General features: G+C 34.8%; 2 protein-coding genes across 17 annotated transcripts; both read left to right on the plus strand.

The window, feature by feature from the left end:
- Positions 1–11696: 11696 nt before the first annotated feature.
- Positions 11697–42756, plus strand: LOC107845274 (mechanosensitive ion channel protein 1, mitochondrial). 16 transcript variants are annotated; one of them, XR_007045758.1, is made up of 10 exons: positions 11697–11999; positions 13957–14787; positions 14872–15164; positions 16277–16377; positions 17331–17438; positions 29795–30016; positions 32281–32415; positions 39900–40013; positions 41314–41489; positions 42394–42756. XR_007045758.1 is itself a non-coding variant. In XM_047398045.1 (10 exons), the coding sequence occupies exons 3-9, from the start codon at positions 14036–14038 to the stop codon at positions 32380–32382; spliced, it is 1482 nt and encodes a 493-aa protein (XP_047254001.1). In that variant the 5' UTR covers positions 11706–11999; positions 12909–13059; positions 13957–14035; the 3' UTR covers positions 32383–32415; positions 39900–40200. The 16 variants fall into 16 exon arrangements, 12 of the variants coding, with proteins under 12 accessions (XP_047253990.1, XP_047253993.1, XP_047254001.1 ...); XR_007045759.1 differs by having other exon boundaries at positions 14887–15164; XM_047398045.1 differs by lacking the exons at positions 41314–41489; positions 42394–42756 and adding an exon at positions 12909–13059 and having other exon boundaries at positions 11706–11999; positions 13957–14049; positions 14131–14787; positions 14887–15164; positions 39900–40200.
- Positions 42757–58045: 15289 nt separating this feature from the next.
- LOC107844218 lies at positions 58046–58638 on the plus strand. Its single transcript, XM_016688685.1, has 2 exons — positions 58046–58253; positions 58307–58638. Exons 1-2 carry the CDS (start codon positions 58046–58048, stop codon positions 58636–58638), a joined length of 540 nt encoding a protein of 179 aa, XP_016544171.1.
- Positions 58639–62520: the final 3882 nt, after the last annotated feature.

A 62520-nucleotide genomic window follows, 5' to 3' on the forward strand; every position in this document is an offset into this window, starting at 1 on the left:
CTAGTTTGATTATTGACTGTATACTTTGATGATGAAGATTATTCAGGTTCGGTTCTGTACCTTGTCTTAGAGATATTATACTGCTTCATATCATCTTTATATCATAATTTAGCTCAGTCAAATGATGATGCTTACTGAGTACCCATTATTTTGGTACTTATACTATACTTCTGTATCTTTTTGGTGCAGACAGGAGTGCTAGTTTCCATCGTTGAGTTCAAATCGTGTTGTGTTGATCTATCGAAGACAGGATGAGCTTTTGGAGTTTGAGTCTCCCATTTCCCTCTTATCTTTACTCAAATTGTGTATTTGAGACGAATGTAAAAGACTATTAAGACTTTGAGTTGTATTTTCTATGGTTGAACTTAGATACTTTTGTACTGATATCACCAGGTCATGGATTGGTATTCGTATATTGGTTGTCTTCTGTTACGTGGAACACTGTTGCTTATATTTGTGTTCGTATAGTTTGTCCATGTTGGACGTTTCTACCAAGGTAACCTACTGCCTTAGCTCCGGATTACGGTGTCGGCTTACCTACTGGTGGGTTTTAGTAGGTGCCATCATGACTCAGAAGTCGGATCGTGACAATGAGTTATTTTGACTTTATACGGAGTTTAAAAAAGAAAGAAACACTTTTGAAATTTGTGAATTAAAATAAATCTAAGATGTTTAAATGGCTATAAATCATTTCTTTAAAAGTAAATGAACATTTTAAAGATATAGGACAGAAATAGGAAAAAAAATAGAAATACAAACTCAAATAGAGAAATCAATCTCAAATAGAAATACAGTAGCTCATGTCCTTATGCAATATAGAGAAATCAAACTCAATAAAAAAAAATCTCAAATATATATGACAGAAACAAGAAAAAAATGGAAATACAAAATTCGTCTTTACAAATTCAAATGTAACCTAAATATTTTATAGACCTAGATACTAATTCTCAACAAGAGTTTAATTCTGTTTACTTTAGCTTTTTTTTTTTTAACAGGAGGAACAATTGACCCAACCTGATGCCAAATGAAAAAATTGATTGAGAAATGAGTTGTGTCACTGCCTCTGATATTTATACATTCAATATATAACATTATATATATTTTTATAATTTTGTATATTATTATATACTGATGTATAATGTTGTATATATATAATTATTCAATGGCCAAACCCATCGGCGGCCCCCTAAACTTGGCACGATCTTTCATTTAGGTACCTCAAGTTGACGTTGTTCACTTTTGACACCTCAAGTAGCCATAAAGTGTGTCACTTTGGCACTTTTGCTGATTCAGCAAAGAGAGTGTATTACACTCGCTTTTAAGCGCGTTTCGAGGGTATTTCGTAATTTTTGAGGGATATTTTCATAATTTTGGAGTTGTCTTCTCCACACAACTTTCTTTAGCCTCCGTTAATGAAGGTTAATGGAGGTTGAATTTTTCAAGAATGATAACAAAATTTTACTCCATAAACAAAATACTCACTCCATTAACATAACTACAACAACAATACTGTAACGCCCTAAGCCTGTACCCCGAACGCTACATGGTGCTCATAATCTCGAAGGACCACAAGCTAAACCATGACTGGTACCTGCTGTAATAACTAAATAATAATAATGAAATATGCAGAAATTAGGCGAAAAACATGCCATAAGGTTCAATACTAAAATAAAACTGAATGCAGTATAGTAATACCAAAACTGATATATCTTTTGAAAATACTCTAGTCTGAAAAGCCTCTAAACTGTCTGAAATGTGGAGTTGATGGGACAAGTCCTCAACTAACTCCGACTACTAAAATAAACTGAAATGCTGAAACAATAATCATGTCCTCAGACTATGAGGACTCACCACTAACTCTGACGACTGAAGATCTGAACTGCTAAGGGTGCTTGGGAGCCCGCGCGTCTGAACCTATGATATAGGACATCATAGAACAAGAGAAAAGTATGCTCTAGCACTTTGAATATACTGGTATGCTAAGTGAGGTAGGTTGAAATACATGGGTTCATATGCATAAACAATACTAACTGAATGACATTAGTATAACTAGATGAGAGTACAAGCATGAATACGTAAATTGTAACTGAGATCGTGATAACACTGAATGCTGAGTCTGAGTACTGATTAACTATTATTTGAGTATACTGATACTAAATTACTGATGACTAAATGACTGTATCTGACAGTCTTGATTCTGTTTAACTATACTGAGTGATTGTGTCTGACAGCCTGAATCTGTAGAACAAAACTGAGTTCTAACTGAGACTGAATCTGAAACTGAGACTGTGGGAGGTAATCATTTAACCGACATGCCCCTTTCTGAATAGATTTAGGGTCCAACCTGTGACCCCAATTGGAAGGGTGTTAATATCTTGCTATGGGTAAAGACAAGCTAAGTCTAGGAATGTGCGGCGGTTGATTCGGTTTGGTTTATGTATTATTGGTTCGTTTTATCGGTTTTCGATTTTTAAATATGTAAAACCAATAACCAACCAATAAGATATTTTTTTATCGATTTTGGTCCTTAACGGCTCGGTTTTCGGTTTAACCAATAAGAAAATACTCATCAAATAGAAATAGTAACAACTAAAATAAAATCTTAGTTACCACAAAAATCCTAGGCAATGCATTTGAGTTTATAAGAATCTTCAAAATTGAACTGAATGTTAGTTAAAAAAAAATAGAATCCTTATAGTTGGAAGCTACTAAATGCTTCAAACTTTCCAATACGATAATACATGTGCTTTATATTGTGCCTTTGTTGCCCTGAATAGGTTAATACTTTGTGAATCACCAAATTGTGAATAAGTAGTATATATATATATATATATATCCTAATTCTTTGCCCTACGTCTTTGTCAAAAAAATCTGCTTTTTCAATAAAATTATTTATTCGTATTGGTGAATTATCTTTAAGTATTTTGATTTCCTAACATAAATAGGGGTAAAAAAATAACCTACTATATCCTTATTAGGTTATCGGTTTAACCAATAACCCAATAAGCTAAAACCGAAACCAAACCATTTACCCATTAAAACTTTTTATAAAACCAATAAAAAACCATTAACCCAATAACCTAATAGCTTTATTATCGGTTAGGTTTATTGGTTGTTCGATTCTTGCACACCCCTAGCTGAGTCACCCTCATATGGAAGGTGCTCTGAAAGAGAACGGTGGTACCCTCAACTGGAAGGTAGATCACCTTATTAACCCTCATCTGGCAAATTGATGTCTTAACCTATGCTGGCTATGTAGTTCTGGAACACAAGGACTGCTTCTAAAGATCACACCCTATACTGGTAGGTAAGTCCCCATCCTTGGATTCACTCGGTGTTGAATTCTATTCTTAACTGAATAGACACTGGACTGATTTCTAAACTGTTCTAAGCTGGACTAAATTATTACTGATCATACTATATAACTGAGTTTAACTGAGTTCACTAGGTTCCGTGGATAGACGGAATACTATCGAATTCTGTTAACTGACTGAGTACTACTGAGCTTTCCTGAGTTCTGTAACTGACAGAATTCTACTGATCGTGGCATGACTGATACTATCCTGAGACTGAGCATGGCTCTAGGTAATCAGCTAAATTTTCGGGTTTAAATACCCCCAGGACTCAATAGCATAAATTATAAGACATGGCACAATCTTGAAACATGATAAAATACTACTAGATCATTATTCATTCATTGGGACATTCTAGCAAACACTTGCATGACATAAACTTGAATACATGCTAACATGATATAATTTCATTATTTAATTCTCATGAACAACTCATCAAACACTTGGAAGGCATTGTATATGCACACAGTACTAATCAACACATGAGCATCACAATTTCAAGGCTTTAACATGAATTCACATGATACTACATACTTGATAGTTGTTTTTACATAATTCTTACACTTAATCATGGAATAGAAATCCAATCAACACTATAATCATGAATACACTTGAATCCAAATCATGGAAAATATAAAATCAAGCTACTTGAAGATTAAAAGAGTTTCTTGGACTCCAAAGGTTGAAGGAACCCTTGGATGAACACTTGACATACCTTGGTTGCTAAATTCCTGAAGATTAATGGTGGAATCTTGAGCCTTGAAATTGAAATTTAATCTCCTAGGATTTTTGTTCTTGAGTGTTTTGAGAAAGAATAAATATAATTTGCTAATTAAGGGCTAAATCTCGTGTTATGGGGGTTGAAGGATGTAGGAAAAAGACCCTATTACCCCTGAGGACGCAGCCTTTTAATGATTGAAAATAGAACTATCAATGCACAGACCAACACACCGCGTCGTTGGCATCGACACGATAGCCAACGCGCCACGTCGAGTCACTAGAAATTGCCACTAGGAGCTAAGAAAAATATTGATCGATGTGATGACCGCCACGCCATGTCGAGATCAAGTAGATACACTATTTTGGATTCCCAAACGTGGTTCAAACGAGGTCTAAAAAGTACGAAACTCATTCAGGAACACCTAATAATATTCCTGTTCATGAATTAACCTAAAGATAACCACTTAAAGGTCATAGAGGTTGTGAAATAGTATAGTCAGCTTACGAAGAACAAAATAATACTAAGTCTGAATACTTAGCTAGAATTTTCCAAGTCTGGGACCCCTTGGTAAGATTTTAAGGACTAAGTCAAGCTTAGGATTTTGCGGGGTCTTACAATATCTCCCCCTTGGAAATATTTGTCCTCAAATGAGACTGACTAAGTTGAGAATACTAATAGACTAGATTTAGACACTGGACATGCATATTCGAAGCATGAATTCATGACTGAGATTACTGATATACTAAATTATCATACTGAACATGCATATCTGATATATGCATAGATAGTTGAACATGATTCGTGAATGGATGACTGGGATTACTGATAAACTGAGCTTATTTACTGGACATGCATGTCTGATGCATGAGTACATGACTGAACTAATTCGTGAAAGCATGACTGAGTATGCAACATTAATTTATACTAAGATGTTAGTTAAATCTGAACATGAGACTGAGTAAATTCAAAGGAAAACTATTACCTTGGGCTGAGTCTGAGTTTGCGAAAAAAAAGTAAGGGTACTTGGTCCGCATGTCTACTTTTGTTTCCCAAGTATCTCCCTCAACGGACTGATTACGCCAAAGAACTTTGACTATAGGAACTTCTATGTTCCTCAGTCTACATTTGATAATCAAGAATTTTGACTGAAATCTCTTTATAAGAGAGGTTGTTCTGAATATCTATGCCCTCTATAGGGACTACGATTGCTGGGTCTCCTATGCATTTCTTAAGCAAGGAGACATGGAACACTGGATGCACTAAAGCTAAGTCTGAAGACAACTCAAGATCGTAAGCTACCTTTCTAAAACGGCTGAGAATTCAGTAAGGACCGACATATCGGGGACTGAGTTTCCCCTTCTTGTCAAACCTATTCACCCCTTTCATAGGAAAGATTTTTAGGAATACAAAATCACCGATTTCCAACTCAAGATCATTTATTGAATACGCATGAATGGGAACATGAGAACATAACTGAGCCTGAAACTTGATATAGGAACTGAGTATCATGAACAGAACTAAGCCCTTGAATACATGGCTTACAACTAAGATTGGAACTTGTGGGTCCATTTATGAGTACCCACTACTCCAAACTGGATTTATTATGTGAAGAGAAGATAGAAGGTTTAGGTCATGAAAGCTCAAGGATTATAATGCTTCTCTCCCTTGGGACATTATGTCCCTTGAAGAATGGTAACTTGGCTGAGATACTGAGGAAAAACTCAGATGATGCACAGGGCACCTACGAACTAAATCGTGACTGCATATTAGGGATCTGAAACTAAGGCATGACACCTGAACTGAGCTAAACTCGCAACCATATGGTTGCTCGATCTTGGAATAGTTACTTTTATGAGACTTCGAATAGTGCAACTAGATGGAAAAATGGAAACCCAACCATATGAACATTATCCACCTAACTGCTATACTGAATTGTTGGTTTTTGTGGACTAACTTATGCTGACAACTTATATTCGACTGGAGCCCTTGTTTGACACTCTTTTGATAGAGTTCTAGTGGCTTTAGGGAGTAGGGAAATCTTAGCATGGTCTGAATAAGACATCTGAATAAGAAGTCACTACGTGGCTACAGTTCTGTAATATGGAGCAAGGCCTACAAAATATTATCTAAGATAGAATTACTAAGCATTATGCACCAAAACTACTAGCATGCAATCTTAGCCACATTCCTCGACTATTTCTTCAACTAGAATTTCTACTTTGTCACTGCATACATTTTACTTGAGGCTACTAAAAATATTCACATGGGCACTGAGCACAAACGCATAAACGTACTAACTTATCTGATTAACTGAGTGGCTGATAGCTAAATAATGGTCATGTAGGATTGAACTGTACTTAGTCTGGATTGAAACTGCATAGTATTTTGCATATGTTGTAGGGACTAACTGAGTAATATGAGATAACTGAGTATGAATTCTCGAAAACTATATTCTTTGAGAATACAAGACCAAACGTATAACATGATTCTGAAATAGTCTGTAAACTAAGGTACTAAAATACTAACAACTGAATAACTAATAACTGTATGCTATGGTCAAGCAAAACTGAAATTAAACTGAGTTACTGATCTAATACTGGACTGGGACTAGGACTGGGACTATAACTAAGACTATAACTGAGACTTTACTGGAACTGAATACTGGGTTCTGATAACTCTACCTACTGAGGTTTGATCTGGACTTAATTCTCCCACTATGTTCAAGCCTACTCAAATATCCAAAATGTATTTAGCCACTTATACATCAACATGTCATTCAAGCCTATCTTCATAACTACATCCTCGTGTAAAACTAGCATAAAATAATCTTTTCTTAACATGAAACATTTACTCTCTCCATTCTAAGCAACTACTCATTGCTACATCATTTTGTAAGGAGAGTTCACTGAAGGGTTAAAACATGAGGACCTGAGGTATGCATAAATACTATACCAAACCCAAAACTTAACTGAGATCTGAGAAATAGAAAGTCAACACCATGGAGTTATCAAAAGATCTAAAATAAGGATATGTATGACGAAATTTTAATTTAGCCGATTGCTAGGAGTATAACACGGGTCATGGGAACTTAGCATACTTTATAGCATGACATGGATACCTGAGTCATGAGATACATGACCTGAGTCTGGAGTTTCTATATTTATGGAACATGATTCGTAACACTGGGTGAACTAGAACTCCTTATACTAGGAACTGTAAGCGTGCATGATTGCTAATGTGCACGAGTATGGGCTATGATCATAGAGCTGACATGTAAGACATGAATGGATATCATGATAACTGATGGTTTTTGAGAGTCTGAAGTACGAGTCTGAGATGATCAGCGGGTTCATCCTCATTATGGGAATAGACAAGGGTGTCATCTATGCAGACTATGACAAACATGTCTAAGTACTGTTTGAACACACGGTTCTTCAAGTCCATAAAAGTTGCTGAGGTATTATTAAGACCAAATAACATGACTAAGAATTAGAAGTGACCATACAGAGTTCTGAAGGCTGTTTTTGAGATGTCATATTCTCTGACCTTGAGTTGATGATAGCCTGATCTGAGGTCTATGAATCCCTTATCTAAGAGATATTGTAAGGTTCTTTTAATTCTCTAAGTTTTGTTGAATCCATTCTGTATGGAGGAATATATATGGGTTGTGTATCTGGAAGAAGGTCTATTTCAAAGTCGATTTTCCTTTCGGGAGGAACTCCGGGAAGATATTGGAGAAACGCATCTGGGAATTCACATACTGCTAAACTGATTCAAAAGTAGGGGTTTATGATTTAGAGTCTTGAACTCGAACGAGATGGTAGACACATTCCTTAAATATCATCTTTCTCGCCTGAAGGAAAGAAACAAGCCGTCCCCTAAGTATTGAAGTACTACCCCACCACTCTAGGAAGGGTTTATTCAGAAATTAAAACTGGACAATTCTATTTCTACAGTCGACTAAGGCATAGCAGGAATGAAGCTAATCCATGCCAAGAATGACATCAAAATCGGTTATCTCTAATTCGACTAAATCTGCTGAAGTGACTTTCTGAGATATCATAATCGAATAATTCATGTATACCCATCGGGCTATGATTAATTTACCCACTAGGGTAGAGACTGAGAAAGGTTCTGCTAAGATCTATGGTTTGACTTTGAAATCGATTGTTATGTAAGGAGTTACAAGAGACAGAGAAACCCCTGGATCTAATAAGGTATAAATATGTAACTGGAAGATCTGTAACGTACCAGTGACCACATCAGGAGAACTTTCCTGATCTTGTCTAGACTGGAGTGCATAGAGCCTATTTGGGCATTGCCTACTGGTGGCACTGGAAGCAGCACCCTGCTGATTCGGGCGACTGAACTGAGCTGGTGAATGGTCAACTGACCTTGAGAACCTGATTGAGGACAATATCTGAACTTGTGGCCTGGCTTGCCACATTTGAAACATACATCACTTCTAGCTTTGCAGATACCCCAATGGTTTCTTCCACATTTCTGGCAAAGAGGGTTTGTTAGAGCACTTTTTGGCATTGATATTCTGGTCTTCTTATTGTTTCTCCCCTTTTTTCTACGCCTCTCCTTCCCATTCTGTGGAGCATGAGCCATAATCCTAGATAGGATAAAGTCCAGCTAATTTTTCTGAGCAACTACTGAACGAGCTAAGGCGCTGAAGGCAGCTCTAAATTCATCATGAGAAATATGCTCATTCAGGGGATCTGCCTGAACGGGCGGAGAAGTTGACTGGTTTTGATTACTTTTTTTGTTAGCTTCTCAGGAAATCATGTTCTGGAAGCATAAGGAAGAGATAAATTAGACTGAGAGTTTAACTTGAGCTCATCTCACTCGCACGACATGAATACTGAAAGAAGGAAAACTTTTCATAAAACATCTCGTAGCCTCTTGTCCGTAAGTGTGGCGCGCTACACACCCATGCAAAAGACTCTACTAGATATGGATTTTAGACTTCCTAGGACTCTATTGAACCTTAGGCTCTGATACCAAGTTTGTAACGCCTCAAGTCTGTACCTAGAATGCTACACGGTGCTCATAATCCTGAAGGACCACAAGCTAACCCATGACTGGTACATGCTGTAATAACTGAATAATAATACTAAAATATGCAGAAATTAGGTGGAAAACATGCCATAAGGTTCAATACTAAAATAAAACTGAATGCAGCATAGTAATACCCAAACTGTTATATCTGTCTAAAAATACTCTAGTTTGAAAAGCCTCTAAACTATTTGAAATGTGGAGTTGATGGGACAATTCCCCAACTAACTCTGACTACTAAAATAATCTGAAATATTGAAATAATAATTATGTCCTCGAACTATGATGACTCACCACTAAATCTGTCGACTGAAGATCTGAACTGCTAAGGGTGCTTGGGAGCCCGTGCATCTGAACCTATGATATAAGATATCATAGCGCAAGAGAAAAGTATGTGTCAGTACTTTGAATGTACTGGTATGCTAAAGTGAGGTAGGCTAAAATGCATGGGTTCATATGCATTAACAATACTGACTAAATGACATGAGTATAACTGGATGAGAGTACATGCATGAATACGTAAACTGTAACTGAGATCATGATAATAATGAATATTGAGTCTGAGTACTGATTAACTATTATCTGAGTATACTGATACTGAATTACTGATGACTGAATGACTGTATCCTATAGTCATGATTCTGTTGAACTATACTAAGTTACGCACTAAACTGAGTGACTGTGTCTAACAGTCCTGAATCTATAGAACTGAACTGAGTTCTATACCGAGAATGAACCTGAAACTGAGACTGTGGAAGGTAATCATCTAACCAACATGCCCCTTTCTGAATAGATTTGGGGTCTAACTTGTGACTCTAGTTGGAAGGGTGTCAATACCATGCCACGGCTAAAGGCAAGCTGAGTCACCCTTATCTGGTAGGTGCTCTGAATAAGAATGGTGGTACCCTCAACTGGCAGGTAGATCGCCTCATCAACCCTCATTTGGAAGGTTGATGTCTCAACCTACGCTGGCTACGTAGTTCTGGAACACAAGGACTACTTCTAAGGATCACACCCTCTACTGGCAGGTGAGTCCCCATCCTTGGGTTCACTCGGTGCTGAATCCTACTCCCAACTGAATAGACACTGGACTGATTTCTAAACTTGTCTAAGCTGGACTGAACCATTACTGATCATACTGTATGACTGAGCTGAACTGAGTTTACTAGGTTCTATGGATTGACAGAATACCATCGAATTCTGTTAACTTACTGAGTACTACTGAGCTTTTCTGAGTTCTGTAACTGACTGAATTCTACTGATTGTGACATAACTGATACTATCCTGAGACTGACCATGGCTCTAAGTAATTAGCTAAATTGTCGGGTATTAAATACCCGCAGGACTCAATAGCATAAATTATAAGACATGGCACAATCTTGAAACATAATAAATAACTACTAGATTATCATTCATTCATTAGGACATTTTAGCAAACACTTGCATGACATGAACTTGAATACATGCTAACATGATATAATTTTATTATTTAATTCTCATGAACAACTCATTAAACACTTGGAAGGCATTGTATATGCACATAGTACTAATCAACATGTGAGCATCACAATTTTAAGGCTTTAACATGAATTCACATACACTACATACATAATAGTTGTTTTTACATAATTCTTGCACTTAATCATGGAATAGAAATCCAATCAACACGATAATCATGAATACACTTGAATCCAAATCATGGAAAATATGAAATCAAGCTACTTAAAGATTAAAAGAGTTTCTTGGACTCCAAGGGTGAAAGGGACCCTTAGATGAACACTTGACATACTTGGTTGCTAAATTCCTGAAGATTAATGGTGGAATCTTGAGCCTTGAATTTGAAATTTAATCTCCTAGGGTTTTTGTTCTTGAGTGTTTTGAGAAAGAATGAATATAATTTGCTAATTGAGGGTTAAATCTCGTGTTACGAGGGTTGAAGGACGTGGAAAAAATACCCTATTACCCCTGAGGACGCAGCTTTTTAATGACTGAAAACTGAACTATCGACGCGCAATGTATACAAATGTATACAAAAAATGGACTTAGTCTTCTAACTCGAATTCAAGCACCAAATCATTCAAAAAAACACCTCAAAACTACACTAAATCATCCAAAATTTCAAATTTTGGTTCTTCAATAATAACTGATCTTTAGTAAACATATCTATTCAAAATCGAACTTATTTACAAAAATTTAAAATTGAAGTTCAAATGACAAAAAAACTCAAAATAATGTTGAGTTTTTCCACCAATTGCTTATGTAAACAAAGTTTTTGAGTTGCATTTTATATATTTTAAGTTAAATAAGAAGGACTATGATATTTTCTTGAGAGATTTTGGAGCGAAAAATCGATCAAGAATAAGGTTTAATTTTGAAGGAAGAGTCTCTTTTTTCTATTAACCAACAAAAATGTTAGATTACAGATTTAGGCCAAATATGATTTTGGGCCATGGAATATAATGTAATGTTAGATTACCCATGTAGGCCAAATATGATTTTGGGCCATGGAATATAATGTAATTTTGGAATTACTAAAATGAAATATACATTTGAAAGATTTTTTTTTTTTTTTTTTTTTTTTTTTTGGAATTTTCCCTTTTTCTCCTGCCCAAGGAAGAAAAAAAAAAGGAAAAAAAGTCATGTTTTCCTTGTTTCGGTGTCACCTGCACGACAAACCCAAATCTTGCACATCAAGTCACCCTTTTCTTTCTTTCTGCATATATTCTTCTCTGCTTAAATTGTGATTACTCCGTGTCACACTTCTCTATTTCTACTGTTTTTTAACCTGCTATCTGTTATTTCTGATTGTGCTTTAATTTGGTTGCTTCTCAAATAGTTGCTTGCACTGCTCTTCTGGTGTAATGGTAAATATATCATACGCATAGTTGATTTTTTTTTTTTTTTTTTTTTCGGGGGGGGGGGGGGGGGGGGGGGGTGTTTAAACATCTAAATTTGACTTCCAAGTGTTTCTAATTCGTGCTTTATTTTCATAATTTCTGGTGATTTTTTCTGAAGTTTTGCTCTCTTTTTTATTGGACCTAGTTGTTAATCAGATTTTATGGGTATCTGGTAGTTTCAATGTATTTTTTTGAATAGTCTCTTGTTGGAGTTCGCATGCATTTCAGTAATCGGATTGCTCACTAATGCCCCGAGGTTGTTTGATAATATGCTTAAATCAACTGACCTTGCGCAGTTGATTCCGCCATCTAAATGACAGATTTTTACATGGTTCTGGAGGACACAAATTGCAGATGCTCTAAACTTGAACAAGCAACCTAAATACATTAAATACATAAGTTTATGTGAAAAAAAAAATCATATCAAATTCATTACCTCAAAAATGAGGAAGTTGAAATGGATGTGTGGGCATACCTGGTGAGATAAGATCAGGAATGAGGATATAGGGATAAAATGGGAGTGACAAGATGCGGGAAGTAAGGCTCAGCTGGTTTGGGTGGGCCTGTGAGGCGGTGTGAGAGGTTCGATATAGTGGTTACGAGGAGAGGTGGAGGTAGGCTGGAGAAGTATGGGGGAGAGGTAATTAGACAAGATATGATACAATTTAACTTATCAATGTAGACATGACCTTAGATAGGAGGGTATGGAGGTCGTGGATGAGGGTAGAAGGTTAGTAGGTACTCGAGCAAATCTTGCTTTTCAATGGGATAGGGTTGGATGATAGTTTAAAGCACCGTATCTGTTGTAGTATTAGCCTTATTCATGTAGTTTCTGGTGTTTGGTATCTGTTATCATCTATTGTTTACTATGTTTAGGTGATCACGCTGCGTTGCGGATGTTGCTTTCCTATTAGTTGTCATGTTTCTGTCATCGCCATTTTTACTTTTCGTTACTACTTTGATTTGCTTCACTTGAGCCGATGATCATTCTGAAACAACCTCTCTACCTCCACAAGGTAGGGTTAAGGTATGCGTACACTCTACTCTCCCCAGATCTCACTTTGTGGGATTTCACCGGGTATGTTGTTGTTGTTGTTGCTGCTGCTGTTGTACTTCACATGTGTTGATAAATTCTAAATGTTGTGCCTGCTAAGTATTTTACTTTAGGTTTCTCAACTTTAGGTAAATTACAACTGCCATGATGTTCGGGCTCATGCTATAGGTTGATATTTCGTTGCTTTTTCTAATGATTAAAGTATGTACATTACGTAATATAACATGATGTTTCTTTCTCATTCTAATTGGAAAGTAAATTTTGACCATGTTAAAATGCAACCAGAATTGCTTTATCACTTGAACATGATGTTTCTTTCTCATTCTAATTGGAAAGTAAATTTTGACCATGTTAAAATGCAACCAGAATTGCTTTATCACTTGAAATGATAAGGTTGATGAGATGAAATGCACCTTGCAGATGGGACAAGCTTGCCTTACCTCTATTTCAAACCTGACTTTGTTGTTAGTATAGGTTGGCTTTATCTTGATATTGTTCTCCTGAATTGATTGGTACCAAATGAATTGAGCGCATATTAATTTACCCAGCCGGCCAGCCCTAAACTTATTGGGTAATAGGTATCATGCTCATATTGTGTGTTCGGAGGTGTGCCTGATATAATTTGGAATGTGATATGCTTCTGTGTTAAGCCTTTTTAGTTTTTACTGTAGCTAGTGTGTGTGTGCGTACACAAACACACGCGTATGTGAATCTTAATTTTCATTTACATTTTCTCTGCTGCGCAGTCGTTTTTCTCATTATTTTCACCTCACAGCCAAGCAGAAGTGATCCTTTTATTTGATTTAAAATTTTGTTTAAGATTTATTTATTTTTACCCATTTGTAACTTTTGGCTCAATATTTCTTGCAGATTGAAGATGAACATTGTAGGTTGAAGTTAAAAGAATTTCATTTGAGATATTCATTTCTTGGTCAAACTCTAAACATTGATGGCTGCTATTAGGTTTTCAACTTTGAAAAGGACCCTCAATTCCTCTTTTAAATTAGCAAATCAGATTGATATCAGATCTTCATATGCTTGCAGAAATGGTAATCTCCACACTAGAGAACCCACCAATTCAAAAAGTTATGCTGCCCCAAAATGTTTTAATTTAAGGGGTCTGCACTTGGCCAGTGGGATCAGTCATGTTTCCTCTTATCTCAGTGGGGGATCTGATAATAAAAGTTTGAGGGGAAGTAAATCAATTGTTCTGACTAGCCCCATTTGGAATAGTCGATGGTATTCGTCATCTGTTAGCAGCAAAGGAGATACTCCTAAAGGTTCAGAAGTTACAACTGGTGCAAGTGGGTCTGATGTGGATACAAGTGGTGTAAGTGGAAGTGAATGGGTTGGAAATATTAAGGAAGCTTGGCAAACTGCCATGGATGCTGTGAATTATACCGGTGAAAAAGCGAAAGAGGCATCTTCTGAAATGACTCCTTATGTTGAACATGTGCTCGATGCACACCCTTATCTGAGAGATGTAGTTGTTCCTGTTGGTGGCACTTTAACTGGTACCTTAATGGCTTGGGTGGTGCTTCCAAGGTTTTTGAGGAGATTTCACAAGTATTCGAATCAAGGACCAGCTGCTTTGTTTCCTGGAAGCTCGATATGGGGGCAGGTTCCTTATGAGAAAAGTATTTGGGGTGCTATGGAGGATCCCGTTCGATATTTAATTACTTTCATGGCATTTTCACAGATGTTAGTTATATGTTTCTTACTTCTTCTATCCCATATTATTTCGGTTTGGTCTTCTTTCTATCAGCTATGTCTTTATTGTTGAAGTATATCTATGTTCAGCGCTGTGATGGTGGCGCCCAGCAGTATTGCATCACAATACCTTCTCCAGACATGGCAAGGTGCTGCCATTCTTTCATTTGTCTGGTTTCTACAGCGATGGAAAACAAATGTGATCAGCAGAACTTTGGTTGTCAAGGGTCTTGAAGTGGGTGACCGTGATCGATTGTTGACTTTGGACAGAATCTCTTCCGTTGGCCTCTTCGTCCTTGGGCTAATGACTTTAGCTGAAGTTTGTGGAGTAGCTGTACAGTCTATTTTGACTGTTGGTGGAATTGGAGGTAAGTTCTTAGCTTGGTTCCCACCTGCCTTGTTCTATCATCTATGAGGTGAGAAGGTTCCTACAAACGAAAGGTCTGCTTAGTTTGCTAATTATTTGAATCTAAGGGAGGCAAAATTAGCCCATGAAACCTGATTGCCCAAGTCTGGACGGTTGAATGACCCGCCCAAGTCTGGACGGTTGAATGAACCGCCCATTTATTGAAAATGGATTTTTTTAGTTACTGACTAACCATAGAATTTTACTAATTTATATTCTTTAACCTATAATGGAAGACACACATAATCATTTGCAAATTTGATGGTTGCTTCATTTGGTCCTGTCACCATGCACATCTTTTACATTTATAGTGTAATCCCAGAAGGCCTAACTGCTCCTCATCCTCATTTTTGTCTCAGCTCATTTTATTCATAGTAGTCCAAAGTTCTTTAACTTTGTTACCTCTTTTTAGTGCTTGAAGTTTTATCATCTAACATTTTTTCTTTGGTGTCTCTGGTTGTAGTCGTTATTGTTGTTTTATTATTTACTTTTTTCCTGTGTGGGGAACTGCAATGACTCATCTTTTGATGTATCTTCTAGCATTGTGTGGAGAAAACTTTCTCCATCATTCTACATAAGAACACAGGTTTATAATGTTGTTGTTACAGTCTATTGATGACGTATCAACTTGAAGGATTTTGACTTCCCAGAGTAGGAGTGGGACCAGAAATTGAGTTATATAACAGTGGACAGATTTGCTTATTAGCGGGCATGAGAAAATGTGCATAATCTTTGAAATCATTTTATTCAGGAAATATTGGGTTCTGTAGGGCCATGAGGAGTCATAGAAATTTACCAGACCCATTCAGTTAAGGCCATCCACTTTGGTTGATCTTACACCATTTTTCTACTTATCCAAAAAGAAAAAGAAAGAAATAAGAAAACATTAATAGTAGCAAATAGCAATCATGTCAACAATGATACTGCTAGAGAGCATGTTAGTTTGTGCTGGTTTATAGGTGTATATGAAGATGCAATGTGGACATGATTGAAAAATTATAAAAGTTATTTTAATTTTCCCTCATTTGTCTTCCAATTCACTCTTCACTTTTGCCTTTTTTATGAATACTGCAGGGGTGGCTACTGCCTTTGCTGCTAGAGACATCCTTGGTAATGTTCTTAGTGGACTCTCTGTACAGCTTTCACAACCTTTTTCAGTTGGTGACACGATAAAAGTATGTCAGAAGTTTTCTTAATTGTTAATAATCTTTTTTTTCTCCTTTGTTGTTATTGCGAGATTCTAAGGATTTGGCATGATTTATGCAAAAGTTAGAAATACATGACAAGCCTTTATTCAGTATATCAACAGTTGTTAAAAAATCTTTTGCATCGTTAGAGTAAGACAGAATGGTGGATAATGAATAAGCTATTTGAAGGCCAACTTTGCATATTCCACTTTCTCGAAAAAAGAGACTTTAACTTAGTATATTTGACTGGGCATATAAACTATTTATTCAAGTTTTAGAGATACATCTAGCATGATACTGTAATAATGACGTAGTTAAAGGGAAAGGAGACTGAATAAGATATGGAATGGAGTGTTAAATATTGACTTTCGGCTGGTGTTGCTCATGGTTCTGACAAGTTGAGTGGAAAAATGGAATTCCAGTATCCATCCCTAGTTAGTAGTTGGTGGAATTAGTGGTATACTGATTGATATATATTCTAGAGTATAAGTGGTACTGCAAGTTACATTGGCTTCAGTATGGATATTCTTGTGTAGCCCATTTAGAAGTATTCACACAGATGGACCGTGACACAAGGCATTACATTGGAGTGGGTGAGGTAGGCAAGGCAGTAATACATTTATGCCCTAGGTTTTGAACTAAATCCTGCTTGCTATCTGAACTTGAATGGACAATTACCTCAAAGGTTCAGTTCTGATGTGTATGTGCGTTAAGAAACAACTAGTGGGATTGATGGAAAATAAAATGATATTTGATTATGACTTGAAAATTGGTTTAACAGTAAAACTATATCTAATTAAGAATAACAAGACTATCTGAATAATCAACAAATTTTAGTTGTGTTCCTAATGAGTAATCTATTGGAACTTGAATCCTGTTTTTCTGACAACATGACATAACATTCATTTCATGAGTTGTTTAACAGATAACTACTTTTGCAGGCTGGATCAGTGGAAGGTCAAGTGGTTGAAATGGGGCTCACTAGTACATCATTGTTGACTGCAGAAAAATTCCCTGTTATTGTCCCAAATTCACTATTTTCCAGTCAGGTGAGTTTTCTTAATTTTTTTTTTCAATGAAACAAGTGGGATATCACTAAGGCCTCGAGTAGATGCCAAGTTACAGAAGGAGGGGAACTGTCAGTTCAGTAAATATAAAAAACTTATAAAGCCATGGAGCTGGCGAATCCCAGTACTCTTCATCATTCTTTGTGGAAGTTATCACTTTTGAGAGACTTCTTACCTTAGATCTCTGCCCAGTATTAACTTGCATGGTCGTGAATTGCTACACAGCTACTGCATATTGCTTTAAATGACTTAAAAGTTGTGCCTTTTTTTTTCTATAAGGTGCAGAACTGGACAGAATAAAGCGCACTATTATATCTTTAGCTCCTTTAAAGGTGTTTTCTCTAGTTTTACTAAAGTGAATTTATAACTAGCTACTAAGAATATTCTCTTTAACATCAAGCAACGAAAAAACTATCTACTAATAGTATCTGCTTACTTTTCCTTGGTTTTACCCCTTTATGGCTAGCACTTCCTCATGATTATTTTGAGAGACTGCGTTGGATTATTTTTTCTGTTCCTTTTCTTCCACAACAACAACAAACCCAGTATATTCCCACCTAGTGGGGTCTGGGGGGGTAAGATGTACGCAGTCCATACCTCTACCTCTAAAGAAGTAGAAAGGCTGTTTCCGATAGACCCCGGCTCAAGGCACGAGATACCACACAAACACATAGTCAAGCACAGCACAAGATTACATAACATAAATACGGCACCCATAAGTAATATAAAACAGAGAAAAGCACACAGATTCGTAATAAAACATGGAACACGGAATCATAACGGGCATAAAATATAATTTTCACCTTTTCTTCCAAAGTATAATTTTCACCTTCCTATTTTCTTGATGTTTTACCCATCACTTGTTATTATATTATAATAAAAAAAGGTTACCTGGAACTCCCGTTTCAATTAGTCAAGTTCAACTTTCTTCTTTTGGTTTCTAGAAAATAGTTTGCTAAATTCGTAGATAGAACCTCAAAGTTGGCACAATTTTTCACTTTTGCACTCTACCTTAGTTACCAGAGCTAGTCACTCTAACCTAACTAGTTAGTTACCAGATAGATACCTCTGTATGATCGAAGTGGGTCACATGAGCCGAAGCAGATTCGAAAGCTAAAAGATAAAAAGAGGAGAAACGCAGCACAACTAGAATATTGGAATTCTAACATTACAAAGCCTAAAGGCAGCAAACTAAATGCTAAACTAGTAGAGGAGTTAATTCTACAAACATCTTAGCTTAACTAAAGTGACTAAAGTTGCTGAGAACTGAGGTATTCTAAGCCTCCGGAAGGATTTCTTCATTTTTTTTTGGAAATTGGTAACTTTCTATTATATCACAACAGGGCATGGGTTGTATTGAAACCTTATATACAGATGTACTCCAAACTCCACTGCTCTATATCTATATTGAGTCTAAAACATCAATTATAGTGACAATGTCATTTGTGTATAACTGTTTACACCAAAAACATTACAACAGGATGCAGTTTAGTTTAACTTTCTGCACACTATTCTCTATGCTCTCAAAACACCTATAGTTCCTTTCTTTCCAAATTGCCCACCATATTGAAGCAAGGATAATTCTCCATCTAGCTCTGTCGTTAGCATGGACACCTGCCTCTTCCCAACTTTTAGAGCTTCAGTGACTCTCCCCGACATAGTTCAATATATGCCTTTAAGGATCAAAAATATTCTCCATAGTTGCTGAGTATATTTGCAGTGTAGAAATAGATGATTTACGGTTTCTGAGGTTTCCCAACGTAGGAAACACCTAGAACATAAGGTTATCCCCCCTTTCATTACATTATCCTGAGTCAGAGCTGCTTCCTTGGCTAGCAGCCACATAAAACATGAAACTTTATTGAGGATTCTGCATTTCCAAATTTGTTTCCATGGCCAGGTAGGATTTTGCAAACTTTGTTGATCCATCAACCTGTAGGCTGCGCCTACTTTAAATATGCCTTTGCTGCAACCTTTCCACCACAACACATCCTTCTCTGCCTGAAGACCCTTAAATTTCCAACCGTGTTAAGAAATTCTATCACCCTCATTACTTCCCAGTGATTAGGTTGTCTCTTGAAGTAGAAATTCCATCCCTGTGTTGTCCAAAGTTCCGCAATAGTCCTTTGTTGAAAGAATACTAAGTTGTATATGTCAAGGAAAAGGATTTTCAGGTTCCCTTTCTCATGCCACTCTTCCTTCCAAAATTTTGTCTTATTCCCATTTCCCACTTTTATCTTGGAGTTGAGTTTGACTTCCTCCCATAGAGTTCTTATGGATCTCCATAGGCTGACCCCGTATGGTGTAGTCACTTCCTTGGCCATCCAATTGTCTTCTGCTTCATATTTAACACCTATCACTCTTTTCCAAAGTGACTGGTCGTCGTTTGAGTATTTCCGCAACCATTTCATTCCGAGTGTTTTGCTTTGATGTTTCATATTCGTAATTCCCATTCCCCTATTCTTTTTTCCTCCTCTTTTTTCTTTCCGGCTCTTTATACCAATGTGATTTAATTTCAGGTGCTTCTCAGTTGCTACTGATTTTCAAACTGATTTTCATTTTACCAGCTTTCTTCTCTTTGTTTCCTTGCCACAAGAATTTCCTCCTTATGCTATCTAATTTTTTAATAACCCCTGCTGGAATGGGAAATAATGACATCATGTATGTTGGCATAGCATCAAGAACTGAGTTGATGAGTGTTAGTCTACTTCCCAGAGATAGATACTGGCCAATTTCTTCTCCCACTTTTCTATCACATTATTCCAAATTTCAGTAGACTTGGATTTTGCTCCTAAAGGCATGCCCAAGTAAGTTGTTGGCAAAGTCCCAACTCCACCTCCAAGTACTGATGCTGGCCCGACCATATTGTTGACTTCATTAATTGGATACATAAAACTTTTGCTCCAGTTAATGTGTAGACCAGATACCCCTTCAAACAAGACCAGGATCACCCTTAAGTATCTCAGTTGCTCTTCAGCTCCACAAAAAATCAGTGTATCGTCTGCATATCGTCTGCATGTTGAAGGTGAGTCACCTCCAAGGTTTCTATCCCCTCTCTGGATACATCAAACCTTTTCAACCATCCTCTAGTGTTGGCTGTCTTAACCATACTGTCTAAACCCTCCATAGTGATTAAGAACAGGAAAGGTGATAGAGGATCGCCCTGTCTGAGCCCTCTTTTCTTTGAGTTCTGAAAAAACCTGCAGGAGACCCATTTATAAGAACAAAAAAGTTAACTGTTGAGATAAAATACAAAATCCAGTTCTTTCATTTCTGTCCAAATCCCAACAACTCTAGAATCTTCATTAGATACTTCCAATTAACATGATCATATGCTTTTTCAATGTCCAACTTGCAAAGAATGCCCAGCTTTTTCTGTTTGGTTCTGGAATCAACTGCTTCATTAGCAATCAAAACTGCATCCATGCTTTGTCTCCCTTTTATGAAGGCCATTTGTTGTGAATCCACCAATTTGTCTATCACACCCTTCAGTCTCTCTGTGAGTACTTTAGATAAAAGTTTGTATATACTTCCTATGAGACTTATTGGTCTAAAGTCCCTCAACTCCTTTGCTCCTTTCTTTTTGGGAATGAGTGCAATAGAAGTAGCATTAAAGCTCTTCTCAGACACTTCTTGATCATAGAAGTTCTTAAATGTGTCCATTATGTCTTGATTCACCACATCCCAACACTTGATGAAGAAACTCATTGTGTATCCATCTAGTCCAGGAGCCTTGTCAGCTGCACATAACTTTAGATAATTTAGTACTGTATTCTCCTCAAATCTTCCTTGAAGGGCCATTTTCTCCTCTTCAGTTATAACTGGACTCCGAGCATTCTGATAAGTAGGTCTCCATTGGATGGATTCTGATACAGCTTCTTGTAGTATGAAATTATGTCCCCTTAAATTCTGGTTGGCTCTTGAGAAACTTCTCCTTGAATAATCAGTTGATCAATATTGTGGTACCTTTTGTGTGAATTTGCCATCTTGTGGAAGAACTTGGTGTTCTTGTCTCCCTCCTTAAGCCATAGAACACTTGATCTCTATCTCCAAGATATTTTCTCCTTGATCAACTCCTCATATTCTAATAATACTGCAGCTTTCTTTGTTGTTTCTTCCTCTGTAAGCACCTTGTTTTCCCTTTCAGGTCTAATTCTGCCATCTGCTCTAATAATTTTTTCTCCGCAAACCTAGGTTCCCATTTTTTTCTTTTCTTCATTCCTTTGAGTTTGTGTTTCAATGCTTTAAGTTTGCACGCCAACACATAATTAGGTTTTCCTGCAAAGCTGAAAGAAGTCCACCACTCTCTGATTCTATCAATAAAGCCCTCTGTTTTAGCCACCAGTTTTCCATCTTAAAATAATTTTTATTTTTCTCCCAGCAACCACCAATCAAAGCTATTGGGATATGGTCAGAACTCAGTCGTTGAAGGGGAAACTGTTTCAATTTATTGAAACTGTCATCCTATTCTTTTGAGATCAAAATTCTATCAATCCTAGAAGCTGCTCCATGTTGATCTCCTTTGAATTTTATGTCCTTTATGAAATCAGAAAACTCCCTCATGCCCCTTGTTCTTCTGTTACAATTTTTCTTTTCAGTAATGTACTTGCAATCTTAGGACCGTGTACATAAGTGTCTTTGGTTTGTGAGTGTTTGTCACTTCTAGGTGGGTGCCCCATTCATATTTTCTTAGTTCCTATTTTCTTATTTCGTGTTTCCTTATCGCTTGTATTTCGTATTTCTCTGATTTATATTTTATTATTTCTTACGCCCTTCTGTTATGTCATACATCCCCTTGTTTACTATTCTTTATCTTGAGTCGGGGGTCTTATCGGAAACCTCTCTACTTCTTCGGAGGTAGCGGTATGGACTGCGTATATGTTACCCTCCCCCACGAACCCTACTTGGTGGGAATACACTGGGTTTGTTGTTGTTGTTGTTATAGTAATGTACCTGGCAACATTAAAATCTTCACACAATGCCCAAGGCCCTTCCATCAGACCCCTCATAGAACCCAATTCTTCCCACACTAGCCTCCTTTCCTTGTAACAATTTGGAGCATACACTCCTGTTATGTGACAAGCGAAGGTCTGAGTTTGGGACTCAAACTTCCAGGTAATAGACTAAGTTCCCATTTCCAGGACCTCCCCCTTCCATGCCCTCTCATCCCGCATTATCAAAACTCCTCCTCTTGTTCCACTAGCTTCCAGACAAGCATGTTTGATCCATCTGCCTCCCCAAACTTGATTTTCCATTGTTGTAATATTCCCCTCAAGTATTGTCTCTTGAAGACAAATAATGTCTGCCTTCCACCTATAAACTAAACTATTGACTATCCTCCTTTTCTCCCTATTGTTCAATCCCCCAATATTCCAAGACACAAGTTTCAGCTTCATCATGCATTTAAGTTTTTGTTTTTCCCCTTATTCCTACTCACGGAACTTTTGAACTTTACATCGAAAGAAACAAGACTTTTTAGTTCTTGTGCACCCTTGATACTATTCTTTTTGATTATAGAATTTTGCTGCTCCCTTCTTCTAACTTGTTTGCAACTGTCTATCAGGAGAAGTAATTCTTTTGCCTCCTCTTCATGTCCATGGAAATCAATTCCAAAATTTTCCCCAATTTAATCAAATTCTGTTGCACCCAGGTGAAATTTTGTTGTTGTTGCATCAAAATCGGCTTAGCTTCCTCCACCTCCCAGTTAATAATATCTGTATTTGGGATTTGCAGTACTAGTCCTTTCTCCCCTGTTTTTGCACTTCTGTATTCCCTTTCCCAATCAACACAAGTGTGCTCCTCTTCTGCAGTTATCTTTACATCCTCATTTACATCCTCAGATGACATCGTCACAACCTTCAGATAAGTATTTTCCTCTATTGTCTCTAGTATAATCGCATGCAGAGCTGCTAAGTCGCTGGCAAGGGACTGCTCTTTTTGGGCCTCTGGACAGCAGGACTTTACTCCTTGAAAGTCATTAAAAATGACTTGAGATGCATAATCTGGGTTGTTGGGCCTTTTTAGGGTTTGTTTTCTCATTTGTGCAAGGCCCAATTCGACTTTCTCATTTAAAATCATGTGCCTGTCACGTGTTTCAGTCCATATTTACTTCCTAGTTGTCTCCTCAGAACTCACGTGTTTTCTTGTACCAAAATCCCTAAATTGGTAGGATTTTGGTACTTTGTTGCAGATATTCTCTGGGCTTGACTGTTGGGTAAAACCTTTTGCTGGATAAAAGGTTTCATTTTCTCCGGCGACATCAATAATGTTTTTCGGTATCAGTTCAAACGTTGGTTTGCACTCTGCCCATATTGGAAAGTAGTATTTGATCTCGCCACATGAAATAGTCACCTTCATCGGCAGGCTTCTTCCATCATTCTTCACCAAGATTCTCGCCCACTTCATGTGATTTTTAAGTTTTGTTTCTTCTTCTGTCGCGATCCATCCTCCACACAATTCCCCGATTTCTTGAAAAATCTTCTTAGACCACAGATGTAGGGGAATCCCCACTGCTCTAATCCATGTTTCTCTCACGAGAATAGAGCTAGAGCTGGGGATGCATCCTATAGTAGGGCTCCACCAATCAAGTTGAAATCTGTTGCCCAAGGCCGGCCTTCCATCAGACCCCTCACAGAACCCAATTCTTCCTACACTAGCCTCTTTTCCTTGTAACAATTTGGAGCATACACTCTTATTATGTGACAAGCGAAGTTCTGAGTTTGGGACTCAAACTTGCAGGTAATAGACTAAGTTCCCATTTCCAGGACCTCCCCCTTCCATGCCCTCTCATCCCACATTATCAAAATTCCTCCTCTCGTTCCACTAGCTTCCAGACAAGCGTGTTTGATCCATCTGCCTCCCCAAACTTGATTTTCCATTGTTGTAATATTCTCCTCAAGTATTGTTTCTTAAAGACAAATAATGTCTGCCTTCCATCCATAAACTAAACTATTGACTATCCTCCTCTTCTCCCTATTGTTCAATCCCCCAACATTCCAAGACACAAGCTTCAACTTCATCATGCATTTAAATTTTTGTTTTTCCCCTTCTTCCTACTCACGAAACTTATGAACTTTACATCGAAAGAAACATTCTTTTTTATTATAGAAACCTGCTACTCCCTTCTCCTAACTTGTTTGCAACTGTCTATCTGGCGAAGTAATTCTTTTGCCTCCTCTTCATGTCCATGGACATCAATTCCAAAAATTTCCCCCAATTTAATCAAATTCTGTTGCACCCAGGTGGAATTTTGTTGTTGTTGCATCAAAATCGGCTCAGCTTCCTCCTCCTCCCAGTTAACAATATCTGTATTTGGGATTTGCAGTACTAGTCCTTTCTCCCCTGTTTTTGCACTTCTGTAATCCCTTACCCAATCAACACAAGTGTGCTCCTCTCCTGTAGTTATCTTTACATCCCCATTTACATCTTCGGATGACATTGTCACAACCTTCAGATAAGTATTTTCCTCTATTGCCTCTAGTATAATCGCATGCATAGCTGCTAAGTCGCTGGCAAGGGACTGCTCTTTTTAGGCCTCTGGACAGTAGGACTTTACTCCTTGAAAGTCATTAAAAATGACTTGAGATGCATAATCTGGGCTGTTGGGCCTTTTTAGGGTTTGTTTTCTCATTTGTGCAAGGCCCAATTCGACTTTCTCATTTAAAATCACGTGCCTGTCACGTGTTTCAGTCCAAATTGACTTCCCAGCTGTCTCCTCAGAACTCACGTGTTTTCTTGTACCAAAATCCCTAAATTGGTGGGATTTTGGTACTTTGTTGCAGATATTCTCTGCGCTCGATTGTTGGGTAAAACCTTTTGTTGGATAAAAGGTTTCATTTTCTCCGGCGACATCAATAATGTTTTCCGGTATCAGTTCAAACCTTGGTCTGCACTCCGCCCATATTGGAAAGTAGTATTTGATCTCGCCACATGAAATAGTCACCTCCATCGGCAGGCTTCTTCCATCATTCTTCACCAAGATTCTCACCCACTTCATGTGATTTTTAAGTTTCGTTTCTTCTTCTGTCGCGATCCATCCTCCACACAATTCCTCGATTTCTTGAAAAATCTTCTTAGACCACAGATGTAGGGGAATCCCACTGCTCTAATCCATGTTTCTCTCACTGGACTAGAGCTAGAGCTGGGATGCATCCTGTAGTAGGGCTCCACCAATCAAGTTGAAATTTGTTGCCTTTCCACTTCCAATGCCCTTGGATGGTGAGTTCCGCCATGTATCTTTTGGGGAACTTCAACTCATATATGTTAACTCCAAAGACTTTTTTCCAATTTGTTGAGGACCACTTTCTAATGTCTGCAAGAGTAGGTTTCTCCTCCTCCTCTTCACTGCAATGTCCTATGAGGCATCTCTTAAGCAGTTCTTCCTCCTGGATATTCATTGGCTCTGTTATCTGTATATTTCCTTTACTGCTATTAATCTCAACCCTTCTTAAATTCCTGATCCCCCATCTACTATCTTGCACAGCCTCTGCATAAGGGTATTCAGCCTCCGCCACCCTAGAGAGAGATGTTTCTTCCACCCTTCTCTGACATTTAATAAACCTTTCGATCTTAAATGCAATGTCCAACCACCCTGCATTTAATGCTAGTTCTGGGATGATTAAGCCTGACCTTCCCCCACTATTTAGAGTTATTATGCTTATAAATTTCCCATGTTCATTATGCTTTCTTGTACAGAAAACTCTGCACCTCACTCTGAAAATTTCCATCTCCTAATCTCCTTTGTTTGTTCCTTTGACGCCTCTTTCAGATGGAAGCAGATCCATTTCATAGCCTTCTTTCTTATAGCTGATCTTCGCATCATCTTACGACTCCTTTCAACCCATTCGAACCACTCCGACTTGCCCGTATTCCATCTGGTGATATCAAAGGACTTGAAACCTGCATTGAAGTAAATTCTGTTTTCCTCCATCCTAAGAACTGGGGTGTGTGCAATAGATCACAGTGGGTGATTATTATTGGCTTTCAAAGAAAGGTTCAGTTTCCGGTGGGAGTTGCCGGAAAAGTAGTTGACATTATTGAAGGCTGAACCTAATTACACTTTGAATAGTTCCACTTGTGGGATTCTACTGGGTATGTTGTTGGTGAGTTGCTTCTTTTTCACGATCCCAATCTCAAATTGTCGAGTGCATTCTGTAAAATACTATTACATTGCAAGTAGAAGTGTCTGAAAATGAGAAGACGCCAAATTATTTATAGAATTGTTAATTAAAGAGATTTTTTCTTCACAACTAATGACATCTTAAACTTGGGGTCTTATAAAACCTCATTATATAAAATGAGGCAGAAGGAAGTTTTATTAGGTAGAATGGATTTCTTCATTCAAATTCGTTCGAAAAGAAATAACAGAAATAAAATTAGTATGTATAGTTCTTTCTCATAAAAGAAATTAGTATTTATAGTAATGATAACCGGGAACCAAATTACAAAATGGTTCTTCTAGTTAGCCTCTCAAGGAAAATGAGCCAACCAAAAGTTCTTGAGGAGGTTAATTGGCCTCGAACTGACTTGTTGAATTCCTGTCACGACCCAAATCTAGCACTTAGACTGTAACTGGTATCCAACGAGCTACTTGCCACATCAGGCGTATCAGGCTATGCTATGAACTGCTAGAATACACGGAAGCATGCTACATTCTAAATGTAAAAGCTTTGTCGTGATAGAATAGCTGAAAAGGAGTACAAAATCAACTAAAACCCATGATTCCCAAATATCTCCAAGTCATGGAGTAACTGAGATTATTATACGAGATGCATCTCGATATGAAATAAAAGAAAGACGGTAAAACAGATGGGAGCTGACGATGCTCCACCAGTCGCCACAGACGGGTGGCTGCCTCACCTCAACTGTAGAACAGGACAAGCAACTTAGCAGTCAACAACTCTATCACCCTCAATTGTGTCTGCACATAAAAGTAAATGATGAGTCAAAATGACCTAGTAAGATCCTTGACCCACCCTGATCTTACCCCTGGACAGGCTTAGAAATTCTAGCAAATAATAGCATAAGAAAGCTTAAACATGTATAACACAATTATACATATAAGCAACTTAATCATGGTATCAGATAAGGCACACAGGTAAGGTCAAGCTGTTGAAATTATACTAAACAAATAAACATCTAGCCATTGCTGCTACAGTACTTCTATGAAGCATTGGATTCGTTAGCCCACATGTGTTACCCGTCTTCGGTGCATTAGCCTCCTGTCTAACCTACCTGACGTGATGCGTCGACTACTCGTCTTACCTGGTAAGCGTTCAGTATTGTCGAGTCACTATCTGCCAGGTGGCATAACATGCGTGGCTAAAAGAAGCAGTGCGAGATTGTTATCCCAACGATTACAACTACTAAATCAGAAATATCAAATTCTGCTGAATAAGCATGCTTAATATCATCACAAACATGCTCTACTATCAACATTACCATTCTCGGAAAAAAAAAAATGCTCTAATATCATCAACTGACTGCTAAATAGACATGCGGATATTAGTAACTGCTGAAAGTATCACAAAACAATATAAATATACATAGCTAAGACCTATTGTGGCAAATATCAGATACTTCAAAATAGCAATCTAGCTCATACTGTCATACATGCTCCACGTGTTAGATAGTTTTATATGCATCAAGCAACTCAGATAACATGCTTTATTTTTAAAAAAATTAAAAAACAAGCAAAACAAGATGCTAAAGTTCACGCGCTGCATTTTGCTGACCCCGTGTTAAAGAGACACATTGTTGTCGATTTGAGGTGTCTAACTAACAAATCATGCCAAGTTTAAGGGGCTTTCTAGGTACTTACTTAGCCAAGTAATTTGTTGCATCTATATGTTCCTCCTTTTTTTGAGATAGGTAACATTGTATTCATCAGCACCAAGTCGGTATTGGTAGTCAAATATTAACCGATTACAGTGGGCATTGTATCTTACAAGGAATCAAAGATCCACAGGTGATTCTTCATCGTCTATATTGTTGTCTTTAGTCTTTAAATCAGAATTGAAAAGACAGAGAATAATTCAGCTTAATTCTTTGTTTGGAACTTAGGTCATGGGTTCAAGCCGTGGAAACAACTTCTTGCAGAAATGCAAGGCAAGGTTGTGTACAATAAATCCTTATGGTTCGGCCCTTCCCTGAACCCTGCACATAGCGGAAGCTGTAATGCACCGTGCCACCCTTTTAACTTCTTTGTTTGGAACTGTTTCTACTCTCAAAACATATACTGGTTCTCTCTTCAAACAGTCCACCATATACATACTTGGGCCATTCTCCACCACAACATCTTCCTGTTCCTTGTTTTCATATTTTTCCAGCACCGTAGAAGGTCCTTGGTATTCTTTGGCATAACCCACTGAATCTGCATTTTGGAAAGGAACAGCTAGCATAGTATATCAGTTATCTTATTGCATTGCAAGAAGAGATGGCTATTGCTTTCTTCCTTCTCCTGGCACAGAAAGCATAAATATCTGGAAGTCAGTTGGATGCCCCTTCTCTGTAAAACTTCATGAATTGGGCAAGCTTTCCTGGCAAATAGCAAAGAAAAACATGTGACCTTGAAAGGGGGCTTTTAGTTTCCAGATAAATTTCCATGGCCAGTCTGAAGTGTGAGCACCTTAGGTAAGCATACAGTACTCACCTACAGAGCTGACTGAGAACCTCTTATTGCGTCAACTATTCCATATAACTGAATCCTCAACATTCCTAGTACATGAAAAAACTTCTTTACCTTCAGCATTTCAGCCACCCTATCAATCTCCCAGTCATTTTATAGACTTCTAGACTTCTGAAAGATAGGTTCCATCCTTGTGAAATCCATGGCCCCTCAACTGATGACTTAGGTGCAGTTGTTAAGCATCTACATGTTCCTCCTGTTAATACTCGATCAGTACATTCCATCATTCCCAAAGAATGTTCATCTTGCTAAAAACATCTTAGCATGTGTTTAGATTTGAAATTACATGTAATCAACTTTCATTATGTGCATACTTCTTTTCAAAATCTTAGCTATGTGCGTATTTCTTTTCTGAGGCTGGACACTTCAATGGATCGCATAGAAAGAGCATTTTATAATTCTTTTGTGAGGTGCTGAAAGTTTTATTCATCCCTCTATCTTCTGTGCAAGTGAAAAGTGAAAAAGAATCATATTATAGATTCTTAATCTATGGGTCTCTAACACCTTTAGTCTTTTATGCTCTGATATTTTCTTACATTTTTGAAGTTTCCTCCTTCTCCTTCCCCCTCCGGGCCCTAAAAAATAATAGTAAAGAAAAGAAAGCAAAAGAAAAATGAGGAGAAATTGACAGAATGGTTTGTGCAAACTTTAGGTGATTGTGAATAAATCACGTGCTCAATGGCGTGCTATGGTCACTACTGTTCCTTTCCAAATTGAAGACTTTGATAAGATTGTCCAGATATCAGATGATGTAAAGAGCATGCTCAAATCTAATCCAAATGCTTTCTTGGAAAAGGAGGCACCATACTGCTACTTGTCTAAAATTGAAAAAACATATGCAGAGCTGACTCTTGGATGCAATTTAAGATATGTGGTATGCCTTTTCTGTTTCAGTCTTTCCTACTATCATTGTGAAATTTATTTGACATATGTTACTTGAGCTTTATGTCTATTGTAACAACTAGCACAATATAAATCAATTTATCATGTGTTAAATGCTGAATTATGAGATAATTTTCTTTCGATTATTTTCATAATAGTCATGTAATACTTGAACAACAACCAGAATTTGATAAGATCTTACTAAGTGGGTAGATCCTTGAACTTCTGATAGCAAGTGTTCTCCTTCAAATTTTGATTGGTGTAAGGTCAGTTATGGTGGTTTCTGCCACAACCTAGATAAAACCCACCCCTGGCTCCTCTCAAGAAAAAGTAAAATAAAAGTAACTTTAATGGATAAACAAGTTAAAAAATGCAGGCAGAAATAGAGAGAAATGTTGATAATTTTAAAAACAATAATTGGAGGTATTTATTCTTTGTCCACTTACCTTACCTGTTAAAGTGGAAAAGAGATTGGATGCGCTGAGAAGAAATTTATCTGGCAAGGAAAGGAGAAGTTACTTCTTGCAAAATGGAATTGTTACTACCGGTAAGAGGGAAGGGGGATTAAGCATAAGAAACTTGAGGCCAACGTAATACAAGTTTACTTGTGAAATAGATGTGGAGACACAATTTTGAGGAACAAGTTTTGTGGAGATAGATGATTTGTGTTAAATATGGGAATGAGGGAAAATGGTTCCCTCTCCTTCCTGAGTTAGTGTCTGGAAATCCATCAGGAAACTGTGGCCCTTGCTTGCAGATAATTTCATATACCAAGTTGGAAATAGGCAGAAAATATCCTTCTGGAAGGATAACTGATTTGATTCCCAACCTTTAAAGAACTCTTCCCTGACATATTCAATCTGACCCAGACACCTGATGCAACAATTCAAGAAGTTTGGCAACCACAGGGGTGGAATGTCAGTTTAGAAGATTCTTAAGTCATTGGGAGGTCAATAGGATAGCTGTACTTTTCAAGGTCTTGGTGCAGTTTCAAGGAACCACAGCAAAATGAAGATAGATTGTTTTGGAAGAAGCACACAAGTGGAATTTACACAGTTAAAAATCAACCTACATTACTTTAAATGGAACCAGACAACATACAAATATTTGGCCTTGAAAGCATATTTGGAAAGTAAAAATACCATACAAGGTGGTTTGCTTTACATGACTAGTTCTTAAGGAAGCATGCCTGGCACATGATAACCTGAGGAGAAGGGAATGTAGTTGTGCTCAAGATGTTATCTGTATGGGAAGGATTCAGAAAGTATGGAATTATGTTTAAGCATGAAAGAGATCGAATGGGTCATGCCAAAGGCTACTGGAGAACACTATTAAAATGCTGGAACATGATGGGATGGGAGGGACTGTGAAGCAGAAGAAATGGTGGAAAAATTTCTGGTGGACGATATGCAAGGGAAAGAACTTGAGATGTTTTGAAGGAAGAGGTAGCTCTTTACAGAAAACTAAGCTGAACTGATTTTTACTTGTCATTTTTGGTATGAAGAAGAATTCTTACAAGATGTAGTTTCTCTTTTAGACATCATTGGATTCTTGAAAGAAGGACAATGTTGCATACTTTTTCTTGTTTTGAACTTGTAAATATGGTTTCCAGCATAACCTTTGTGCTGTTAAACAACAACAACAACAACAAACCCAGTGTATTCCCACCTAGTGGGGTCTGGGGGGGTAAGATGTACGCAGTCCATACCTCTACCTCTGATGAAGTAGAAAGGCTGTTTCCGATAGACCCCCGGCTCAAGACACGAGATACCACACAAACACATAGTAAAGATTTACAATATTGTTACCTTTCTCCGAAAATAAAAATAATAAGAATAATTAGACATATCTTTTAGAAACATTTTTAGAACTTCTTATGTCAAAATGATTATAGTAGATTTAATTATCTAGAAGAACCCATCTAGGATACACACGGCCTCTGCATTTCATTGTTTTCCCAACTTGTGGCCTTATAATTGACCACCTCAAAATTTGATCACATAACACAAGAAAAGCCAGTCCTTTTTTTCCTGAGGTCTGCCGTATGATTTCTGTAATTGATACAGAATATCGAACAAACGCGAACGTGATCTTTAGCGTTGAGTCATTAAGTAGTTATGTTTGCTGTGTATCTGACAATTTTCATGTGCAATTATATAACTGTTAGTTTTCTTCCAATGTTACTCTTCAATCAGCTGTTCAATGATCTCAAGGGATTTTAATTCATTCAGCTAATTCCCGTCTTTTTGTATTTAGAGCAAGGACAAATTGTTTTCAGCACAGCAGGATATTCTTCTGCAAGCAGCCCGAATAGTCATGCAGCATGGAGGCACACTGGCTGATCCTTGGACTCGGTGATTTACATTGGAACGAAGATATCTTAATCTTGAGGTTAGATTTTCTTGATATGTCTTTTTTCGTCTGTTCAACTCATGGCACAGTTTTAAGTAATGAGTGAAACTGCTGTTTGTGAATATCTCTACCCAGAAAAGTTTCTAGGTTCTTTTTTAGTATTGTGGCAAAGCACTTGTTTAGATGGACATTAACTTTGTTTTGCAAGCTTGTGTAGTTAGCCGGTTTTCGCGTAATATTTTGGTAAGACATCATAAACACTATAGGAACTATTCAATCCTTAACACTTTCGTGAAAATAAATCTTTGATACTTTGGAAAGCCCAGTTGATAGGTCTTGAAAGGGGTGAAAACAGTTTCTTCAACCTGTAGAATATAGGCGCATGTTTTAAAATATAACTGGTGCATTCTAAATAACTAAAATACTTTTACCTACATTACTTGCATGGAGTGCATGGGGTGTATGGATGGTAAGAATATGATAACGAAGGAAAATGCATTATTTGTAACATATGTGTTAGAATTGCTGAACAGTTGGCAATACAGTTGTAAATTATTTTAAGTTGTTCAAATCTGGAACAAGATTACAATTTTGCATGCACTGAGAACATTAAAATTGTTTGTAATTTTCTGGTTGATGATTAAACCTTAACTGTCACCATTACTTTTCAAATACTCGGTAAAAGTTTCTGATGTAGGAGCGATGAAGCTTCCATTCTCCAAAAACTGCACTACCCCAAAATCTGATGGTAAAACATCGTTGTTGTTCAAATTCCAGCTGGGTTCTATAGTATTGAGAAAATATTATAGTAGATTTTTTGGAATCGTAGATTTCTAGTTAAGTCTCTAGAATAGTCTAGTGTAATTTCTAGAATAATCATGTTGAAGAAATATCTAGATATTCTAGGTAATTCTTGGTAGAATAATCTAGAAAAGGATAGTATAGTTAAGAAAGATCTAGCTATTAGATGGTGCTAGATATTTGAGGGAGATTTTTGTGGAAGAATATAGAACACTCTAGATTTGTAGTATCTAGAATCATCCCTACACAAGTATAAATAGGGGATGACATTATGCATTTGTAACCATCCAGAAAATAGAAAGCACTCAAAAAATTTTAGCTACTCCTTCACTGCAGTCTTTTTTGTAGCAATTTACAGCCGCATCATTTTCATTGTTTTTGCTTACTGTTTTCCAATCCGTCTTCCCCTTCTTTTGACATGGTATCAGAGCCCATTTCTTACGGGATCTGAATCTGTTTTTTGTTGATTGGCTCATCTTATTTTTAGCTCTTTTTTCTTGGATCTATTTGCTGAAAAAAAAAACATGGCACCAAAAAATCAACCCACAACGGGTCCTCCGATTTTCTCGGGGGAGAATTACCATATTTGGGCCATTAAAATGAAGGCTTATTTGAAGGCTCTCAACTTGTGGGATGTCGTTGAGAGAGAACCTGCTGTCCAGCCATTGAGAGACAACCCAACTCTCAATAATATCAAAAAGTATGATGAGTTGGTGACTAGATCTCCAAGAGCTCTCACTTGCATACACTTAAGCCTTACGGAAGTGATGTTTACAAGGATTATGGCTTGTGAGACAGCCAAAGAAGCCTGGGATAAGCTAAAGTAGGAGTTTGAAGGCAACAACAGAGTGAAGTCTGTCAAGGTTGGAGTTTGAGCTCTTGAAGATGAAGGACTCTGATAGTGTGAAAGAATACTCTTCCAAGCTGATGGATATTGTGAATCAAATAAGGATAAGATCAGAAAGTTGTGGAGAAGATCATGGTCAACCTTCCGAACAAGTTTGAATAAAAAATTTCAGCTATTGAAGAGTCTTGTGACTTGACTACTTTTTCAATAGTTGAGCTGATCTCTAAGTTGTAAATCCAAGAGCAACGAGTAACTATGAGAAGTGAAGGTATAGTCGAAGATGCCTTTCAAGTAAGGCATAAATTCAAGCAACAAAAGAAACGCAGAAAAGTCTCTTCAGAACATTCTGGAGAAGTGAAATCTGGTGGATACCAAGGTGAATTGTTGAGGAAAGGGAAATTTCCACCTTGTGGTATTTGTAAGAAGGAAAACCACTTGGAGAAGAATTGTTGGCAAAAGTCAAAGAGGTCTCCCATTAAATGTAGATACCGCAAGAAGTATGGACACATTGAAAAGTATTGTAGGCAAAAGCAAGCTCAAAGTGGTCAGTCTTCCCAACGAATAAATTTCGCGGAAGATCACCAAGTTGAAAAAACAGAGAATGAGGTATGCATGGCTTCTCACACATCACATGATCGATATAATTGGTATGTCGATAGTGCATGCACAAGGCACATGGTGATTGATGAAAATCTGTGTTTTATTCTGGACAGGTCTGATAAGACCAAAGTGAATCTTGGAGATGGTGCATTGGTGCAAGCTCAAGGAAGAGGATCAGTGAAATTCCTTACGGATGAAGGTATGAAAATCATAAACGATGTTCTTTATGTGTCAAGCCTGACTCAAAACTTGTTGAGTGTTGCTCAGTTGTTTTACAATAATTATTCACTTACTTTTAAGGATAAAAAATGTGTCATTTATGATCCTAAAGGTTGTGAAGTAGCTAAATTAGCATGATTGGTAATTCCTTTCTAATTTCATGCTATTCTGCTGGAAGTTGCTCTTTCAATGTTGAAATGAGTGACACTTGGCTTTGGCACAAAAGATTCGGTCATTACAACCTTAGTTCATTGGCGCATATGCAATCTAAGGGTATGGTGCTCGATGTACCCAAAATTGACATGTGCTGAGATGTTTGTAAGTCATGTCAATTTGGTAAATTGCATAGATGATCCTTTCCTAAAGGAAGTCTTTGGAGGGCGAAGGAAAAGCTAGAGTTGGTTCATACAGATATATGTGGACCAATGAGGACGACTTCTTTGAGTGGGAATAAATATTTTATTCTCTTTATAGATAATCTAACTCGAATGACACGGGTCTATTTTTTAAGTAGCAAAGTTCAGGTGTTTTCTGTTTTCAAAGAATTTAAGGCTATGGTAGAAAGGGAGAGTGGATGTCGGTTGAAGTATATCAGGTCAGATAATGGAACAGAATATACTTCGCATCAGTTCAGCAAGTATTGTAAAGATGTGGGCATTCGACAACAATTTACTGTGAGCTACACTCCAGAACAAATTGGGGTTTCTGAGAGAAAGAACATGATGGAGATGGCGAGATGTATGCTAGCAGAAAAAAAGATGCCTAAATACTTTTGGGCTGAGGCGGTCAATACTGCCATCTATTTGCTGAACAGATTACCAACTAAAGCACTCCAAGATATGATGCCATTTGAAGCATGAAAGGGTATAAAGCCGTCTGTTCGGTGTGCTATGCCCATGTTCCAAATGCTAAAAGAGGAAAATTGGACAACAAGGCAGAACTCTATATTTTGTTGGGCTATAGCACAACTGCAAAAGGGTACAAAGTGTATAATGTTCGTACGAAGAAGGTGCTTATCAGTAGAGATCTTGCGGTGGACGAGTCTAGCCACTATGATTGGGATCGAGATATTGTTGTAAAGAACCAATATGGGAGTACTTCAATTGTAGCTCTAAATCCGCAGACGAGTGATATTTCTTCCATTCCTATTATTGAAACAGAGCACAATTCAGATGTTGAATTAACTTCAGATTCTCTTGTGTTGAAGACCAGGTCACTAGCTGAAGTTTATGAGCAATGCAATTTTGCTCTTGTGGAACCATCTTCCTTTGAAGAAGAAGCCGGTCATGAAGCTTGGATTTCCGTAATGGAGGAGGAGCTTGCCATGATTAATAAAAATGATACTTGGGAGCTGGTTGATAGGCCCAAACAAAAGATCGTCATCAAATCAAATAAGGAGAATGATACCAAAAAAGATCCTTGTGTTATGGAGTTGCTTCAGAAAGAGTAAGTTGTAAAATCTTCCATCCTAGAGCTTCAAACTTTTCCATCATATTTGGGTCGTCACCAGATAATGAAGTTGTGAAGGAGCTCAGAGAAAGGGGGAGCTCGAGAATTCAGCATGATAAAACTTAACAAGGGCCAATCATTAACGGGAAATGTTCAGCATTTGAAGAAGAAAGAGGAGTCACGCGAAAACTATCATGATTTTCACTAAGGCGCGGTTTAAAGCTTCATTTAAGTTCTTCCGCGACAACTTTAGGGTAGCTTCCAAAAAATCACTTTAAGGGGGAGTGTGAAAATATTAAAGTAGATTTTTTGGAATCATAGATTTCTAGTTAAGTGTCTAGAATAGTCTAGTGTAACTTCTAGAATAATCATGTTGAAGAAATATCTAGATATTCTAGGTAATTCTAGGTAGAATAATCTAGAAAAGGATAGTATAGTTATTTGATATGTGTATTTAAGAAAGATCTAGATATTAGATGGTGCTAGATATTTGAGGGAAATTTTTGTGGAAGAACATAGAACACTCTAGATTTGTAGTATCTAGAATCATCCCTACACAAGTATAAATAGGGGATGACATTATGCATTTGTAACCATCCAGAAATAGAAAACACTCAAAAAGTTTCAGCTTCTCCTTCTTCACTCTCCTTCTTCACTGCAGTCATTTTTGTAGCAATTTACAGCTGCATCATTTTCACTGATTCAGCTTGCTGTTTTCCAATCCTTCTTGCCCTTCTTTTGACAAGTATCCATAGAATTGAATGTCTCAGAGAGTTGGATTCTGTTTTCTATTTCATATGCATGATTCTTGATATACTTGCATTCCTTTCCGAGTCCCACAAATTGAACGGATCTTGGCCTTTGTTCTTCGAGCCCTGTGAGATCTGCCAATATCTGCCAATATGGCTGATGAGCAGTTATTTCATTCATTGGTATTCCTTCCTGCGGTAGCAATCCAACCGGAATCACTGGCTTTCCATTGAATATCTCTAAGTAATCATTTTGTAGTTTAGTACATGTATGTATATCCACAACTTTACATGTGTCTTCTACTATGGCATCATGTCCAATTATAGTTTTGCATGAAGCATTCTCTCCATGCACTGCAGCAACAAGTTCTCTAAAGCTTCATGTTTCCATCAAGCAACCTAAGTTGGAAAATCCACACATGGTGGTGGTGATGCCAAAAGTTCATGCAATGCATTTGATCCTTTTTAAACCCAATTGGGCCTAGCTCTGAGTTTCGGGGGCTTGAAGACAACCTGTAAAGCAGCAGTGGAGACACTGAATTTTAACAAGGGGGGGTGTCAAGTCGAGAGCGGTCTCAGTTTTTTTTATCAGCAAATGAAGAGTTTGACGGGTTCATGAATCTTCCCTCAAATATAGAATTTGATCAGCAGTTTTAGAATTATATACTGTGAGGTAATAAGGAAGGTTGTGTGAGGGTTGGTAGTTGCTTAGCAGATGCCCTTCGGCTATGGTGGCCATCAGAAGTGTGAAATTTAGTTGAGTGTAAGTTTTGGCTGCTAGGGTTTAGGGTTTTCTTGAGATCATTTTACCTCTTTCTATCCACATATTTGTCCTAATCTGGTCATTTATGCTGATGATAGCCGGGTCTATCGGAAACAACCTCTCTACCTCACCTCTGAGGTAGTGATACGGACTGCATACACTTACCCTCCCCCAACCCTACTTTGTGGGGATGTACCGGGTATGATGTTTATGTTGATGATAAAGTCAATACTGGGAATGATGAAGATGGTATAATTAAGCTGAAGTAAACATTTTTTTCAGAATTTCCAGACCAAGGACCTGGGCAAATTGAAGTATTTTCCAGGCATCAAGGCATCAAGTTCACACAGTTAAAATCAGGAATTGTCATCTCACAATGTAATGCCCTAGACATTCTTGAGGAGACAGGTATGGCAGGCTGTAGAACCACCTAAATTCCTATATATGGATGCGGATATCAAACTTCTACCATGTTAGGAGAGCCTCTTAGTGATCCAGAGAATATAAGCGGCTGGTTGGTAAGTGGAACTATCTCACAGTAACTTGAATTGACACTGCCTTTCTTGTAAGTGTTGTATATGAAACCTCCTTCTGATAGTCATTGAGATGTGGTTATTCATATTCTTTGATACATAAATTCAGCCCCAGGCAAAGGATTGGTTTTTGAGGATTGAGGTAATAAGCAGATTGTTGGATACACAGATGTCGATTGGGCAAGATCACCTTATGATAGGCATTCCATGCCTAGGTATTGTGTTATGATAGGAGGTAAGTTAGTGTCCGAGATGAGAAAGAAACAGAACGTGGTTGCTCGATCTAAGTGCAAAAGCATAATCTCAAGCAATGGCTATAGTAATTTGTGAACTAGTCTGGCTCAAACAATGGGTCAGAAAATTAAATTCCAGAGAAATCACTCAGATGGAACTTGTGTGATAATCAAGCGGCCCTTAATATTGTGTCAAATCCAGTGTTTCATGAGGACTAAGCACATTGAGATTGACTCTCTCACTTGATCAGAGAAAAGATACTTCCAGTATCTTACAAAATTTGTGAAGTCAAATGATCAACTTGCAGATTTTTTTCACTAAGTTTCTGACTTGTGTTGGTTACATCTGTAACAAGTGCGGTACATATAACTTATATGCACCAGCTTGTTTTTTCTTTTGGGGGGGGGGGGGGGGGGGTGCGGGGTAGAGTTTCCATATGGAAAAAGATTATTATAGTGTCTCATGTGGAAAAGGAGTATACATATTGTGTAGAATCTAAATATAAATAGGGCTTAGTGTAACAATGTGTAGATACACATCCTAGTAATATTTTCCTGTGCTTTCTCACAAGTAGGAATGTCCATACTTGCCTTAGCATCTTCGAGCAAAAGGCTCCTATCAAGCTAGGAGGAAGTTCAGGAAGTTTCTTAGTGTTCATGGTGTGGACAGGAAAGAAACCTGTGCTCCTTTGGCTAAAGCTATGGAGAGTTGGAAAAATGGGTTCAGGTGACCAAATGCTAGTCATGGCACCATTACAATGTGAATACTATCTCGGCTTTTTGTTTTTTGTGTCTCTGTGGATTCAACTTTTTGCTTTATGTTTGTCTGAAGTACATGGTAAGGGATAAATACTACTACATAGATGCCAGAAAGAGGGCAAGCTTCCAGCTAACTGGTTGCTTGTTATTAAGTTCATTTTATGAGGTATTCTGGTCATATTTGTGTATTGTTTGCTCAATTGCTTGTATGGTAATTGTTTGCTTAAAAGCTTGGCGTTGCACTTTTACTGACAATATCTTTGCCAAAATGTCAATAGACCACGTTGGGCATTTTGGAATGTGAAGTGTTCTTGCTAGCTGCTATAAAAGGGACATAAGACCATAATTTATATGGCCAAGACACAAATACCTTTTCTTTTACAAAAAATTCTGTACTTTGAATATGGTACCACAATAAAATTTAACCCCGAACAGGTAAATTTGTAAATATGGGCTTATAATATTCTCGTCTAAGTACCGCTCTTAAAGCAGTTTGGACTGTATTTGTCATGCTTGTCCATTTATTTTCTTGCATGTTTCTTCAAGTTGTATATCGTTAACTTTGTGCAGGGTCTTGGAGGATGGCCTTTGTTCGGTTATGGAGGCAGAGGCTTTTGTGCTGGTTCCAGTGGAAGTTTTGCTTGAAGTTCTGTCATAAGATCTTACTGTTGAGCGATGATTTTGGTATCACTTGAATTTGCTAATTTTCTTGCAATTTTTACTCTGTATCAGTCGGCTCAACCTTATAACCATAGTGTTGTCCATATTTTCAATCTTACCCAAGTAACCCATTTTGTGTATATTTTGCAAAAAATAGATTTCTTACTTAAACTTACAATGACGATGAGATTCCGGGGATCGAGTTACACAACCTCCAGTATCATTTTCTTTGTTTTTTAGAATAATTTCCAATCCACCCCCCCACTCTTATATGATATTTGTGCCTCAAAACTCCATTGCCATTATTTATTTTTGAAGAGTGGATTGAACAAAGGTTGAGGAAACAGGAATACCTATTTGGAATTGACAAATTCAAAATCGATGGTTGAAATTGTGGTTTGAAAATATGATTATTCATGCTTAGAAATTGAGTGGTAGTAATATTTGTGTTGACCTTCACGGATTTAAACATTGACCTTCACGGATTTAAACACTGTTGGGTATTTTTTAAGTGAGAGATCAAAACTCCATTATTGAGGTTTTGGAAGTTTGAAAACTTACAAATGAGTTGTGATTTTTTAAAATTTTTTACAAATTGATAATGGAGGTTCATTGGGAGTATTATTTTTGAAGTTTTGGTTAAATTTTGAACTTATTCGGTGACGATTTTCACCTATTTTGTGTATAAACTTTTCTTATATATTTTTATACACTTTTATACAAGGTTGATATATTGTATGTATAATAAGTGTGACACTATTTATGACCATTGTTGCAAGATTCAGCTATGCAGGTGTAAACAAAAAAAGTAGGAAAAATTACATAAATAACCAACATAAGTTTTTAAACTTCTAAAAATTCTCGCACTTCTAAAAAATTATTTAAATCCCAATATTTCATACTTTTTGGTAAAGTTGAGATACAAGTTAAAATCTACAACTAAGAAGTCGATTCTTTATCAAAATAACCCACTTCTCCTCTCTGTACGCCGCAATTTCTGATGCGATTTTTATCCAATTTCTTCATCTAATTCAAAATTTTGAAGTAAGGTAATTTCTCTCCCTAAAATCAACTTCAATTTCTTCTAAAAAAAGAATTTTGCGTCTGCTTTTACAAAGTAAAATTTTAGAGTTTTGGTTGAACAATTTCTTCGATTATTCATTTTTTAGGCTTTATTGTTTGAATTACCATTATGAATAGAGATTTGGGACCCTCTTTTTAGTCTTGGATTTTCTCAATTAGAAAGTATTAAAGAATCTCAAGAAGTTGTAAACTTCGTTCCCGAAAGTTTTGACTAAGAATTTGTTGGCTTTGATGAAAATAGATCAAAGAATAGAAACTATCCTCAAACTATGAAGAAGTTGTGGCAAAAGCATGCTAAGAAAGAAGAAGAAAAAAGAAAGTGGTTCTAAGAAAAAGGGATCTAACAGTCCTGCAAGTACAGCTCCCGCCAAGAGAAGAAGACTTGCCGAAGCAATTTTCAGAGATGATCTTTCTAAGGTAATTGCATGTTTAGATCTGTTGAATGTTATGCCGAGATACATATTTTGGCTTGTACGCTACGTTTAGAAATTCATTGTTTATCTTATTTTTCATTAAAAAAGAGTGCAAAGCAACTTGTTTCTGTCAATTTTGATCATGTGCTGCAGTACAGATGTTGGGTTTTTTATTCTGCTCTTATATTGTATTACATCTGCTCTTATATTGTATTACATACATACTAACAAAAGATGTATCGTCATATATTACATATATTTATTTTTCCTTTAAACATTGTTAAAGTAGATTTCCATTAGTATATGCATTATTGATTGTGTGATGCATTAAAGTGTATAACATGAGGTTGTTACTTTAACTGCACAAGTTAGAAGAATTGTTAAAGATCATGCAAAAAGAAATTTGTTTTTGTCAAATTTGATGATTTGCTGCGAGGAAAGAACTTTGAGATGTTTTTAGCTGAATGTAATTTGTTTTATATACATAATAACAAAACATGTATCATTCTATATTAATATGTATCTTTTTCATTTATTGCTCTTTCAATTTCCTGCATTTTTTCTTTAATCATATTACATACGAAAATAATTTAATTTGTATCTAAGTAATAATCATTACAGTTGCCTGCTATAACATATATTCCATTTGATTACAATTTGAACATCATCTGGATGTCATCATGTACTATTTGAGGTAGAAGTACAAGAACAAGAATTTTTCAATTAACAGATACACTACCACAGATTTGCTTTTTCAAAGTATACATCGATAAGGCTTATGTGAATTACTATAATGCTGATGTTGGTAAGGAACTTGCAACTCAAGAATGGTGGAACATTTAAAGATATAATTATGTTTCGATATATGAGTATATAGGTATTTAATTAAATTGGTGATTGCTATGCAGGGATTAGGGTGTATTTGTAGTTGTCTATGCCGAGTATTTGAGTAAGGGATTAGACATTCTGTCTTCTGGTATTGATGCTCAATACCATCGTCTGAGATATCTAGTCTTTTGTGCAAGTACGGATTTGAAAAAGTATAGAATGGCTACTTTAGTGAGAATGACATCCACCAAGGCCAAGTAGCAAGTTCGGACCAAAACAAACAGATCGTGTTTTGCATATTCAGTAGTTGTTTATTTGTTTGCTAGTTGGATATTAAAATCATTGATGATGTTATAAACTTTGATGATGTTTTGATGATGTTAGTAATATTTAGATAAACATACATTATGTTTCTTTAATGATTAAAAACTTCTACTTTGTCATCCATTTTAACGCAATGCTGAAGCATTTAAAGATATAATTATGTTTCGATATACGTTTTTCTTACACTTTATAAAGACACTGTATTAGATACATATTTTACAATATTTTAAAATTGTATGTATCTAGAATAATAAAACATATAATACAGTATAATGATAGAAAGCAACACAACATTGCATTATTATGTATCTATCACCGTTTTTTATTCCTACTACATGTTTTCTCTAAAGTGCATAACAAATTATAGCAGAACTTTATAGATCTAACTCTTAAAACTATTAACGTATTAGATTTTACAAGTGATACAAATTATTTAAACTTTAAAAATTTATATGAGATACATACTACTTAATTGTATTTATCTAGTATAAGAAACATATTTTACTATATAATGATAATAAGCAACACAACATTGCATTATTATGTATCTGTAACAGTTTCTTGTTAATCCGAATACATGTTTGTCTCTGACCTGCATAACAAAAAGTATAAGAACTTATAATACAAAATCTTAATAATATTGACAAATTATATTTTACGTTAGATATAAATTTTATAAACTTGTATCTATAACTTTATGAGAGATACATCCTATAAAAATGTTTCTCTTTTCAATTATTTACAATGGCAGAACCACTAATATACAATTTAATAACATTATCAGTTCAATGTATCTTAATTTCTATATGATGTATCACAATAATGAGCTCATGAAAACATATATAACTAATAGAGATGAAAACAACAATTTATTTCGGTAACTGTTTTTCTTAAAATTCATAAAAAAACAACAATATCATCAATTAAAATGTCGAATCAAAGAGTTAAAAAATCCAGCAACAAGCTGAGAAATTATTCAACATTATTCATCAGTCAACTACGTTGTCACTCCTCTTTTGAAAAGAAGTTACAATTACGCTTGTTGTGACCTTCATAATCATATTTCCCGCAACAATTATTGCTCGATGTCTTTGTTTCACTTGATTTCTTGTGCCTGTTTTTCTTTAGTCCAAACACAATCCTCCGAACGGCATCGTAGGATATAACTGAATCAATGAAAATAAAACTTCAATCTATTTTTCTTCAGTTACTGTCAAAAAATAGATTACTAGATACATTAATTGCACAAATATGTATAACATATATCTAAAACAAAACTTTTATGTCTGTTTCGTATGTTGTTATAGATAAAATTAAAACAAAATGAGATACATAATTAATCAAAAGTATATAAACTAAGATACAAGATGAGCAAAATTCATCATTAGCATTAAAAATGTATTTCAACCTTAATAAAATAAGGACAAAAAAATTACTGTAAAACAATAATAAACCAAACATTAGATACAAAATTGAATTAACGTAGATATAATTAACAACAACTGATAAATAAAAAACATATCATACCTTTTCGTGTACGATTTTTGGCAGAGAAATTGTAACAAGCCTCAATTTTTTTCAGGTTTCGTCGATTTTCAATTCTTCGGCAATTGTCGAAATTAGTTTTTCGTAAGTTACATGTTGGCTGATCACGATTCCATCACTCTTATAGCCTACATAGTTGATTTCATTAACCCAAACACCAGAATGACGTAACAGCACTGAAATATTCATTTCGAATACACAAACAAAATTAACAAATAAAAAAAATGATCCATTGATTATTTTGAAGAAGCCGTATGAATTTTTTGAAACTTCAAAACAAATTATGAAAAAGTTTTGATTTTGAATGGTGGAATAACAAATTAATTACCACAAATCATGGGATTTTATTTTAATTTTATCATAATTAGTAGCTTAATTGCTTTTTTAATGCTACATTATCTGTTACATCCCTTAAAAAGTGCTACTTAGTTTAATTGAAATATATCTAAGTTAATAAACATGTATCATTAAGGGTCAAAAGTTGAAATTTTATGAGATTTTGGAAATAGTTGAAATTTTTAGTAAATACTATAAACATGTCGTTATATATTTAATTTTTACAAAAAAGTATAGCTATACAATGTGTTTTGTTGGGCTTTATATGCTATAGAGCAAATTCTTTATTTTTTTTGTTTTGTAGGTTTTTACTGTTGAATTATGCCTCAATCCCAAATACTCATTATTCGTAGGAAAAATTACAAAAACTAGCATCCTTAAGACCATAATTACAATAAATAACAATACTTTTTCAAAATTACAACTTATAGCAAAAGTAGCAATATTTTACCACTTTTTAGAAAGGAGCGTATGTTTCTCCCATCAGTTTATCTTTTTCCCTTTTTCACGTAATATTCACTTCTCTCTCTTCAATTAACCACATCTTCTATTTTTTTTGATTTATGCTTTTATCTCTCAATTTGTTGATAAACATTATGCTTCATAGTATTTGCATCTCATCTTTTCATATAATTTATATTTTTTTTTATTTTTTCGCATTGCTTTCTTCTTCGTTTGTTTTGTTTTGATGTTTTGTGAACTTTTTGGTGTTTTTCCAGTCAAGGGATGCCGTTTTAGGTTATGGGTGGGGTGGTGGCTTCGATTGGATTGCTGGTTTCGACGTTTTTCAATGAATTTTTTATGGAAAATCTATCCGGCGAATTTCACCGTGATGTTGACCGGCACGATAGTAATGTTATTTTAATTGCGAGTATTAGATGGAACCGATCACAGGGATTGATTTTTAGTCGGTGGTTCGCTGGTTCGCTAGTTTTACAGATCCGGTGAGGGATAGGCTCTCTCTTCTTTGCTCTTCTCCTTTAACCCCTCAATATTTTTTGAGCTTTCAATCATCAATGGAGTTTTGGGGTGTTGAAGTGAAAGTAGGATAATCTCTAAGAAGTCAACTGGTAAGAAGATCGGTCCAGTAACGCCTTTTGCCAAGCAAAATGGTAAACCTATAGCAGCCAATGGTAACAACAAATTTCAGTAGCCGAAATTCGGCAACAAATCTAAGTACAAGAACTTTAGTGGCTAAAGAATTCAAAGTGTAAGCAAGGAAGGAAGTAGAATGCCTGAAAGACATATCATACAGTGAAGTGTGAAGCCTTTTTGAAGAACAAAGAGTTATTATTTTTAATTTTTATTTTAAAGGGGGACATAGATGGTTGGTGTCTTTATGCTTTTAAGTTATTTTTAGTTGTAGTTCAAATTTTGGACGAGTTTTTTTGTTACCAGAAATTTTTGTCAAAAAAAAAACCTAGTGAGGGACGGGCTTGGCCATCCTTTTTATGGGTTTTTTGGTGATGTGGTAGCGGCGGATAAGTATATTCTGATGGAATTTTTATAAAATATAATTTTTATAATATAAATATGTATTTGTATTTGATAATGACAAAATTTATATTTGTATTTGTATTAGTATTTGGTACTGATAAGATTTGTATTTGTTACAGTGTAGATATGTATTTGTATTTGGTATTAGTATTGGTATTTGTTATGATATAGATATGTATTTTTTTTATTTGTAATCTTATATTTTATGGACAATATGTTCATATATGTATTTTTGTCTTTATAATGTGGAGATATGTATCTGTTAAATTTAAGATATGTATTTGTATTTTAGGAATTATATAAGATGTATTTGTTACAGTATAGATATATATATTTGTATTTGCAGGGATTGTGATTTGTATATGATAACATATGTTGAGTTTCTTACTTTTGGTGAATGTGTTCCAAATGTTGACTTTGATTCAGATCTTCTTCGCACGAGATATGCTTCAATATTGTGACATTATGGTTCGAGGAAAGAAGAAGAGAAGACACAAAGTGATGATGAAGCACCAATGAGGCCTCGTATGAAAATTGGGATAACAAAAGATACTAAAGTGCATGATATTTGACATTTATTTTGAATTTATTGTATTTGACAACAATTAACTTTATGTGGACTAATATTTAGTTGAATATTTCTTAGGTTTCGTATGTTACTTTAATGTTGAAAGTCAAAATTTTAATGTTTATTTGATGTGATATTTAGATTTTTGATGTTTAAACTATAAAATAGTATTTTTCCTGGTTAGCTTAAGTTACTGTTATGCATATATCGGTATGTGGTTTCCAGTTTTGGATATATTTTTGAGTAATTAATATGTATATTTCAGTTACTATATGTATTTTTCATATATGCATTTGTATTTTTCATTTTATGCATATGTATTTTGAGTAATGCATAAGTATTTTGAGTAATACATTTGTTTTTTTTTTTTTAGATATGCATATGTATTTATGCATAATGAATATGTATATATTATTAACACATATGTATTTATGCATAATGTATATGCATATATGAATATTGCATATAGTTTTTTACAAGTCTTAATATATATTTTATGCTATGGATATATATTTATATATATATATATATATATATATATATATATTTGTCTGAATATATATTTTTTCAGCTATGCATATGTATATGTATTTGTCCAGTTTAATACATATATTTTTTTACCAGATATACATATGTATTTAAGCATATATGCATATGTATTTATGAGTTATCCATAGATTTTTTTCAATTATGCGTATATATCTATGAATAATGTATATTTATGTATGATTATTGTATATATATTTTTTTAAAAAACACATATGTATTTAAAGTTTTGATTACGTAATTGATATGTCTTTATATGTATTTTTTTTATTTATTACATAAAGGTATGTTAACTTATTCTTATTTTTTATAGATGGACATAGGTACTTAATAGATTCTCATATGTATTTTTTCATATTAAAAATTTGGTAAGTGTAGCTTTCAGTTTCTTAGGTATAAATCAATGATGTTATATATCTTGTACAATATATTCAAAATGAATTAAGTTAAGCAAGTTCAGTAAAAAAATTTGCAGCAATTTAACTATAATTATTAGTGAAAAAATGAAGCAATTTTTTTTTGACATAATGCTACATTATGAACAGATCAACATTTAAACTATAAGTGCAACATTTAAGCTATAACAATATTATTGTACATTTCTCCATAGACACCACATACATGCATAATGTGGTACATCATTGTACACACCACCAACAACTTTTATGATGCTTGCATTACGATCAGAAACTACACATATATGTTATCTTTCACTGTATGCTTCCTTCAGATTCTCAAAGAACCAAGTCCAAGATGGATCATTTTCAAAATCAAGTACACCACATGTCAAAGGAACTATATGTCTTGTCTATTGAAAAAATACATATAAGAATACATGGTTTTTACACATAAAATACTGCATATGTATATTATAAATACATACAGCTGAAAACATATGAAACTGTCAGTGAACACATAAACGTATTGCATATGCATGTTATAAATACATACATCTGGAAACATATGAAACTGTCAGTGAACACATAAACGTACTGCATATGTATATTATAAATATATATAGCTGGAAACATATGTAATCTTCATAATGTTATTCATATGTCCATGAGTGTTTAATGAGAACAAGTATGCTTTCCATTGTCAATATCCAGAACACTACAAAACAGTAAATATAAATTCAATTATCAAATATACTACGTACAATGAATCATTTGTATATACACAACTGAAAAATAAATTTCAACGAAATAAATCCTTTAGTCGAATAATATTTATCATCGACTAAAATTCAAAATTAACGTATAATAATTGTTATTTAGTTTTATAAATACATAATGACAAGGATAACTTTGAATTTGAAAAAAAAAATCGTTGAGAAAATTTTTCAAAATATGATCTCAAAATTTGAACTTCATGACTGTTACGCAAACTTGTTATTAATTTTTCAAAAATTTTTGAAATTATATTTTATGAAATTCACAAACAAAACTAAGTTTGTTTATCAATACCTGTAATTGTAGCATTGTATTTTAATTTTTTCTTCACAAATTTCAGACACTGATTAATAATATTGGAAGCACTCTATTATTTTTAATTTGCTTTGAGTTGCTGTTTATGAAAAATATTTTTTTAATTTGAATTATATTGATGTAAATTAATGGTTGAGGTAAAAATAAAAGAGTCATATAAGGTAAAAGAATCTGTTTAATTAAATGTGGCATAAATTAAGGAACATTTTCATTCCTTATTTAACTCTAAGTAATTAAAGTTAAATAAGAAATGGATACCTATTTGTACATGTATTTATATAGCAACCTTTTATTAAAATATAGAATACATATTGTGTTGTAAAGCAAGAAAGAATAAAGAAGAAGAGTAGAGCGAATAGAGAGAGTAATTATTATTTCTTCTCTTGAGGGATGAGAGATTATAAGATTGTGAATACAATTAACAAAGCCCCTCTATTTATAAGAAAAATTTACTCCTAGTCTGAGTAAAAGACAGATGCTTCAAATCCTAATAGATATCAAAGTAGATCTTGATAGATCTTGATAGACATTCACTATAATGTAAATACATTCATAACACTCTCCCTTGAATATCTAATTGGTAGATAATGTGTCTCGTTAAAACCTTACTAGAAAAAATCTAGTAGGAAAAAAATCTAGTAAAGGAAAAAGAGTACACATCTCTAATAATACACATTTAGGCTGCCTCATTAAAAACATTACAAGGAAAATCCAGTGGGACAAAACCTCGTAAGAGAAAAAGAGTACAACGCGTATTAACTCCCCCTAATGAGAACATCCTTGAACTTTTGCATCCCGATTTTGTGCAGCATCTTCTTGAAAGTTGTAATTGGAGAAGATTAGGTGAATAAATCAGTCACATTATCAGTTGACCGAATTTGTTGCACGTTAATATCATCATTCTTTTGTAGCTCATGTATGTAGAAAAGCTTTGGCAAAATGTTCTTCGTTCTATCTCCATTTATGAATCCTCCCTTAAGATGTGCTATGTATGCTAAATTATCTCTGTATAAAATTATGGGTAGATTGTCATATTTCACACCATATTTTTCTCGAATGAGATGTATCATGGATCTCAACCATACACATTCTAGGCTTGCTTCATGAATAGCTATTATATCAGCATGATTCAATGAAGTGACTATGATAGAGTGCTTTGTATATCTCCAAGATATGGCAGTACCACCACATATGAAAACATAGCCTATTTGAGACCGAGCTTTATGTGGGTCAGATAAGTACCCAACATCAGCATGACCAATAAGATCGGAAATGCAATCTTTAGAATAAAACAAGCTCATGTGTTTTATCCCATTTTGATGTCTCATAGTAGGGAGAAATATACCTTGCTAACAAATTGACTGAAAAGGCTATAGGTCTTGTAGTATTTGCAAAGTACATGAGTGGATTAATTGCACTAAGATATGGTACTTCATAATCAATCCAATTCGATATTTTGAATTTCAGCAAATAATATATTGCTTTGAAAACTCACCAAGAGTTCCAATGATGTTCAAGCAATAAGCTTATACAATATGAGGATTATAAATAAGTTTCCCAAAAACTTTTATATGCCTCAAGTAGTTTGAATCCTTAAAAATTTTCACATAAGTTTTGTCAAGTGACAATATTCAACATTTCATGAGTGACATCTTCAAGTGCCTGGAATGCAAATCAAATAAGTTTTACGCTTACTAAAATGCATCCTTTGATGTCACTTGATAAATATTTCTACTTCAGCATGCTTAAATAAACAGAGAATTCAGATCCTCGTAATCTTTCACAATATTGCGCCAATATTGTGTCAAAAATATTGATGATATATCATTTTGTATGGTTCACAATGTGACATAACATTTTAAGATCTCATCACTTCATTATTTTCAGGTACATGAACCTCTCATAAGGTTTCATGAAGTGGTATGTCGTAGGCTCTTCAAGAGCTCATTGCCTTCTTATTATGATTATTTGCTCCTTATTTTTCAAAGACTTTTTTATCTGGAACCGATCAATCTACCACACTTCACGCATGCATAGACTTTGTCCTTTAGGAAAACAAAATAAGAGCACTTGCGTTTAATATGAGATGCTTTCAGCATTTGACTTAATTTATCTTTTGGATGAGGATATGGTGATAATTCCTAACATATTTCATAGCTCTTATAATCTCCCTCTTATGTTAGGAAAACTAACATACATCCTCTACTTCTTTGAGGAATCCATCATTGTGCATTATGGTATATTCATTAATCGTATACCGCACATCAAAATTATTAGATGGAATAATTGATTCCCGACCTTGAACCAATTGAGAGGGAAGAAATAATCATAATTTATTGGTCTAATGCATACAAATGCTATTGCAATATACCATATTTCAGATCAATACATTAAATTTTGTTCTCATTAACAATGGTTTAGATATTTATCGAAGACATTCAATGCTAAACCATCATCATCAAGATGAATTATCTTGATTACACAATCTGAAAATTATGCTCAATTTATATTGAATAAGTAACTTTATGAATGTCAAACGTAGGTTGACCATGAATGTACATGTGATCATCTTATTGATGCATCTTTTCAACATATCACATGATAGATGAATGAGCCTTTATTCACCTTTTATAATTTTCAGATTTGAAGGGATCCAATCCCAATATTAGTTGGTCCAACCAACTTGTCATGAGAACAAACGACATAAACAATTCTTGAAGAATCTTCTAGTTCTTCAATACATGCACATCTTCGAGATATCACCATCGGTCATTTCAATTTATGAGCTTTTATTCTGGTAAACTTCAAGTTTACCATGACATGTACTTTTTCTTTAGTAAATTTTAGATTTACTATTACATGAATAAATTTCAGATTTACTACTTCAGAAGTAGATTTTCAAATTACTCAACTTCTTTCGGAGGTGAGTTGTGATCAAGTGCACGTTTGCATTAATAAGTTTCCATTCCCTAAGAATGGAATATAATCGTGCCTTAAGTCTATCAAATTGTGATAGCATATAACCTCTTTCAAGATTTTGCTACTTCAGAAGCAAATCGAGGCATACATATAATGTAGAGAATTTTTCTCTAGCATATCTTATAATCATATAAGCGTGTGAAAATATCATCACTTTTGATGATCATTATCATATTGTCCCTCCACACGTATATTCGTGCATTTAATCACTTGTCTTCTTTCAGACATATTATGCACTGCTACTAAATACACCTCAAGAATGAAGTAAGTTGTCATTTCAGACTTATCATATGTTGCTACCACATTCACTTCATGGAATGGATCATATTTAATGGGTTGAATTTTATGACTTTTCACTAAACACCCATTATTTTGCCTTAGCCATCACAATATCATCAATATGGTGTATTGAGATTCAAACTCAACATCTTATCCATATAAAGGCGTCTTAGGCATGAATCGATGGGACTTGAACCCAACATATTATCATCCTTTTTGATAATATTATTTTTGAGGAATAAATTTAAAATATAAATGGTTCCAAATCAATTATTTTTCCTCAAATTCAATAATAATTATATTAATAGTAGCAAAAGAAAGATAGCATAAAGAATTACTAACCTTGAAATCCTTCAGATTTATAATCTCACCTTGTTTGATAGAGTCTCGTGCCGATAACGTGTTATAAACTAATAAAGAATAAAGAAGAAGAGTAGAGAGAATAGAGAGAGTAATTGTTATTTCTTCTCTTGAGGGATGAGAGATCATAAGATTGTGAATACAATGAACAAAACCCTCTATTTATAGGGAAAATTTACTCCTAGTCTGAGTAAAAGACAGATGCTTCAAATCCTAATAGATATCAAAGTAGATCTTGATAGATCTTGATAGACATTCACTATAATGTAAATACATTTATAACATATTGCTATTTTTCGTAATTTTAAAACTGTTGCTATAAAAGTTATAATTAAGGCTCTACATTTGCTATTTCTAAAATTTTCCCTTATTCTTATCACTTATATAAGGTAAAGTAACGTCAATGTACTCTCCGGGCAATTAGTTTAAGGGGAAGTTACACTTTGACTGTATACGTACTGCATGAGTATGTATATTATATGTATAGATAGATATGTATAATATATGTATATTTATATAAATTTTCACTATTTATGGACGTGCAAAATTTTCATTCCTTTTTTGCCCATAGGTTTTTACGGTTGTTTTTGGCTCAGTCCCACTTCAAGTTCGCATGTTCATATCAATTATGTTAGGGGAAGTTACATTAATGGACTTTTGGTCATGTAGTTTATCAATATGGTCACGATATACATTATTGATACACTTTGGTTGCACATGTGTGTATGTATGTATAATATATATATATGTACATCAAATGTATACGTTTATATAATTTATGTATATTTAGTATAAGTTATACACTATGTCTATATTGTAAACTAGATGTTCGAATGTATTTGATCGTCATTTTAAATTATATAAATCTTCATTATCCACATCGTTCAGATTGACCCATTTCAATTCAATATTTTAGGTTATTTAAACTAGGTGGCTACATTTTTAATTGATAACTTGAATATTATACAAAAAATTGTAGTACCTGAATATGGAAAATATTATTACTAGTAATGTTGTTGTTCTATAACATACTTATTTAGACATTTGCAGGCATTCTTTGTGGGTTTGCGTTGTTTCTTGACATTGGATTCGTGCGAGATTATCAATCTTTTTTTGAGGGACAAACCTATTTAATTTAATTTATTGAGAATCTAAGCATGAAAATCATTTTGTTCGAATATTATATAGTTGATAAATTTCGCATAAAAAATTGCACCTCAATGCAAAAGAAAATTTTGTGATCAATTACAATCCTGCGAACTCAAAAGTCAACTTGGCTGAAATTAATTATATAATTATTATTGTCGTTCCAAAAAAAATTGATATCAATGTGAGAAACTGGGTGATAGATTTTGATGATACTATATATATATATATAAGCAAAAATAATTTTGTGTCATATACTCAAATTAAGGAAGGAGAAGAAATTGTTTATCTTTGGTGGTTCACGGAAAATTCCAACTTATTGGGAAAGGAAAAGTCTTCTCAGACGCACATAGGATCAAACTCTGACATTGAGTGATGAATTGTAGGCTGCTAATCCCAAATAAATTTGATTTTTGTGAGGTTATTAGAAAAAGTTTGAGGTGAAGGTTTCTTTTGAAGATGATGAAATCATATTGATAAAAAGTAATATTTTTGTGAGGAAGATATTTTATAGACATGATTTATTTGTTCGGAAGATATTAGGGAAAATGCATCTACCTTCTGCTTATATGATTGAGTCTATTTCTTTGTGGCATGCTAAACTAAGATATGATAACATCTAGGATATAAAAAATATGCAGTGGCTCGTATCTGACCTAGATCCATTTAATTTTAAGTGTCAAATATGTGATGAAGTTAAAATTACTAAAACATTATATTTTTTAGTAAATAGAGAAACTTAATTTTGTCTTTGTTCTACACTAGTTTGGGTGATTTAAAACAGACTATGATTAGAAGTAGTAAAATATATTACGATGATTCTTTCATATTACTAAGTTGTGTGTACTTTGAAATAAAAATGATTCCTTTAATGTCTTTATTTCTTGAAAAACTTGATTGAAAATTAATTTACTAGAAAAAGAAAGAGAATTAGATCTGATAGTGGTGAACAACATTTATGTTTAGATACTTTTTGTAAAAAGGAAGGAATCATTCATAAAGTAACTCTGTCTTGTTCATCTAAGTCTAACGAGTAGCTGAAAGGAGAAATAGAACACTAAAAAAAAATGAGAATTCCATGTTAATTAGTTCTATTGCACTTAATAATTTATGCAATGTAGCTATCTTATTTGAATATCACTTACAAAATATCCCTCACTTGATCAATCATTGGCCTCAAGTGTTTTCTTCTCTCCCTTTGACAGAACTCTTATGGCCATAAGTCAGGTCCATCAAAGTCTAAATTGCAATTTTTCGGATTTTGTAAAATCTATATTTTTTTAACAAAACCTTTAAACACATGTTCAAACTAAAATACGAACAATCAAATAAAGTTATAACTCTGTATTCTCAATTTTGAACTTCCATAATAAGTTCAACCTAATTTAAGTTCAACCCAACTTATGGACTTCAACGAAATGAAGTTCAAACTATTTTTTGAAAAATAGCAAAATAAAATATTTAGAAAAAGATGAAGATTGAAAGATTCAAGTTCACAAATTCAAGGTGTGTCCTTAAGAAAATTATTTTCCTCAAGTACCCAAGTTTATGGAATATATTCTCCCGGGATAAAATGAATCACTTCGATAGAATAGCGGTACCTCAAAATCTGTTGAACTATGAACACACTCAACGATTCGTAAATCATACTTGAGTTTTCAAGAAAAGGAGCATTTTTCCTTCAAAGTTTTGTGTATATACTTGAGAAACATTCACATATTTATAGCCAAAAGGTTGTGCTTCAGAAAAGAAGCAATGGTTCTTGAAAAGATACAATATTTTGGATCGTCGGGCCACTTACGGATCCACTTGTGTCTACAGATAGGCCACATGCGGCCGCAGATTGCTATTGGTCAAAAACAAAACACTACCCTTGACCTGCAACCACAGATCAACACCTGTGTGTGCAGGTTACCTTTTTCCATCTTCAACCAGTTCCTCGAAGGGTCACATCCCTTCGAGGTGTGTTGTAACATGCACTCACACTTCCCATATGCATATGCAGAAGGAGAATATTTTTATATCAAATTTTTGGATTCAACAATCATTAACTGTCAAGTTTCAAATGAATTTTGTTCAAAAATATATTCTCTCAGATTTTCCAAATCAAAATTCAAAGTTGAGCGAGCGACGATGATGACAATATACTTATCTTCTTCTTGACTCACTATCCACATAAAGAAGTGCTCTTATACTTAAGTACAATGATTTTCCTTTATCTTACCATTATCAATGTGGGAGAACATTCTTTTTATAAAGTGACCATACATTTTACTTTTTCTCCATTTTCTTTTCTCTATTTTTCATTCACATTTTTACTAGAACATAAACAAACATAATCACATGTGCTTTCTTTAATAATAATGCCTACACAGTAGGTTCCATCTCTAGGAATAACACCATTGACCTTGACTCTACACCCGATTCTCTTACTAAACTTGGAGATCTTAGCTTTCCCCCCTTGGCACATGTGAAAGTTGCAAACTTATATTTTCTATTTTTTTTAATCATTTTTATCATAGCACAAGATCCCTTTAACTTTATGTATATCTTATAGTACTCAATGTTAGAATTATTTATTTTATGTGGACTTAACATTAACTTTTTGTTATGTTAAAGTAAAACGGGCTAATGTTATTAATTAGTGGACAAGACACAGGTCGTGTATTCATGCGAATTTCTTATGAGCCTGTATCTATTTCATGTTATTGGTGTGGTCTGGCAATAGTATAGGCCTGTAGCAGACCTATGAGCCCATAATGAGGGGTGCACTAGGTTAAGGCTAGATCCCGTCTCCTGGCTTTAACATAAGATGTACTCTCATAAGCTGCCAGCCATCATAAGCAAAAGAGAGGAAGACTTAGTCTAGTTCGTCTTCGATTACGTGTTGCAATGACGGACAAAGGTGGACACTTTTCTCTTATATATTCCATTACTTTTATAGGTGTTCTTAGTTTATGTGAATCTATGGTGTGTTTCTCTATACATTTTAACACTTGGTATTAGAGATTTCACATAGATCTTGAATCCTATTACTCAGTTTATGAGGAAAATAATTGAAAATAATGATCGTGATGCACTCCATCTTAAACTTAAATCTGAAATGACTTTTTTTTTCTTTTGGCTTCTGACTTCATTTCGATTGCTGAACACTATTTTATTTCATATTAAAAAAAATTATTATCTTCATTGACAAAGTTTTTTGTTGCTTTATACTTTGTCAAAAGTGTTTAAATATGTTTTAAAGTGTATTGACAGTATTTTCAAATTAAAATTGTTTTAAAGATTGGACATGTGACTAAATCTGGTTAATTAGCTGGTCCTCGCGTCTTGGAACACATAGTTGATGTTGTTCTTTATATGAAAGTTGGTATCTTCTAAATTTCAGGTTTGAGTAGTATCTTCTCCTACTTTGCTGTTATTTGTACTTTGCAGTATACACATATTATTTTAAATAACTTTGGTTCATCTTTAAAAGATAAAAAGGGTTTTGATATGGCTTTTGACACTGAAGTTGAAATCATTATGGTCATGCTAAAGATGCTGTATTGTGAAGTGCATGTTTCTTTTTAGTGATGAAGTGTAACACTTTTTGTCTGTACTTGGTTAATTTATTCAGAACACATGAACATTTGGGCATATGGGCATATCCCGTATCATTTTTATGGCTTATTTCACTAATCTTCATACTCTTTTTACCTATTAGATATAATAATTTAATTGTGTTTGTTCATATTTTCTTTTGTTTACATACTATAATCTAATATGTTGGAGTCTAGTTCTTGCAAGACCTCACTAGGCGTTCTCAGTTGAACAATTTTCTCAATGCATTTGTCCTTTCTTTAGGAGGTTCTTACTCTTTGTTTTGATTATGCCATATCGGTTTCTCATCAACAGTCAGTTCACACATTAAAATTCTTTTATAAGTTTTTCAATATCTTGAAAGATCAAATAATTCTTGGTTTTATGTTGGTTTTCTCAAGGTTCATGACATAGCAAGTTGGCGTAAAATTTGTTATATGAAAGTTTTCATTATTTACATGAGAAGTAGCAAGTAGACAAAGACTAGTTTTCAATTTGCAAGATATTTGAGAATAAATAAAATCATAAGATAATCACGAATAACTTCTATTACTATACCTAAAAAATTATTGTGCTTATACTTATTGTGCTGTATGAGATAAGTAATGGCATGTTGAATACCTGAGATTGAATTTGTTTTGTAAATTTGGGTAAATAGTGTACACCAAAGTGACCTATTTGCTTTGCTTTATGAGACTCGTTTAATCCATTTCGAGGATATCACTAAGTTAGAACATACAATGGTCTGCCCAAAGGAGATTTATTATGTGTTTTAAATTAGTATTCTGATAAGCCCCATTATGTGAAAATATTTTAATTTTAGTAAATTTATCTGCCCAAAGGGAATAGATTTCTAATATTGAAAATATTTTCTTGCCCTACCCAAAAGGGGCTACTTGTTGATGCTGCGGGACTCATCATTGTGATAAGATTATTATTCTTATGCCTTGTAATTTTGATAAATTTATTCATGTTATGTTGTGAAAATTTAACATTTATTTGACCAATAACAATGCTGAAGTTTTGGTTCTGTTGGGCTCTAATTTTAAGCGATGGAAAGAAGGTCTTGAATATGCTTTGGGTATGGCTGACATAGATCAAGCCTTGTGTGAGGATGAACCTCCAGCTCTCACTGATTTTAGTATAGCTGCTGAAAAAGAATTTTATGCTAAGTGGGAGAGATCTAATAGGCTATGCGTCCTTGCCTTTAGGAGGTCGATTCCTGAGAACCTCAAAGGTGGCTTGCCTGAAACTACTAATGCCAAAAAGTTTCTTGCCAAGTGGAAGAAAGGTATCTTGTTTTCAATAAGGCCGAGATTGAAGATCTAATGAATAAACTTGCAGGGATGAGTTATGAATTTTCTGGGGGTGTTAGAGATTACATACTTAAGATGGTCCATATTCAGCACAAACAGAAAACACTTGAAATGACTCTTCATAGTACTTACATTGTTCACTCTACTCTTAACTCTTTGCCTACTGAGTTTAGCCAAATGAAAACTGCCTATAATACTCAGAATGAATCTTGGTCAATCAATGATCTTATCTCCAAATGTGTTGTTGATGAGGGAAAAATTAAAAAGAAGAAGGCTGAGGTTTCCATGTTAGCTTCTCATGATTCCAAGCAAGCTCTAGCAAGGGACCTCGAAAGTTTGAAAGATCTAACAATCATATGATTAAGAAGGGTCAGGACAATAAAAGGCATAGTAAAGATCAGACTGATTATCCTGGGACCAATAAAATGGTTTTTAAGAAAAATAATAATTGCTTCTTTTGTAAGAAACCTAGTCACAAGTGGAGAGATCTAATGAAATTTTATTCTTCGATAAAAAGAAGGATTCAAAAGAAGGGAATCATCTGGGTCTTGTTTGTTTTAAGTTTCACTTTGTGGATGTCCCTATTAATTCTTAGTGGTTTGATAGTGGAGCTACTACTCATGTTGTCATTTCTTTGTAGGGGTTCAAAAAACAAAAGGAAGCCAAAGGAAACAGAGCCAAGAATTCGAGTCGCCACAGATATCTAAGTAGAAGTAGAGTTCATAGAAACTGTAGTTTTGGACTTAAAAACTGGCTATAAGCTTGTTCTTGAAAACACTCTTTATGTACTATGTTTTAGTCAAAATTTGATTTCTATTCCAGTTTTAGACAAATTTGGGGTTTTAATTTTCTTAATGAAAAAATTAATTTGTTTTTGAACTCCCGAGTTGTTGGTCATGGAATCCTATTTGATGGTTTGTTTAAAATTTTCTTGACTTTTGATTTTGAATACAACACTTTTAATTCTGAAATTATTGGGTCCAAACGATCAATTTTAAATAAAAAATTAGGCATGTTATGGCATAGGCGTTTAGGTCATATCTATAAAGACAGAGTTGCAAAATTGGTTAAGTCTAGTATTTTACCTTCTTTTGATTTGGGGACATAGGAACATGTATTGACTGCATTAGAGAAAAGTTGATTAAAATAAGAAAAAAGAATGCTACTCGTAGTTCTGATTTATTGGAAATCATTCATACAGATATAAATGGTCCGTATTCTTCTATAATATGTGGTTCAAATTACTTTATCACCTTTATTAGTGAATTTTCTCAGTATGACTATGTTTTTCTTATTAAAGAAAAATCAGATTCTCTTGAAATGTTCAAAGTATTTAAAACTGAAGTAGAGAAATAATTGGGAAAGGTCATTAAGATAGTGAGGTCTGATCGTGGGGGAGAGTACTATGGTAGATACACTGAGACTGGGAAACAGATGGGACCCTTTGCCAAATATCTACAAGATTGTGGCATAGTTGCCCAGTACACTATGCCTGGAAGTCTTGACCAAAATGGTGTAGCCGAAAGGCAAAACCATACTTTAAAAGATATGATGAGAAGTATGTTGAGTAGATCTAACTCACCCGAGTTCCTCTAGGTGAAACTATTAAAACATCCATGTACATTCTTAATCGTGTCCCTTCCAAGTCAGTCTCTAAAACCCCTTTTGAGTAGTGGACCAATAGAAAACCCAGTTTAAACTATTTTCGAGTTTGGAGATGTCCTGCAAAGGTAAAGATATATAATCCTTCAAAATATGAGTGTTGTTGAGTCATTTGATTTGCTGGGCTCATGGGAGTATTTAATATTGTTTTTCATTTGTTATTAGACTATTAGCTTATTGTTTCGGGCTTATGGTGATATTATCTCTTGAATTAACATTTATGCTAGGGTAGATTTTGCTATCATTTATGTTGTTGATTATTATTGTGCACACTTTAATATTGTTTCATTATATTAAGGCTTTTTTCCTTATGTGTTGGCTATATCTCATATTGATAAGATCATATTGTTGTTTTATTGGATCTTTTTTGAGACATATATGGTATATCATTCTACTTTGTGAATTTTTCTAGTTGTTGCATCATGTAATATGTTGCACATGTTGACCCTTGAAAATTAAGATTTTCTAGTGGAGTACATGTTGTTTAGTGCTTACACATATTGTAACAGAAAATCACGGTGACTATTTTTCTATGGTATGCATGTTGATTTTAAGCGTACATATTGATATACAAAATCATTTGAAGGACTAATAATGAAATAGCCTCAGTTTGGAGTCCATGTTGGCTATTTCTTGCTACACTACCACACTATTTAGTTCATATCTACAAAACTTCAATGTTAGTAATTGTGGACTAGTCTTGTGTCGTTGGTTGATGTAAGTATTGATAAAGTTCAACAGTGATGATTTTTCTTGACTGAACTATGTTAGAGATAGCGTTCCACCACTAAATGTTTATGGTCACTATCTATTCAGGCCGAGAGTCATTTTCATAAAAATAAGTTTTCCAAAAACTTTTCTTTAAAAGTTAATGTTGTCCAAGTAGGAGAATGTTAGAATGATTTATTTTATGTGGACTTAACATTAACCTTTTGTTACATTAAAGTAAAATAGGCTGATGTTATTAGTTGGTGGACAAGACACATGCCGTGTATTCATGCGGATTTCATATGGGCCTGTATCCATTTCATGTTATTGGTGTGATCTAGCAATAATGTAGGCCTGTAGTAGACCTGTGATCCCATAATAGGGGGTGCACTAGGTTAAGGCTTTTAAGCCTATAAATATAAGGCTAGGTTCCCTCTCCTGGCTTTTAGATAAGACATATTCTCATAAGTTACCATCCTTCATAAGCAAAGGAGAGTAAGACTCATCCTAGTTCATCTTTGGTTATGTGTTGTAAGGGTGGACAAAAGGTACACACCTTTCCTCTCGCATATTCCATTAGTTTTATAGGTATTCTTGATTTAAGTGAATCTGTGATGTGTTTGTCTATAAATTTAACACTCAAATAATGCATCTTAATTGGAAAAACAATTCCATATTTGGAACATTCCACTATTTCATGAGATCGACCATGCGTTACTTTTTCATGGATACCATCACTCGATAAAATATCATCACATTCACCTGATTGGTGATAGCTTTCTCCGTGCTCGACAAGTTAACCCGCTTCATCATCCATGCTTAAAGAATCATTGGTTGCATCATACTTATCATTTTCAGCTGTGGCACTATGTATTTTTTCATTTTCGATCTAAAGATGATTGAAACTGCATATTTAATCATCGTTAATCATTCTTCTATCAACAATATCAAATTCCTCAATTTCAGTGGACCATTGATGGAAGGATCATAAAATTTTTATAGCCAACTTATTAAATCAGTCTTCATGCTTGATGGGATGATGATTGTCAAACATATGTGTTCAAATTATTAATTCCATAATTCTCAGGTCTAAGTAAATCATTCACGATGTTTTGAATTGAGTTATTGCATCACGTCTTTCATTAAATCCTTTCACTAATAAGTATAATGTAATTTATGGCAAGAGAATATGTTTGATTGAAATTTATGAGTTAAGAACAAAGATGTCTTTATGTATCTATTCTAACTTAAGTGAAGCAAGTTTAATGAAAATTTAATAAGCAAAACAATATAAGGACTTTGAAGTGGGAGAAACAACAAAATCCTTCCCACTTCTAGCTTCCTTCGATTACATCACTTTGTATATATTGGGGATGAAGAGAGAAACTTTTGGAGGAAAATAAGCATGAACATATATAAATCTTGACTTTTTGGTGTGAAGCTTCTATTCAAAAGGTTGATAGAACATTTTTGGGAGGAAAAATTTCAAGGCATGTAAGAGTATGTGTGCCACATGCCCGGAGCTTGTTTCTAGGCACAAAAGTACGTTGTGGATCTAAGTTCTGTGTTGTTTTTAGGGGTAGATAGACTATCATGTAGGCAAGTTGGTATGAATTCTCATTACAAGTCATCAAAATTAAGTGTAGCCTATATAAATCTTAACCATCACGCATGTCTGCTATGATAACATTCACAAATTATCAAGAATCGTGTCTAAGTAGTGATTACCTATAAAATGGCACGTAAAGTCAGAAATATCAATAATCTCTATTGGTAGGAGTATATATGGTAAGGTTGGTTTATATTTTTAAATATCAAACAAATTATTTGCATTGTGTTTTTAAATCTATGAACCAAATCAAACCAGTCAAA

Source organism: Capsicum annuum, chromosome 10 (assembly GCF_002878395.1).
Source record: "Capsicum annuum cultivar UCD-10X-F1 chromosome 10, UCD10Xv1.1, whole genome shotgun sequence".
Classification (NCBI taxonomy): Eukaryota; Viridiplantae; Streptophyta; class Magnoliopsida; order Solanales; family Solanaceae; genus Capsicum; species Capsicum annuum.

Bases quoted from the DNA above. Each gene is read 5' to 3' on its own strand.
- LOC107845274 (XM_047398034.1), top strand. From the start codon at position 14,036: ATGGCTGCTATTAGGTTTTCAACTTTGAAAAGGACCCTCAATTCCTCT. The intron at 14,788-14,871 runs GTTAGTTATATG...TTATTGTTGAAG, and splicing joins TTCATGGCATTTTCACAGAT to TATATCTATGTTCAGCGCTG. The intron at 15,165-16,276 runs GTAAGTTCTTAG...TGAATACTGCAG, and splicing joins GACTGTTGGTGGAATTGGAG to GGGTGGCTACTGCCTTTGCT.
- LOC107844218 (XM_016688685.1), top strand. From the start codon at position 58,046: ATGGCTGACATAGATCAAGCCTTGTGTGAGGATGAACCTCCAGCTCTC. The intron at 58,254-58,306 runs GTATCTTGTTTT...ATAAACTTGCAG, and splicing joins TCTTGCCAAGTGGAAGAAAG to GGATGAGTTATGAATTTTCT.